The sequence below is a fragment of the Lethenteron reissneri genome, chromosome 21 (assembly GCF_015708825.2).
Source record: "Lethenteron reissneri isolate LAM-NWPU_2019-01 chromosome 21, ASM1570882v1, whole genome shotgun sequence".
NCBI lineage: Eukaryota > Metazoa > Chordata > Hyperoartia > Petromyzontiformes > Petromyzontidae > Lethenteron > Lethenteron reissneri.
This window is the reverse complement of record NC_083799.1, coordinates 18,584,034-18,656,122: the sequence shown is the minus strand read 5'-3', so window position 1 is coordinate 18,656,122 and position 72,089 is coordinate 18,584,034. Positions and strand designations below refer to the sequence as shown.

Here is a 72,089-nt window from a genome sequence, read left to right as displayed (position 1 = left end):
TGATGTTTCGGGCAATGGGCCTTCTTCAGAGCACATAGAGGATCCCCCAGCAAATAAAGAGGCTCGCATCGAGAGCGGTTCTGTCTTGCGCTGAAAGAAGTAGGGCCATTGTCAGAAACGCCCGCCTATTCTATTTCAAACTTCTTAAGGCCGCACTGTTATTGATGAATGTACCGAGTGCTTTGTGTTTTTTTCGTTATGTGTGCTCGTGCACCCCACAGCAAACGTCGCGCGATGGCCAAATAATTAGTTTTTACTCTCAGTCCGCTGAGTTTTGCTGAAGACGTTCTTTTCGAATGTCTTCTCATCCTTCACGGTCAGGTGGGGGTTGTCGTAATACTGCACACGCAGCGCGGTTTTGGGAGGGGCGTGTGGGTGGGGAAAGAGGGACAAACACACACACAGAGCGACGACATCAGGGGATGACGATGAGTCTCACCCAACGGTCCAAGCACACACGCGTCCCCCCCCCCCCACAGCCACACACGAGCATTGTCATCCATGAGCGGGCCGCTCATCTCCCTTGGCCGGTGCAGTCGTGGAAATTCCACACTTCTGTGACGGGAACGACAACGGTTTGTGTTTTTCGACGTAGCGCCCGATGCGTCAATGGGGGGATGGCGGGTGGGGGGGGCAAGTCTCCGAGCGCTGTGCACCACATCTCGTCTTAAACTTTTTTAAGGAGGAGCCCAATTATCTACCCCCCATCCCCCCTTCATATACACACTGCTACCGCGGATTGGCAGCGAACCCAGATGCCCTTGTTCGGTCCCTAATTCCGAGGATGCTTGTTACCTTGGCAAACGTTATCCGTTGTTTTTCCCTCCCTTTTTAAATTCCCACTATATTCTGGGTTCTTTAATGACAATACTTATATATATATAAAGGGGGAGGGGGGACCCCGAGTGGCAGCTGTCCCTATAGGCACAAGGTGACTCAGCGCCTAGCCTGCACACGGGGAATTAATCTGCCAGTAGTGGGGGGAGGTGATGATTGCTCTGTGTATTCCCATCCCAACGGAGTAATTTGCGGGTCATTTTTCTTTTTTCAAAGTTGGCAAATTTGGACACCGACACCTCCGCACAATAGCCGACTCTTGCGAACGACACCAGGGGATATTTATAAAGTCCACTGTGAAGCGGGCGGCGAGCGGTAGTGTCATGGTAATTCAACGCCATAGGACGACTGCTGTTCAATCTCGTCGGTAGAGTGCTCGCTGCGCTGTGCGGGGGATGATCTTCTTGGTTCTTTCGGTAAAGTCACGTAGAAGGGAAGTAATAAAATAATAAAAATAAAACATAATAAAATAAAATAATTCTCACGACGTTTCGGCTACAACGCAAGCAGCCGTCTTCAGGTGAAGAAGACGGCTGCTTGCGTTGTAGCCGAAACGTCGTGAGAATTATTTTATTTTATTATGTTTTATTTGTATTATTTTATTACTTCCCTTCTACGTGACTTTACCGAAAGAACCAATAAGATGAATCCCTGCAGTCACGAAAGCTTTAAATCGAAAAATGTGCAGGGGATGGTTTACGAAATTTAGTTTTACGCGTGTTTTCTGAATAACGCATGCCTTTCGTATTACTGTATCGGGTATCTCTGATGTAAGCCGATGATACAGTAATACCATCGGCTTGCGTCGGGGATGGCTTCCTAAAAGGTGCGATGACGAATAGTGAAACGACAGAAATCAAAGCGATTTACAGGGGCAGGTGGTGGAGGCGAAGGCCGAGAGGCGACGGATAACAAGAAAGGACGGATGATGATGATGATGATGCCGTCACGTGACGTAAGTGCGGGGTCAAGGCGACGCAAATCCTGTCGCGGTGTTGAAAACAAAGTGACGGCTTATTTCCGGAACGACGTAAAAACGGCGAGACGTAAATGTGGGTATGACTCTACAATCAGACGATATTACTGCACTGCCCTCTGCTGCCCATACATAGTGTGTGAATGTACAATGGCTGATCTATTCCAATGTGACATACATACGTAGAAGACCATCATCAATGATAAAGACAGAGCGGGGCAATGGATTTAGCGTTCATTTCGAGCCCCCCATCAGTACCCGGGGGGGCCCCCTCCCCCCAACCCCAGGGAAAGCTAAATATTCAACCGGCAGAGACCAAATTCAGCGAGTTGTATGTACGAATGTATGTTGAAAGTCTGTTCGCACCGTACGTAGCCAACCGTTCTAATCGGAGGTGCGGGAGAAGGACAACAAACTAAACCCCAAAAAAGCAGTCTCACACTCGCACGCGCTAAACAACAAACATTTTCTAAGCACAATTAGTTAAGAGACGCGGTAGCTAACGATTGGGATGGATATGTTTCACGAAGGGTCTCCGAGTTCCAGGAGCAGCTGCCCCACCGCCCCACCTTGGAGAAGATTCGCTCCCCATCGGCATCCAATATGAAGATGGCCTTCACCGACAACAGGGAGGGCTCCTGCAGACCACGAGAGAGACGTAGAAAAAGATAACTCTTGTCAGCGTCTACCACGTGCTACGGACACAAAGGCACAGACACAAAGATCGCCCGTATAGCCTAACAGACAGTTGAGGGCAAGTGCTGTTGGTGAGCGGCACCTACGAAGGTCGGCACGGCACACGAGGCCGTGGATGTGCCAGCACTATGCCCGAACGCCTGTCTCCCCAGTAACGATGTTTGTACACACTGCACCAGGTACTCATATGAGGCCGAGTTGACCTAGGGGAGGCCCAGGACTGGTGCAGATAATCGCGACCGATGGTGTTGATGTCCGTGAGCGGGAATCGAACTCGGGTTGCCGGGTGTCGTAGCGCAGCGCGCGTACGCGACTTTGAGCCGGTGAGCAGACACAACACACCCAAGACGCACGCATATTAACGACGCTGTCTCCCCGACAGAACTGGTCTTCACCTGAGGACGGCTGCTTGCGTTGTGGCCGAAACGTCGTGAGAATTATTTTTTTGTTTTATTTTATTATTTTATTATTTCCCTTCTACGTGACTTTACCGAAAGAACCAAGAAGATGAATCCCTGCAGTCACGAAAGCTTTACATCGAAATATGACACACACGTCAATGCTAAGAGACAAACATACGGGAAGCCAGCATGTTGCCAGACATTGGGGGACGCGTTGCCTGGTCGTGCGAAAGCCGCTTCCACACTCCCAACTCTGGCGTGCGGCATGTGTGTGTGTGGAGGGGGTGCGGGAGGATCGTCATGCATTAACCGAGCGCGGCTCTCCAACCAAAGTTCTGTTTTGCACTGACTTCCTTGACAGCACAGCCCAAGTGTACCACACAACTTCGGTTCGAAAGCCTGGTGGTGTTAGTAGCACTGCAAGGGGCGGACCCGCGCGGATGTCATCTCTGATACAGATCAGCAACCACAAGCCACAAGCGCCGCACGCGTTGCATCGAGGCCGTTGGAAACGCGCCACCCGGCGCACACATTTCGCATGATTCACACACTACACACACTACACACGCACTACACACACCTCACACACACACTACACACACTACACTTCACACACTACACTTCACACACTACACTCACACTACACACACACTTCACACACTACACACGCACTACACACGCACACACCAACACACTACACACGCACACACGCTTCACACACTACACGCACACACTACACACACTACACACGCACTACACACGCACTACACACGCACTACACACACTTCACACGCACTACACACGCACACACCAACACACGCACTACACACGCACACACACACTACACACACTCCACACACACTACACACTACACACACTTCACACACTTCACACACACACTACACACACACTACACACACTACACACACACACACTTCACACACACACTACACACGCACACACTACACACACTACACACTACACTACACACACACTATACACACTACACTTCACACACTACACACACACTACACACACTACACACACACTTCACATACACACTACACTCACTACACACGCACTACACACGCACTTCACGCACCAACACTTCACACGCACACACTTCACACACCAACACTTCACACACCAACACTTCACACGCGTGACATGATTTATGTTTAGCAGGTAAGGCCAACTGAGCCATCTATAGCTCGTTTTCAGAAGCGACCTTGGCCACAAATGGCAGCTCAACGAAGTGGCTTATCATCACGTGGGGACTTTACAGCAGGCAAATCGTCTTAAACCCGCGCTTCTGAATGTGGAGAGAAAACCCCGAGAGAGACAGAGAACACGCAAACCCCCCAAACACACACAGGCGTCGTCAGGGTCGGGATCGAACCCACGACCTCCTGTATACCAGGCGAGGTAGTCAACATCTCATCAGGGTCACGGATCGAACCCACGACCTCCTGTATACCAGGCGAGGTAGTCAACATCTCATCAGGGTCACGGATCGAACCCACGACCTCCTGTAGACCAGGCGAGGTAGTCAACATCTCATCAGGGTCTGGGATCGAACCCACGACCTCCTGTGTACCAGGCGAGGTAGTCAACATCTCATCAGGGTCTGGGATCGAACCCACGACCTCCTGTACACCAGGCGAGGTAGTCAACATCTCATCAGGGTCACAGGATCGAACCCACGACCTCCTGTACACCAGGCGAGGTAGTCAACATCTCATCAGGGTCGGGATCGAACCCACGACCTCCTGTACACCAGGCGAGGTAGTCAACATCTCATCAGGGTCACGGATCGAACCCACGACCTCCTGTACACCAGGCGAGGTAGTCAACATCTCATCAGGGTCGGGATCGAACCCACGACCTCCTGTGTACCAGGCGAGGTAGTCAACATCTCATCAGGGTCACGGATCGAACCCACGACCTCCTGTGTACCAGGCGAGGTAGTCAACATCTCATCAGGGTCACGGATCGAACCCACGACCTCCTGTATACCAGGCGAGGTAGTCAACATCTCGCCAACGTGGCACCACCCTAAGAAATAATTGATTCAGGTCACTCGTGCAAATGACTCATCCTGATATCTCGGCTGGCTAAGTCGACTAAACTTGAGAGGAGAGCCAGGAACCCGAGTTGCTCGGCCACGTATCCACCACTGGGGGGAGTGGTGGCGCAGCGATTAGCGCACTCCATCCACTACGAACGGAGTCCTCCTCTCAGATTTAACATCAGTGGGGGGGGGGGGGGCAAAGTCATTGTGAGATCTTCATCCAGCAGTATAATACAACTTGTTTTTATTATTCCTATGAAAGCCTCTAAAGTCTTTCAAACCTCAAGTTTGTTTTTTTCCTTCCCTGAACAAATGTCGATTGAAAACTAATTCCTTTTAGAACTTCTACTTTGCGTTTAGTGTCGTTGTCCTTCCACCCGCACCTCCCGATGAGCGCGGTTGGCTACGTACGGCGCGAAAGAAGTTCACGCACACGCACACACACGTACACACACACGTACAGACGTACACACACGTACACACACGCACACACACGTACACACATACACACACGTACACACACGCACACACACGTACACACACACACGTACACACACGCACACACACACACACGCGCACACACGCACACACAGCACACGCGCACACACGTACACACACGCACACGCACACACGTACACACACGCACACACGCACCACACACGTACACACACGCACACACCACACACGCGCACACACGTACACACACGTACACACGCACACACACACACCACACACACACACACTCGCACCACGTACACACCCACACACACACACGCACACCACACACGCACCACACGCGCACACACGTACACACACGCACACACGCACACACACGTACACACACGCACAACACGTACACACACGCACACGTAACACACACACACGCACACACACACACGCGCACACACGTACACACACGTACACACACACACACGTACACACGCACACACCGTACACACACACCACACGTACACGTACACACACACGCACACACACGTACACACACACACGTACCACACACGCGTACACACACACACACGTACACACCACACACACATACACACATACACACACACACGTACACACACGCGTACACACACACACGTACACACACTACACACGCACACACACACACACGTACACACCGTACACACGCACACACACACACGTACACACACGTACACACGCACACACACACACGTACACACGTACACACACACACGCACACCGCTGTCAATAGACGTGGCACTTTAAGTGAATGAGTGCGGACGTCCCGCACACCGCCCGCCGCATGTGACGCGACAGAGGCCCCTCGTCAAGAAGCTCTTCGTGCCCTGCAGCTCTGCCGGAGCCCCCACGGGGGGGAGGGAGACGAGGAAGGGAGACGCGAGAGGGAGACGAGGAAGGGAGACGCGAGAGGGAGACGAGGAAGGGAGACGCGAGAGGGAGACGAGGAAGGGAGACGCGAGAGGGAGGGAGGGAAGGAGGAGGATGAAGAGAGGACGATAGGCAGAGAGGGGGGAGGGAGGAAGATGGCTCGAGACGGAACGGCGAGTGGAGGACGGGGCGAGAGAGAGAGAGAAGAAAGATGTAGGAGAGGAGAGGGAGGTCGTTGAGAACAGACGAGGAGAGGGAAGTGGTGGAGAGAGAAAGTGGTGGAGGAGCGAGCAGAAAGAGGTGAGCGAGACGGGACGGGAGGGAGAGGGGTAAACATCAGCTGTGGGAGAGGAGCAGCAGAGAGAGGGGAGGAGGGTGATGAGGAGGAGGAGACGCGGAGACACGAGGGACAGAGAGGGGGAGACGCGACGCGAGACGCGCAGCGCACAGCCGCGCTGGTACCATCGCTGACGACTCCATGCCGCCGTCTCTGCCGACGTGGACCCCACGTGACGTCACGTGCCGCGTGACGTCACGTGCCCAGCTGGACCTGCGTCACGTGACCTGCGAGTTCCCCATCCACCCCCCACCCACCCCCCCCAATCCCCCCCCCCATCCACCCCCCCATCCAACCCCCCCCCCCATCCAACCCCCCCCATCCACCCCCCCCATCCAACCCCCCCCATCCACCCCCCCCATCCACCCCCCCATCCAACCCCCCCATCCAACCCCCCCCATCCACCCCCCCATCCCCCCCCCATCCCCCCCCCATCCACCCCCCCATCCACCCCCCCATCCACCCCCCATCCCCCCCCCCCATCCACCCCCCCATCCACCCCCCCCAATCCACCCCCCCCATCCACCCCCCCATCCACCCCCCATCCACCCCCCCCATCCACCCCCCCATCCACCCCCCCATCCACCCCCCCCATCCACCCCCCCCCATCCACCCCCCATCCAACCCCCCCCATCCACCCCCCCCAATCCCCCCCCCATCCAACCCCCCCCATCCACCCCCCCATCCACCCCCCCCATCCACCCCCCCATCCACCCCCCCCATCCACCCCCCCATCCACCCCCCCCATCCACCCCCCCATCCAACCCCCCCCATCCACCCCCCCATCCACCCCCCATCCACCCCCCATCCACCCCCCCCATCCACCCCCCCCATCCACCCCCCCCATCCAACCCCCCCATCCAACCCCCCATCCACCCCCCATCCACCCCCCCCATCCACCCCCCCATCCACCCCCCCATCCACCCCCCCATCCAACCCCCCCATCCACCCCCCCCATCCACCCCCCCATCCAACCCCCCCCATCCACCCCCCCATCCAACCCCCCCCATCCACCCCCCCCATCCACCCCCCCCTCCACCCCCCCCATCCAACCCCCCCATCCACCCCCCCCATCCACCCCCCCATCCACCCCCCCATCCACCCCCCCATCCACCCCCCCCATCCACCCACCCCATCCACCCCCCCATCCACCCCCCCCATCCACCCCCCCCATCCAACCCCCCCATCCACCCCCCCATCCACCCCCCCCATCCACCCCCCCCATCCACCCCCCCCATCCACCCCCCCATCCACCCCCCCATCCACCCCCCCATCCACCCCCCCCCACCCCCCCCATCCACCCCCCCATCCACCCCCCCATCCACCCCCCCATCCAACCCCCCATCCAACCCCCCCCATCCACCCCCCCATCCAACCCCCCCATCCACCCCCCCCATCCAACCCCCCCCATCCACCCCCCCCATCCAACCCCCCCCATCCACCCCCCCCATCCACCCCCCCCATCCACCCCCCCCATCCAACCCCCCATCCACCCCCCCCATCCACCCCCCCATCCAACCCCCCCCATCCACCCCCCCCATCCACCCCCCCCATCCACCCCCCCCATCCACCCCCCCATCCACCCCCCCATCCACCCCCCCATCCACCCCCCCCATCCAACCCCCCCCATCCACCCCCCCCATCCACCCCCCCCATCCACCCCCCCCATCCAACCCCCCCCATCCACCCCCCCATCCACCCCCCATCCAACCCCCCCCATCCACCCCCCCATGCCACCCCCCCATCCACCCCCATCCACCCCCCATCCACCCCCCCATCCACCCCCCCCATCCACCCCCCCCATCCACCCCCCCCATCCACCCCCCCCATCCACCCCCCCCCATCCACCCCCCCCATCCACCCCCCAATCCACCCCCCCCATCCACCCCCCCATCCACCCCCCCCATCCACCCCCCCATCCAACCCCCCCCATCCACCCCCCCATCCACCCCCCCATCCACCCCCCCATCCACCCCCCCCCCCCCCAATCCACCCCCCCATCCACCCCCCCCATCCCCCCCCCCATCCACCCCCCCATCCACCCCCCCATCCACCCCCCATCCACCCCCCCCCCATCCACCCCCCCCATCCACCCCCCCCATCCAACCCCCCCCATCCCCCCCCCCCCCCCATCCAACCCCCCCCATCCACCCCCCCCCCAATCCCCCCCCCATCCACCCCCCCCATCCAACCCCCCCCCATCCACCCCCCATCCACCCCCCCATCCACCCCCCCATCCACCCCCCCATCCACCCCCCCATCCACCCCCCCCATCCCACCCCCCTCCACACCCCCATCCACCCCCCCCCCCATCCCCCCCCCATCCACCCCCCCCAATCCACCCCCCCCCCCCATCCACCCCCCCATCCCCCCCCCAATCCACCCCCCCATCCCACCCCCCCATCCACCCCCCATCCACCCCCCCATCCACCCCCCCCCATCCACCCTCCCCCAATCCCCCCCCCATCCACCCACCCATCCAACCCCCCCCCATCCACCCCCCCATCCACCCCCCCCAACCCCCCCCATCCACCCCCCCCATCCACCCCCATTCACCACCCCCCACCCTGACAGTCTATGGGGAGGAGGGGTGGTGGTGTGGGAGGTGTCACGTGATCGCTGTGGCCACGTGGCGAGGGAGCGTGACGTCACGCCGGCGTGGCACGTGGAGCGCCATATTACCGAGGGGGGGGGGGGCGGGGGGGGTCCTCTCTGTGCTGCTGGAGGAATTTGACGAGCTCTCAAGTTCATATTCTTAGGTTTTTTCGGTAAAGTCACGTAGGTGAAAATTTTAAATTAATAAAAGTAAAATAAAATAAAAAAAATTCACGACGTTTCGGAGGCAACACTCTCAAGTTCTTACTCTTAGGTTTTTTCGGTAAAGTCACGTAGGTGAAAATTTTAAATTAATAAAAGTAAAATAAAATAAAAAAAATTCACGACGTTTCGGAGGCAACACTCTCAAGTTCTTACTCTTAGGTTTTTTCGGTAAAGTCACGTAGGTGAAAATTTTAAATTAATAAAAGTAAAATAAAATAAAAAAAATTCACGACGTTTCGGAGGCAACACTCTCAAGTTCTTACTCTTAGGTTTTTTCGGTAAAGTCACGTAGGTAAAAAATTAAAATTAATAAAAGTAAAATAAAAAAATCACGACGTTTCGGAGGCAACACTCTCAAGCTCTTGTTCGCAGATGCCCCCTAGTGTGTGCATCGTGTTGGGCCTGACGCATGCTGCTGTAGTAGCCACGTCCGTTCTTCCAGACGCGTGTATTTATAATGCACACGAAACATTTGTTAAAGTATGTTTATCTTTACGTTAAGTTACATATCAGACCCTGCCTTGAATAGCTTTTTTTTCAATATATGTCATAAATTCAATCGGATGAATCACGTGTAATTACCCAGTAAGGCTCATTTATTGGTGTCAATCAGGCTTTTTTGCCACTGTGCAGTTCCCAGACTGTGGAACGCTTTGGTAATAAGACAATTAGAATCGTGAGAGCTCTTTAAGGAGCCGTCCATAAATAACGTCACGCACCTGGGGGGGGCGGTCAGACATTTGTGACGATGTGTGACGAGGGGGGGGGGGGGGGTGAGAGATGTGACGTCACATCAAAATGCGCAACTTTAAATGAATATAGACAACACGTTCTACTTAATTAAATAGACTTTTTAAGAAATGTTTTCTCCTACAACATCAGAGTGCAGCGCCACATTAAATACGCACTACAATGACAATACTTTAAAGCGATTTGAAGCAAGTTTTATTTATTATTTGGGGGGGGGGCAGAGCTTTGTGACGTCATATTTGAGGGGGGTTCTGACTTTTTGTGACGCCGTGTAACGATGGGGGGGGGGGGGGGGTCAAAAATCGTCCAAAATCGCATGACGTCATTTATGGACAGCCCCCTACGTCATGTCTTAAAAACTCACCACCACTCTGACATATACCCTCGTGAACATGTACATATTAGTACAAAAGTCACCCTGCATATGTTTGACTGGTTCTGCAACTAACCTTTGTAAATGCATTATGCCGACAAATAATCTGCCCGAGCCAACTTACATTATTCAAGGGAATGACGAGTTCCCTTGGATGTGGAAGATGCCTGGGTTTGATCTTCCATAAAGCTCGCGGTCCACCATCAATCACATCCACTGCACGAACAATGGCTGCAGATGCGGATACCCGGTGGACAAACAGGATAAGTATAACCCGTAAAAACAAAGTTTTTCACTATAAATCCTTTATATGCGTGGCGGCTAGAGTCATCTCGTGCTCTGGCTTGAGATGGCTGCCACCTATGGGTCAGATGATTGTGTGCCAGCATTAACCAATTGGTAAATAAATATTTTTAAAAATTCCCTAAACAGTGTAAAATTTTGGAAACATTTTTTCACGAAAATGCATTGTCACGCACAACGAGTCTGTGTGCAAAATGTCAGCTCGATTGGATCACGGGAAGTGGGTTAAAAAACGACCGAAAGATTTGCACGGTCCTAAGCAAGCAAGCAAGTGAACTTAATATAAAGGATTTAAAAATGAACAACTCTCCTGTCGTAGTGTGCGACTGTGGTCATCCAGAACAGACAGCACAATGTGGAACGACCACACAATGCCCCGATCCACAAATACGAAGGAGACGTCGCAGGGATGACACTCCACGCTGCTCCTGACGCGGTTAATTGAGCTTGACCACCTGCTTGTGAAATTATAGTCTGCGCCCTTCCATCCACATCAGCAGCCGTACGGAAGAAGGATCAGAAGCTGTGCAATGTGTGGGAGTCCTCGGCAGATGGCGTGAGATTCTCAGTGGGTCGTGGCGCTGTGAGTCAACACGTGCCTCGCGCACGAGACGAACGTCTCTTTTCCCCAGGAGACCTGAGATTCAAATGATCGCCAGTGGGTCCTATTTTAATCTTCGCGTTTTGGCAATGTGGTTCAGGAGTTAAATGCCAATGTCGAGCTCTGCTAGCCACGGCAAGAGGAGCTTCAGGAGAGAGAGACTTTTGACTTTTAAACAACTTTTATTGCCGCCAGCAGCAACAGCACTGGAGGCGATTCCGATACGAAATACACAAAGTCACCAGCAACACAAATAGCAAACGCTGTAAATCCACGCGCTGTGGCGCTAAATGCGCCGCGCACAACACGAAAGGGAGAGACAGATTTCGATTTAAAGCTTTCGTGACTGCAGGGATTCATCTTCTTGGTTCTGAGCGTCAGACGCTGTCGCCTCGACAGACCTGGTTTTCACCTGAGGACGGCTGCTTGCGTTGTGGCCGAAACGTCGTGAGAATAATTTTATTATGTTTTATTTTTATTATTTTATTACTTCCCTTCTACGTGACTTTACCGAAAGAACCAAGAAGTGAGAGACAGAGTGTTGCTATTCTTTCAGTTGAAGTAGCGGACACGACAGCGGTTTACTGGTTAGTGGAATGATCGTGTCTGATGGTGATGATGATGATGCTTATTTAAGTGCAGTCTCTTATTTGAAACCCTACGTGACGACAGCCCATCGAGATGACAAAGTATTTGATAATATGACGGGAGTCTTGAGTCACAGACGCAAACGTAACACGGGGCATGTGCGGGCGCCAAAGACGCGGTTTGAATGAATAAGGGGCCGTCCATAAATGACGTCACGCGATTTTGAACGATTTTTGCCCCCCCCCTCCCCTTCGTCACATGGCGTCACAAAAAGTCAGACCCCCCCTCAAATATGACGTCACAAAGCTCTGCCCCCCCCCCCCAAAATAAAACATGCTTCAAATCGCTTTAAACTATTGTCATTTTAGTGCGTATTTAGTGTGGCGCTGCACTCTGATGTTGTAGGAGAAAACATTTATTAAAAAATGTCTATTTAATTAAGTAGAACGTAGATTTGAAGCTTTCGTGACTGCAATGATTCATATTCTTAGGCTTTTTCGGTAAAGTCACGTAGGTAAAAACATTAAAAAGTAAAATAAAATAAAAATCACGACGTTTCGGAGGCAACACAAGCTTCCGTCTTCAGGTGGTACCGTCACAACCACGACAGCTGCATCAAGTAAATGAGAGATTGCAGGAGTTACCACTGCGTTTATATAATGGTTGGAGAAGGTGTATAAACGGAGTGGTAGCTCTTGCAATCTCTCATTTACTTGATACAGCTGTCGTGGCTGTGACGGTACCACCTGAAGACGGAAGCTTGTGTTGCCTCCGAAACGTCGTGATTTTTATTTTATTTTACTTTTTAATGTTTTTACCTACGTGACTTTACCGAAAAAACCTAAGAATATAAGTAGAACGTGTTGTCTATATTTATTAAAAGTTGCGAACTTTGATGTGACATCAAATTTCTCAACCCCTCCCCCCCCCATCGTCACACATCGTCACAAATGTCTGACCCCCCCCCCTAGGTGCGTGACGTCATTTATGGACGGCCCCTAATGCAAAAAAAATGTGAACGTTAACCAGAAACGAATAAATACGGAGATATCCATCTCACTGCGTCAGCGATGACCAATTGGAATCCGGTGCTTGTCCAGACAACGATTGTTTTATCTTCAACATGTAAATCACAAGTCACTTGGTTTTTTTCCAGACCTGGCAATACGTAACAACAATGGGTACACTGAATGGTTTATTTAATAAATTTCGCCAATTCCTCGCAGTAAGCGTTGCTTTCCACGATTTTAAAGGTTGAGATTGCACAGTTCGCAGTTTTATCATTATAGTTACAGTAAATCGTACTGCCAGACTCGACGTAACCAGCCGAAATAACACACTCGCCATGCTGTGGAATCGCCGTTATCAACACGATTACATATCGGGGTAAAACAAAAAAAGTTGTGTGAGCGGTGGTACAAGTGATTTGCACGGCACTTCGCTATGAACACGTGAGCGAGTCCCGTTCACGGCTCACGTGGATGTCAAAACCGGTCCTGCCCTCCCCCTCGGGCAGAAGATGATGGCCAAGAATCACCCCTTGAACGTTCCTTAATAGGTTCTCACGAACACTACGTTATGGCTTTAGCCCCAGCAGTCGAGACAACCAAATCTTTGTGTGGGTGGCGGTGGCGCAGCGGTGAGCGCGCTGCGCTATGAACCCGGCGACCCGAATTCGATTCCCGCTCACGATCAATAACTGCGGCGGATATTTAAACCGGTCCTGGTGGGCTTGCTCTAAGTCGACTCAGCCTTAAATGAGTGCCTGGTGCGGTTTGTAAACATAAGCAATGGCGAGACAAAGGCAGCCGGGATTGGTGTCGACCACCCACCCCCTCGTGTGCCGTGCCGGCCTTCATAGGTGCTCGCTAACAGCACTTACCCCAACAGTCTGTTCAATTAGTCTTTGGTTCTTTCGGTAAAGTCAAGTATAAAGAAAAAATAATAAATTAATAATAACATACATGTATGTTATTATTTAATTTATTATTTACCGAAAGAACCAAAGAATAATTCCTGCAGTCACGAAAGCTCCAAAGTTAAGTCTGTTCAAGGCTGCACGTTGGATCGTTTTGTCTTTGTCATTCGCGCACTGGTTACAACAAACCTCGACCCATCTGAGTTCAATTCTAGACCACGGCTAACGTCAGCGGCGAATTTCTCTCCTTCTTAACCCATTCCTACTGCCCATTGTGGGGAAGTATGGTAACGACACCAAAACACCTCCATAACTAAACAATTCTTTTTATTTTATCAGGTAAGACCCATGGAGCTTTCAGAAACGACCTGGTTGCACATGATAGCTCAACCAACGAAGTGGCTTATCGTGTTGGAATTTACAGCAGCCAAATATTGCTAAACGCGTGATGCTAATTTTAAATGTGGAGGGAAAACCCGGAGAAAAATCCACGTGATCACAGGGACACACACACACAAACTCCAAATATACAGCAGCAGGCGTCAGGGGTCAGGATCGAACCCACGACCTCCTGTGTACCAGGCGAGGTAGTTAACCCTGCAGGATAGGCCCTCATCCGTTGCTGAATTGACCATGGATGTTGTTGTTTATGGTTCCCCTTAATTCTGCTAATTACGGGGTAACAGGAGCGATTATGAGTCGGCGTGTTTCCACGGCCCTGTGCCCGGCCCTGGGGTCCGATGCCTTTGTTGAACAAGAGCGGGTGGAGCCGAATTTTCGGTAAATGATGCGCGCAGTGACTAACTCGTTCCACTCTATACTGCGGCGGCGGCGGCGCAAACAGCTACTACGCTCGTTAGCTACGTGTGTGTGAATGTAGCTGTGTGTGTGTGTGTGTGTAACTGTGTGTGTGTAGCTGTGTGTGTGTGTGTAGCTGTGTGTGTGGGGGGAGCGGTAGCGTGGCAGTTAGCGCGCTGCGCTTCGAACCCGGTGACCCGAGTTCGATTACCGCTCATGGCAAACACCCAGTGACGATTATCTGAACCGGTCCTGCGCTTCCCCTAGGTCGACTCAGCCTTAAATGAGTACCTGGTGTGGTGCGTGCACATCGCTACTAGGGAGACAAAGGCGGCCGGGCGTGGTGTTGGCCACCCACCCCCTCGTGCGCCGTGCCGGCCTTCATAGGTACACGCTAACAGCACTTGCCCCAACAGTATGTTAAGGCTATAGGGGTTATCTTTTGTTTTATCTTTGTGCGTGTGAGGCGGTCGGGCGTGGTGCTGGCCACATACCCACCACGAGGGCCGTGCCGCCCTTCATCGGTGCTACTCACTAATAGCACTTGCCCCAACGGTGTGTGAAAGGCTATACGGGGGATCTTTGTCTTTGCGATGACTACAACTGCGGGCACACAATTCCAGTAATTCGTTTGTTTTACGCAGCAATTTCAGCAGCCCGATCGGGACTGTTAAACGTGCGGGTTCAGTCTGCACGTTTAAACGTTCATCTCTTTTTAAAAAATCTTTTTTACACAATTAGACTCAAGGCGCTGTTGTAAATATAGTGATGCTCTGCGTGGTCGTCGAGTGCTCTTCCCAATAACGTATGGCTCAACAAAGACGTACCGACACGATATTCGTTTAACGCAGTTAACTACAAACCCGACTCTGCTGACGAGACATAATCAGAATCTTTTGATTGGAGGAATCCGATAACCTATGAAGCTCTGTTTCACACATGTCCAGTATAAATTTTTATTTTTTATATCGACAGCTGATCGGATACCGTGGTATAGCATTGGTATGGAAATCAATTAGGCTCATAGACTGTTGTACTGTTCAGTACAGTACTTCTATGCTACCGCGACTATCCTGTAGGTGTACTCGCTCGCCTTCAGCAATCCGCACAGACCACCATACAGCACACGCTCAAGTCCTGTCTGATAACCCCCCAGTACCCACACAACGTATGGATTATTAGTCCGATACTATCCAGCAGTGGATTGGCAAAGGGCTGTACGAGTACATTGTTGACTGAAGTGCAGACGTTTTATCATTCGACACCATGGAAAAGTGCAGTACTATACAAGATCACACGCACGAGAAGACCAATAACACAGACTGGCACACACCATGAATAATAGACCAACACGAACAGACGAGCTGACCAGAAGCAGACACACACACACGAATATACTGCAAAGACAAACGACAAAGATCCCCCGTGTAGCCTTAACAGACTGTTGGGGACAAGTGCTGTGAGCGAGCACCTATGAAGGCGGGCGCAGCACACTAGGGGATGGGTGGCCAGCACCACGCCCGACCGCCTTTGTCTCCGCATTGGCGATGTCTTTACACACCGCAGCATGTAGTCGTATTGAGGCTGAGTCGACCTAGGGAAGGTCCAAACTCGGGTGGCCAGTCTCGTAGCGCAGCGTGCTAACCACTACACTGCCGCTCCTCCCCTACGAAACTCCACAAACACTCGCACACAAAACAGACACACACACACGAGCCAGACAAAGACACATATGTATGTAGCGCAAACACGCACACGCAACACTCGACAGTGTAGCGTCAGGATTTGCATTCGAACGCACACAAACTGCCCGTGGTTTTGTACAGTCATGCGAGTGAACGTGGACATTTGCTTGCAAAATTAGTGCACACTCGAAACTAAAATCCCCCGCCCCAAAAAATTTCCACCGTTACGTTATTTGAACCTCTTATTCATTTCAGCAATATATATAAATCATTCGACGCGGCCTACGTGCAATATCGCCCCAATGCTTATATACACGAGCTGGTGTGCGTATAGTGTGTGTGTGTTGATTTGTTTTTAACTTACAAATCTGAATTCTCCCCGTCGCTTCGACGAATGAGTGTTCAGCGATTGTTGGTTTTCAATTCTGGGTTTAAGTACTGATATTTTTAACGGCCAACATTTTTTTTCCAGAAAATAACGAGAAAAGAATACTCGCACGAACAATTCCCGTTACTCGCGGATAAGGTGGTTATTTTTTCGAGGACTGTAACTATTGGTTGTGTTTATGAAAGTCTATGAACCCTTTCTCATGTACATATTTTGCACGTGTGCTTTTTGAAAATAAGAAGCAGTGAATGAAGGTACATGCGCACTTATATACTGTAGACGCGTGCCATCCACAGTGAACGCATACAGAAGCGCATTGCATGTGGATGAACCAACTTTCAATGAGTGTATGTATATAGTGCCACAAGGCTCATATCGGCCACACCTTTAAGTCAACACTAGCCTCCTCCATCATTCGCGACTTTAGTTTCATCACATTTACCATTTCAGATGTTTGGAATCACTCCTCGATTTTATAAATACATATTTAAAAAATAACATTCACTTCAGCGTTTTCAATACACCCACGGATCAAGACCTAACCGCGTGGCTGTTATTGGCCATAGACCAACCATGTGGGTTCAGTGGAGTACGTGGGGGACGAGCGGGAGATGACATGACCTGTTCTGTTTAACACGTAGCAGGCTTTCGCGACCAATGTTATTCATAATCAACGTTTTTGGGTCAGATCGCGTTATTTATAAATGTGTCGTAACCCTCCACCACCCGACACGGCCAATCAGTAAAAAAGTGTCACGTTGACAAAAGACAAATAGTTCACTGCTTTAGCCCACCGGTGTGTTGAAGCCACAACATTTACTCAAATTTTACTCAAATTGTAAATGTTGTGGCTTCAACACACCGGTGGGCTAAAGCAGTGAACTATTTGTCTTTTGTCAACGTGACACTTTTTTACTGATTGGCCGTGTCGGGTGGTGGAGGGTTACGACACATTTATAAATAACGCGATCTAAACCCAAAAACGTTGATTATGAATGACCTGTTCTGACATCACTCGCCACTGACGTTGGCCGGGAACCGACTCACGGGGTCTCCGGCTGCATAAAGATATTTCACGCGAACCGCTGCGCCACCGCTTAAATCCAACTAAAAAGGCGCACATTCAACTGAAACGCGATCGTCAATAACACGGTGCGTGTCCTGAAAAGGAAAACACAGAATAGGCGACGTTTCGGTCAACGCCTCTTGTTCATCGCGAATGACCCTTCCTTCATCCGTATCCAAACGATGGCTCCATTTATCTGTGCGCACTTTTATAGCGTCGACATTTAATTTTCATGATCATCATCGTCATCATCAGCTGTGTCCTGTCCACTGCTGGATGTAGGGCCTCCTTTAGCCCTCGCCGCCCCTCAAGGACTCGCGTTGCCACAACCCATGTCGCGTCTGCATGCGAGCCCACGCACATCAACGCTCGCCATTCTGCGCTCTCCATTCTCCGCGACGTCTGTCCCCTCGGGCGTGCTCCCCAGAGGTGGGACAAAGTCATTGTTATGCAAGTCCAAGTCGAGTCTGAAGTCATCAAATGCATGACTCGAGTCTGACTCGAGTCCAAGTCACATGACTCGAGTCCACACCTCAGAGGTGGGACAAAGGCATTGTTATGCAAGTCCAAGTCGAGTCTGAAGTCATCAAATTCATGACTCGAGTCTGACTCGAGTCCAAGTCACATGACTCGAGTCCACACCTCAGAGGTGGGACAAAGTCATTGTTATGCAAGTCCAAGTCGAGTCTGAAGTCATCAAATTCATGACTCGAGTCTGACTCGAGTCCAAGTCACATGACTCGAGTTCACACCTCAGAGGTGGGACAAAGTCATTGTTATGCAAGTCCAAGTCGAGTCTGAAGTCATCAAATTCATGACTCGAGTCTGACTCGAGTCCAAGTCACATGACTCGAGTCCACACCTCTGGTGCTCCCTCCGTCATCACGTCTCCCACGGCTCAGCTCGTCGCCACCCCTCGCAGCAACGCGTCCTGCCCTCGGGACACTGGGCTCAACTGTGACGCCGTCGCCTTATTGGCGCACGCTGCGTGATTGACCCACGTGCGTACGTCTATATTCTTGGACGGTTTTTTTATGCAAGCAGACTTTTGTGTTGTTGTTGTTGTTGTTAAACTTTATAAGTCAATGTCCACGTCTCTGATACGTAGCAGGAGGTGACACGCTCCGCATTCATCAAAGTCGCATACGCACAAACCATGGCTGCAGATGCACAAATGGAAAATGAAAAAATCTCCGGTAGTGTGCGACTGGTGTCACCCAGAACAGACCGTAACAACATATAGCGACGCAATGCACGATCCACAAATACGACGGAGACATCAAGCGAAACACCCCACTGCTCCATGATTTTATCTGACTGTGTAGTTATTGCTCTGCATGTACATCAACCCGTACTGAAAGAAAGAGACAATCATTATTATTATTTTCGTTTCAATACTGCGAAGAGCAGCCGCATTCTGGTAAGGGTTACACATTCCATCCCTATATGCCCTAATAACTTTCCTTCCCACATGTACCGTGACCGTACATCTGAGCGGAGTCAATGTTCTATCCACGTATTTACGCAGGTTCCTCCAACCTATACGAACCCACACTGATTTACACGCTTCCCGCAAGAGTTCCTTATATTGGCGGCGCGATCTCACTTCAAAGCCACCACCGCAGCCAACCTGCATTCCTTGCCCGCCGATTGCCGTTCCCCTGTTTACCAATCAACAGGCGCGTGCGGTGCCATCAGTCACTTTGCTCATCTCGTTGGGTCACGGCACTCCCGAGTGGGTGTTTCCCTCGAACGAGCGGGTGTTCTCCTGACACTCGAGGTTACTTAAACACAGTATACTATTATGCTGGATATGCTTTCAAAACGCTCCTCTATATGGGCTCTTTCTTTTTGTGTTGTGCGTGTGGAGCGGTGGCGCTGTCGTCCGTGCGCTGCACCTTGACACTCGCGCTGACTTAGATTCCCGGACACGGTCACAACCGTGCCTCGGTCGACACAGCATTTTAAATGAGTACTCGTTGCGGCGTATACACATTATAGTGCTGGGGATACAAAGGCGGTCGGGAGTGGTGCATAGCCACACCGCCTCCACGTGCACCGTGGCCGGTGTCAAAAGGTGCTTCACAAAAAAAACAACTAAGATCACTTCGCAAGCAATTGGAGCCGATTTTGCTCATTTTCACCTTTCCGTCCTGCAGACTGTGGTCCAGTCGCGTAACGAACATTTGGTCGCACTGGCCTCTCTCTCTCTCGCAGCCGGCAGTGCAACACCTTGTGGTGCCAGAGAACAGGCCCGGGAAATGACACCAACACTTCCGATGGGGCTTCATTACGCCTCCTTGCCCCCCCCCCCCGCCCGTCGCCGAAGATGACGAGATATTCACGACCTCGCTTGGTATGCAAGGAGGTCGTGGGTTCGGTCCCGACCGTGACGCCTGTATATTTGGAGTTTGCATGTCTCTCTCTCTCTCCCTCCCCCTCTGGTCGCGTGGATTTTTCTCCGGGTCCTCCGGTTTTTCCCTCCATATTTAAAATCAACATCACACGTTTAAAAGAGTATATTTGGCTGCTATGCATTCCCACGTGATAAGCCACTTCGTTGAGCTATCATTTGTGGGCAGGTCGCTTCAGCAATCGAGCCATGCAGCTCAGTGCCGCCTTTTTCTGGTCAATTAAAACAAATCATCGTATACCATTTACGCCAATCAAACTTGACACGCAATTCTCAAATATGCAATGGGAGGTTATAGGGGAGCGGGTTTCGCCTGATTATGTTGCCCGGGCTGAAACCGTGCGCTCCCCGCTCTTGACAACCTCGATGTCATCATCAAGGTTGTGCGGCCGAAACCCGGACACGAGCCCATGGATCTCTGCGGTGCCGACTCAAATGTCGTCTGACACGGCCAAATGCGAACCGGGCCTCCATCTCCCGGGGCCTCTTACCCCTCCCTACAGGGTTATAGGGGTAAGGGGCCACCGCAAAAGACGGACACGGGCGACAGCGGTGCTCTTATCGGGGTCTCTCCGGCTCTTCCTCGCTGTCAATCACTGCCTTACCCCCCCCCCCCCCTGTGCCTGACCACGTCATACGGGTTGGTTGACGCAATGCACCTAGTGTCACGCGCATTGTCGCCGGTTATCTCACCCACAAAGGCCAAGACCCCCTCCCTTCCTCCTATAGCCCGTGTAGCCGTCTCAAGACCGTTGGGGCAAGTGCTGTTTGCGGAACACGATGGGGTGGGTGGCCAACACTACGCCCGACCGCCTTTGTCTTCCTCGCGGCGATGTTTACACACCGCACCAGGTACTCATTTGAGACGGGAGGCACCGAGAACAGGTTCGGATTAATCGTCAGTGGTGTTGGCCGTGAGCGGGGAATTGAACTTGGGTTTCGGCTGGTTCGTAGCGCGGGGCGTTAACCGCTAACGCTACCGCTCCCCACACACGCACACACACACACATTATTGTGCTGTACTCCTCTGGCCCCACATAAACCCCAAGACCCGCACGCCTTCACCCACCCGCACTGACCAACGTGGCGAAGTATGGTCTAATAACCACCATCCGGACCCGAGGCCAGCAACGGCTGGCGTGTGGAGGCGGTCATCGAGTCAGTCATCCAGCAGTGGATTGCACACGTGACACGCGTGACACACGTGACACACGCTCCACACGTTACACACATGACACACGTGACACACGCTACACACGTGGCACGCGCTATACGCACTCACTCGCACGCGCGCGCGCGCGCACCTATCGCACAATGGAAAGTACAAAAAAAATGGAATACGCAGTTTGCTGGGACCGTCACATATTTCCTAGAAGGCTGATCGGCTTCCCCTCGCCTCTCGGGCCTCGGGTTTACCAGAAGTGTCACCACCACCACCACCGGTCGTGCCAAGGGATCGGAGCCCCCACACGCAGCCGAGGGAGGGGGGTAGCCGGGGAAGGAGGTGGTGGTGGTGGGCACGTTGAGGGAGGGAGAGGCGCGCAGAACGTTCCACTCGCGGGTGGTGGAGGGAACCACGAGAATAGCGCCACTCGTCGATCGCTATCTGCCTGCCAAGCGCTGCCGACTAGCCTGGCTCAGAGTTCATTCACACACGTACACACGTCTATGTATATACATACACACGTGTGTATATATACACACACGCGCGTGTGTATATATACACACGCGCGCGCGTGCGCACGCAAGCGAGCAGCCTCCTCTGGAGTTGGGGAGCGACTGTTACGTTCATAGGCGCTCTGCTATACTTGCTGTCGCTGCTGTGCCCGACCAGCAAGACATTGTTGGATGTGCACGCTGGGATCGGGTCTAACTGCGCTGGAACTCAACACTTGCCAGATAACCGCCGCATTGAATTGGATTGACATTGCATGGGTAAAGTGCCCGGTTTAATTAAGTGAAAAGTAGCAATACTTGTTGTTTGATATAACCGCCGCTGAGATTATTCGTCGCTGAGAAGATTCGACGTTTCGGGCGACTGACCTTCTGCGACAATTCCACGCGCCGGACATGATCTGGTGAGGTGAGCGCCATCATTTACTTTCATCACTGTGATTCACACTTCCGTCCTGCGAGATGAAACGTCTAGTTCATCATCGTCATCATCATCAGCAGCAGCCATGTACCCAATAGAGTCAATAACTGTGCTCTGCTCTCCTTCGACGGAGGAGGAATAGCAACACGGCACGAACTCTTTCTCTCTGCTGAAGCCCTCTCGTCGTGGCGAGCTGCAAACCTCGACATTGGGCATTTAGCTCCTGAACCAGCTTACTGTACTGCCATGAGGTGGCGAGATGTTAACCACCTCCCCTGGTGTACAGGAGGCCGCGTGTTCGATCCCGACCCTGACGCCTGCTGCTGTGTATTTGGAGTTTGCGTGTCCCTCCGCATTTAGGATCAACATGCGATACATTTCCACGTGATAAGCCACTTCGTCGGGCTATCATTTGTGATAGCCAGGTCGCTTCTGAAAAACAGCTATACAGCTCGGTGGGCCTTACCTGGTCAGATAAAATAGTTTGTTTTAGTAAAAAAATATAATTGCAGATAAAACCAATTGGGCCATCTCCCACGGTGCCGCCGTCTTCCCGCATGTGTTGTTCGCCCTTCTCTGGCTGCCATTCTGTCTGTAAGTCTCCACCACCATCGATCTCATGGTCCAGCGGCAATGTGTCTTGTCTCAAGCTGAACTGTGCATTTCTCAACAGTAGCGGGTTCGAATGTGAGTCTCTGTGAACCCATGTGCTCCTCTCTCTCTGTCTCTTAGAAAAAAATTTAAGATTATAATACACATACGCTCAGGGTGAGACCACGAACGCCTGCTATAATGATTACATATTTTATATATGTCAAGCAGCTACGTTTTAACAATTGTAAATGAGTACAGTGCATGTGAAGAGGATCCCCTATATCAATCCATTGCTGGACGGGGGCCCTTCCCGTGGGGTGCATGTCTCGAGGTCATTTGACCGCGTGAGGTCATCATCATTATCATCACCATCATGTACGTGCATTGTGGAAGGTAAGATGTTTGGAAACATAGAAAGCAGCACAGTACTGTAATTACATTGTTCACACGTCGCCTCTCCTCCTTCCAATGGCGTCCCGTTCACTACACCGCTGTCTTTTCAAATACCTCAAAACTTCACTACCCATATACTCAAAACTACCCAGCCTCAAAACTGCCCATAGACTCAAAACTGCCCATAAACACAAAACTGCCTGTAGACTCAACACTACCCATAGATTAAAAACTGCCCATAGACTCAACACTACCCATAGACTCAAGACTGCCCATAGACTTAAAACTTCACTCCCCTTGACTCAAAACTGCCCATAGACTCAACACTACCCATATACTCAAAACTACCCAGCCTCAAAACTGCCCAAAGACTCAAAACTGCCCATAAACTCAAAACTGGCCATAGACTCAACACTACCCATAGACTCACACTAACCGTAGACTCAAAACTGCCCATAGACTCAACACTATCCAGAGTCTCAAAACTGCCCATAGACTCACACTAACCATAGTTTCAACATTGCCAATAGACTCATACTATCCATACACTCAACACTGTCTGTCCATAGGCTCAACACTGCCCATAGGCTCAACACTGCCCATAGACTCAACACTGCCCATAGACTCAACACTGCCCATAGACTCAACACTGCCCATAGACTCAGCACTGCCCATAGACTCAACACTACCCACAGACTCAACACTGCCCATAGACTCAGCACTGCCCATAGACTCAACACTGCCCATAGACTCAACACTACCCACAGACTCAACACTGCCCATAGACTCAGCACTGCCCACAGACTCAGCACTGCCCATAGACTCAGCACTGCCCATAGACTCAGCACTGCCCATAGACTCAACACTGCCCATAGACTCAGCACTGCCCATAGACTCAACACTGCCCATAGACTCAACACTGCCCATAGACTCAACACTGCCCATAGACTCAGCACTGCCCATAGACTCAACACTACCCACAGACTCAACACTGCCCATAGGCTCAACACTGCCCACAGACTCAACACTGCCCATAGACTCAACACTGCCCATAGACTCAGCACTGCCCATAGACTCAACACTGCCCATAGGCTCAACACTGCCCACAGACTCAACACTGCACATAGGCTCAACACTGCCCATAGACTCAACACTGCCCATAGACTCAACACTACCCACAGACTCAACACTGCCCATAGACTCAACACTACCCACAGACTCAACACTGCCCATAGACTCAACACTGCCCATAGACTCAGCACTACCCACAGACTCAACACTTCCCTTGCACATTAAGCAATGCCTCCTCCTTAACTTCTTTCCGTTCCTCTCCTAAAGCCTCACCTCTTCATTACCCATTCTCTTCCTTTTCACTCCCCTCCACTCCCCTCCACTCCTTCCCGTGCCTCCCCTATAGCCCTTTTGTGATCCCTAAGTAATAATTTACGCTCTATGGCTGTCACTCTTTCTTCAATACCTTGTCGCACGCCCCGACCGACTACCTAATCCCATTCTATCATCGGTTTGTAAGCCATGTCAAGCGCCTTGAGTGAAGACGCTCTTTTTAGAAATATAAAGTAGATAATAATATTGCACGCAAAAAACATATATCGGTATTTTAATGCCACGGTCAGATCAAAATCTCAGATGTATAATTGTATAGGATTAGTATCAGTACACGGATTGTGCACAGATGAAATTTTAATTCAACTAAAAGTCTATCGTTATATTCCCCATTGCAAAGTGCTGGGCACCATCTCCCTCCCGTGCAGAGAGAATGGAGAGTGCCGTGAACCCGTGGCTCTGGGCAGGGCGGGTACAGTAGTTGTGGTTGCTCTGGGGAGCACTGCCTGATGTTTCCGTGGTCGGCACGAAAACTCGACTTTTATCACGACTCTCCGACCACGCGGTTAATGCAGTGGCTGTTGCTGCTGCTGTTGTTGCTGCTGCTGCTGTTGTTGCTGCTATTGCTGCTGTTACTGCTGCTGCTGTTGTTGTAGTACCGCCGTGACTGTTGTGCTGCAGTAACTGCTGTGCTGCGAAAGCTGTTCAATCAATCACTCAATCGATTTATCCCCGCACCTCCTATTAGCACGGTTGGCTGCGTACGGTGCGAAAGAAGTTCAACGTGCAGACATACAAGCATGAATCTTTGCGTGTCAGGATCGCCCTCAATGAAGTAGGCGCTCGTGCACATGACAGCCGATTCATGTTGTGCTGCACTGACTGTTGTACTGTGAAACTTGTTGTACTGCAGTGACTAATTATGTAATGCCTGTTGTACTGTGGTCATGTAGCCCACATGCCCAACCACCGTATGCCCAAATTAGCTTTTGTTTGGCCACATAGAGGGGGCTAAACGGGCACGACACGGGCTGGAGAAGAAATGGAGCTGATGTGATAGGGGAGGACGTGGAGCTGAGTGGACTTGCCGATGACTGATACCAACGGTGTCAAGATCGGCCTCTGTGGAGGAGGTTCGTGAAAGACGCTACTGGGCAGTGAGAGGCAGTCGCCCACCAACAATAACGGAGGGCAGAGGAGCGAGGCTCACAACAACGAGCGGAGCGCCGGGTGGCTAAAATACAGAAAGTTGGCACGGAAGGGGGTACAGCTGGTGCATCTACCGGTCGTCTCAGTCAGCCAACCCATGGCACCTGGGTCTGTCCCGTGACCTTCTGCACCTAGCCTGGCACAGTAGGGGGTTACAGCTGGGTGCATTTATCGGTCATCTCAGTCAGCCAACCCATGGCGCCTGGGTCGTCTCGTGACCTCCTGTCAGTGAGCTTTCGACACTTCGCGTTGCCTCAAAGTGCACCTAGCCTGGCACAGGCGCCGTGGTGACGTCACCGTCACTTCGTGGCGAATGGCCGTTGTATTGGGTGTGCAGTACTGCGGTGACGAATGCACTGTGGTAGCAGTTGCACCGCAGTGACCACCGGCTCATCTGCATGCCCCTACATAATATGTAGACAGTGCCTCTATCCCCATACCCCGTCTCAATCGAATCACCTTAAAGGCTCGTCAACATTGGCTCGGATGGCTACTGCCTCCCCTTCACTTCACACTTACAAATGAATCACCCACACGAGCGTGATTTAAATACAGTACAATATATATATAAACCATGGAACAAGAGCCGGCCGCGGTGGCGAGATGTTAACTACCTCGCCTGGTATGCAGGAGGTCGTGGGTTCGATCTCGACCCACATTTACAATCAACGTGTGCTTAAGAGCATTTGGTTGCCATAAATGTCCACGTGATGGGCCACTTTGTTGAGCTATTATTTGTGGCCAGGTCGCTTCTGAAAATGAACTATATAGCTCAGTGGGCCATACCTGGTGAAACATAAAATTTAGTTTAATAAACCGGGGGCTTGGGGAGGCTTTCGTGCAGTGATGGATAGAGCATGTCTGCTACTAATATATTATTATTATTAAGCAAGTGCAGCTGTGTAAACTACGTGGACATCGTGAGTGTGCGATTGGTGACCTTTGTGAGCCCGTTGCGGGTTGAGCGGTGGCGCAAAGGTTAGCACACTGCATTCCGAACCCGGCGACCCGGGTTCCATTCCCGGCCAGGGCGCAGCGACTACGTCTGAAACAGCCGTGGCTGAGCCTCTCTGGCCCTGCACCAACCCGCGCTGACCGACGTGGTGAAGTATGGCGATCCGCACCCACAACCGATGACAGCGTGGGGAGCCCTTCATCCAGCAGTGGATTGATTAAGGGCTGAATCAAGAGCGCACTGAGGCGGGAATTCTCGTTTTCAAGTTCATTTGTTGTTATTCTATTCCGAGAGTCGCAATTTGTCAAAGTCATGCCAACGCCGAGTACACGTGGTGCATGAAATAAACATTGGCCAGCCACGCCGACACGTGTGCCACTTGCGGACACATTCATAAGGGGAGCGGTGGTGTCGTTGTTCGCGCACTACGCTGCGAAAATTCTCTGAAACGGTCCTGGGTCTTCCCGAGGTCGACTCAGCCGTAGTTGCGTATTCAGTGTGGCGTGTACACGCCAGCAGTGGGGGAGACAAAGGCGGTCGGGCGTGTTACCGGCCACCCACCCCGTCGTGTGACGCGTGATCGTTCGTAGGTGCTCGATTACAGCACTTGCTGTGGTTGGAGGAGGGTGGATTATTTGTGTTTTTATTTTTTAATTCGATGAGCTATTAAGATATTTTTCACAGATATTCCAGTTGGGGCGGGTCATTCCAGCAGTTCAGTTGCTCAGTTCAGAGTTGGATTTGTTTTGGAGAAACCCCGATGAGCTATGAAGCTAATTTTCACAGTGGACGCGTGTTTAAATGCTGGTGGTGGCTTCAGCTCGCTCGCCTCCATGGCACATTGGCAGCGCTATGAACCGGGGCTTCATTTCGTCCTCGTTATTTTTGGGGAACGCTGCTGAGGCCGGCATAGAATCTGTATGACTGTCGCTACCACGAAAGCACAAGGCACCCCAATCCAGTCGTTCATAATAACCCTCCTCGGCTATCATCCAACACTGGGGATGGCTCACGCATAATGTGGATCATACACACAGTGGAGCCGCGCTACAAAGGGAATGGAATTCGGAGTGAGGCCCCCCACCCTAAATGCACATTTGATTAGGTCTTCCGGACGAGTCACCCTTGAGCAAAGAAACCCCCAAATATCTCCTTAGCTCAATTGGCTATACTCGGGGAAAGACACTTCTGAACTGCTGAACATCTTCGCTATGAAATACGGGTTGGCTTACGTACGGTGCGAAAGAAGTTCAGCATACATACTGTATAACATATCATTTCGACACGAAGCCTCGGCCCTCCTCCCACGATGGTTCCGGCAAGGTCCCATGATCTGCCACATTTTTTAATGTTGCCAGCCGAGCGCTTGCGAGCGCGCGCTAAGCGAACGCCGCATTCGGCGTGCCAACGTCCGAGCCGCATTTCACGTCCGCGTGCCATCGCAGATCGCGTCCACCTCAAGGATCGCCGCGGAGGTATGCAGACCCCGATTCTCCTCCCGAGCGAGCGACAAGAACGCACCTGGGCACCTCACCCGCCGGCCGGAGCTGCCCGTCACGCGCACACAACATGGCTTCGGGTCTGCCGACCCATCACTCGGCGTCATCGGAGCCCGCGGGCTATCAACACCGAGAGGACGACGACGGCGGCGGTGGCGGACCCCTGCCCTACCACACTGCGCCGGGAGCTCAGTCGTGCGTCGTCGCGTCGGAGGACCAGGGCCACTGCTACTGGCAGGACCTGCTGTGTCTCGCCGAGGGTCAGGTGAAAAAGGGTTTACGCGAGCGCTGCGCGCACCACGCCAGCACGAGACACCCGCTGGCCTCAACACGAGCCGAATGGCTCACAGGCTCACAGGGCTATACCGAATAAATGAAACTGGGAAAAACTGAAACTCACTCGCACGGCAGGGAGGGGTATTTCCTCTCTGGATTAGATACACGTGTACCGTCTGTTCTCCTCTCACGCGGCGGTGATTGCGTTCGAGAAGAACGCCGCGTTATGGAAAAATCGCGTTATACTAAAACACATTCCTGCGGAGGGAGCTGGTAGGAACGTTGGGTTGCTCGGTCAATGGCCAGGGTCAACGGCGGCGTGGTGTATTCCGCTAAAATGCCCGACTGTGAGGGCGGGCACAAGCCGGCGTGAGTAGGTTTAACGTTGAGTTTTATAAGGGCACCACGGGGTGACCAGAACCTCCCCACCCAGCCCCTCCCCAACCCACCCTCCCCACCCAGCCCCTCCCCACCCAGCCCCTCCCCACCCAGCCCCTCCCCACCCAGCCCCTCCCCACCCAGCCCCTCCCCACCCAGCCCCACCCTCTCCTCTCCACCCAGCCCCACCCATTTTTTGGATGCACGACGGACGGACGGACACAATAATCCCTTGTGGGCTGGTGTAACCAGGAGGTTCCTACCAATATAATGTATTGCATAAGGTAAAGCACAGCCAGAGATGCCACGTGAGATGCGTACGTAGACTGGGCGAAGACTGCGGCACTTGAGTAGCATCTAGGAGTATCCAGCAGCCTCCCCGCCTTGCGTGGTGCTACGCAGAGGCAACCGTACGACCGCTTATTCCTGTTCGCTCAATCGCGTTATATCCAACAAATTCTAACTGCATTTTCAGAGAAATTTAGTGAAATTTGATGCTAAACTTCGTTCGCATCGTACGTAGCCAACCGTGCGAATCGGAGGTGCGGAGAAGAAGCGTCGATCCGAAGCTTCGCAGAGCGGTTTTCCACTCCACGTTTGGGAATTGCCTCTGGAAGTTAACTTCACAGAACTAGATTCCGAGGTCCCTTTAATTGCTTCGTACCCACACGAGGTGGCAACCACCGTCTCTTCTGCCCTGCCGTGGAGGTGTTTGTGACATAGCAGTCAAATAATTGATTCAGGCCTCAAGAGATATCACCAAATTACGTAAAATATAAAATTACAAAAGGCTGCTACGCAATGTGTCTTTTTTGGGTTGCAGTTATTGGTGACAAGGCTGAGACCTACAACCCACAATACTTGGGATTATTAGTTTAGTTGTTTGTACTTTCTTGTTTTGGTGCCATTTCTTAATTTGTTTAATCATTTTTTGTTATTTAGCTTGGCAGTGGGGTTTTCACTTGCTTGGTGTATGTATGCGTGTGTTTGTTGGACTTTTTTCGCTCCGTGCGAAGCCAACCGCTTATATTTAATATTGGTTCTTTTATACATATATATAATTAATGTACAACTTTGTGGGATGCTGTTACTATGAACGCTGCTATATTATTATCCAAGAGAGCGTTGCAAGGAGAAGCAAGCCATGAACCCCTCAAACGCGTTGTCTCCGACAGGCAGCGATGGGAGGCGCCTCCTTTGACGAGAGCCATTATCTGAAGAGCTCCTACACGGTGGCCGAAGAAGACTGCTTCCACGTGTCCCCCCTGTGCCTGCCCCACGACTTCCCCAACCACGCGCACTCCGGCAACAATCCCAACCCGGCCTTCGGGAACGCCGAACACACCAGCCGCGTCAGCGCGGCACTGCCCGGCACGTTTTGCCCGGAGCCTCAGGCGTACGGCCACAGGACAGTCCATCACGCCCCACCTCCCAGCTGCTATGCGTCGAGCCAGATGTTCGCTTTGAGCTCACACCAGCCCGAAAGCTCCCCGGAGGTCGACGGCCACTATGTCGCGCCAGCCTCGGGGGGACACTGGGAGTTCGGCGTGACGACGGACGGCCTGGACCGCTCGCACGGGACCCTCGAGCCCGATCAAGGAGCCGCCTTTCCCACGGCCCAGCGACACGAGGTCGCCGCTTCGACGAGCGGCGACTCGAGGTTCTCATCCGCGTGCCTCCCAGGTGCCTCCCACTCGGTGGGGCCGTGGGGCGACTGCGCCGCCGCGTTGCGCAGAAGCGACGATGATGGCATCGCCGCCGGCACCACCACGACAGCCACCACCTCCTCGTCCTCCTCATCGCCGAGGCTCAGCAAAGACGAGCGCAAGGCGAGGTCCATGAAGATCCCGATGTCCGTGTCGGACATCGTGGCGCTGCCGGCCACCGAACTGGCCGAGCGGCGTTCGCGGCTGGCGCTGAGCGAGGCGCAGATGAGCCTCGTGCGCGACATCAGGCGGCGCGGCAAGAACAAGGCGGCGGCGCACAACTGCCGGCAGCGCAAACTCCAGGGCCTCGCGGGCCTCGAGGGCGAGCTGGGGCGGTTGGGGGCCCAGCGAGAGCAGCTGCTGCGCGAGCGCTGGGAGCTGGAGGGGGCCCTGAGGGCCACGCGCGTGCAGCTCCACGACCTGCTGCACGGCGGACACGTGGCGCCTGGCGGGCGCGGGGTAGGTGGACATTTGGCGGGTGGCGTGTTCGCCCCGAACGCGAGCGGTGGTCTCCCCCTCGAGCTGCCCCATTTTTCGCACGCGACTTGAGAGGGGTGCGCGCGTGTCAGAATACATTTGGGTTTTTTTTTTGCTTTACGGCCACGATTGTTTCAGCCAAAATTGTTTACTAGATCCTACACGCACTCACCCACCCTTTTACTCACCTGTGCCCCCCTCTGATGTGGCAGCAACCGCCACCTAAATATTACCTTGATGTTCAGCCAAACAGGAGAGCACGTCTTCACGACGGGCTCCGTACATCTTGATTTCCTATTTTCTACATTTGCACTCTTTAACGCAACCGCTGTCGTTACAAGCCCGGGAAACCCAAAAAAGTCCTTCGGATCGGGCCAACCGCATTTTCTTCCCCATTTCATCCACATCAGTATTGTAATTTCCACCACCCACCAAAAATGTTTCTCAGTTAATATATATATTTTAAAAAATCCCTTATATTTTCTCCAACCCCACTTCCCAAAAAAAACCCTTTCCAAAAATGCCCACCTCCAAATCCAGTGCATTCCATTTGACGCGTTGCAAATCCTACTTGTATTACACACGTTCGGAGTAAAGCAGGAAAATGGGAAGACATTGCTTCCCTGTCGTGAATGTGTGCAAGTTGTTGTCAAGCCATTACATGTTTAACCTATGGATGTTTACAATGTCACAGTCCCAATATTTCAACCGGTGTTCAATAAGTGGAATAAATTGTTACTTCCTTTCATTTCGGTTTAAAGGGCACAGACAAGCAATGAGCGTCACTCATCTTCCATGCGTGGAGTCGAACCAGTAGTTGGAACTCCACTTGCCTTTGGAATTGAGTAGTCTCGTCATCGTACCGTAAGTGCCGATTTTCCATAAAAAAATATGTAAATTGTATCGAACGCCAAAATAGACCCCATGCAGGGATTCCGATTGTAAAGTCCACGCGGCTGGTTCGGAATCTCACAATGTGTCTCCCGAATGAAACCAAACGTCGGTTGTATAACCAGCCTTCGTGACAACCGAGCTCAATAATAAATCTGTGCATCAAAATCTGATGCCCCGCTCACCCCACCAACAGAAAACGATTGCATAGTTAAAGTCAAAGATAATCGTCGAGAATTCAATGATCAAATACATTAATCTACTTCTAGTTGTTTGATCTCACCAACCAAAATGTAATTTCATTGTATTGATGGAATAAAATGCTACTTTATCAAGTTCGTAAACGACGTTCAGCAAAAGTGAAAACGCGACGAGTGTTAAAACGATCTTTATTGCAGTAAAATGTACACTGCATACACGTGAAAATCGTAAGCCACAGTAAAACACACTTCCGTCGCATTCAAAACCCAACGCATTGAATTTCTACGACCGACACCGTTTGCTTGTGCAAAGCTGTTGCGCAACGTCTGAGAAATTGGTGACTCACGAACGCGTATTTCTGCTTTCTGAATTAAAGCATGACAAAGTGTTTCCACGCACTTTTGGCAAGCCGAACCGATCCCACGAGGACTTCAAAAGACTACATCTAAATGTTAATGGAAAGTGCAGTCGAATAACATCCACTAGGCAAACGCGTACCTTTATTGAATACAAACTTCAGACGCATTATCTGACATACACTGCAGCACACTAATGGATATGTTAACATCAAATACCGCTTGAACAGCATGCACACGATCGTTGAACTTTTCAAACATGCGGTGGCTTCTCTTGTATTTTATTTTTCGTTTACCGTGAAGATTGTGGTCACAGGACGTTGCAGAACTTGCGTAGAAATCATGATTTTTTTCCACCTACCAGCCGACCCACCACCTAATTAAAGTGCAAGTTTACGCTGATGATTCCAGATCCATTTTCCCGAAAAAGCGAGACATGTGGGAGCACTTCTTCCGTGCCATACGTAGCCAACCGTGCTAATCGGAGGTTTAAGAAAACGAGCTGGTTTAAAAAAAAAAAACCCGGATAATTTAAACCGAATATGTAAGTGTCAACACCAAATGGAACCCTTGGCTTTTGTAGAATGAAATAGCATTCCATTCAGTGGACACCGATGCAGTCATCCACACCATCACAAAGCAATTGCTAAATAAAACTAAATATATAGATGACAATTTATGAATGTGAAACACCTCCAGGGAGATATCCATGCAGAAGCATACTACAAATTAAAAGTCAGGCAAGGGAACATGCTCTCAACAAGGATAGTAACAGCAACAATAAAAAGGAAATTGTTCTAAAAATGTTAAAGAATAAACATGGACACATTATTTGTATCTACATAAAAAATCAAGCCAAACTAAAATCAAAACAAAGATGGAGTTTCAGTAAAATTGAATGACAGTGAAAAACGTACCAAAGCGACCAAGTTATTTTCAACCAGTCCATATTACCTTTCCATGACTTGGATCGGAGACATGGACTAGCAAACAAGAGATTACTTAAAAAGTACACGAATTAAGAGATGCATGTTTATAAACACACCGTGAGAGAACATCGTATGGATGAGAGAACACATGCAACTTACACGAGATCTCGTTGTGTAAACTATTTTATTTCAGCAGCTAAGGCCCACTGAGGTGCATAGTTCTTTTTCGGAAGTGACCTGGCCACAAATGATAGTTCAACCAAGTGACTTCCCATGCAGAAATGAAGAGCAGCCAACTACTCTAAATGAATGTTTCCAAAAACCGGAGGATCCGGCGAAAAATCCAAAATACAGGCCTGTCAGGGTTGAGATCAAACTCATGCCCTCCTGCATACCAGGTGAGGTAGTTTACATATCGCCACCGCGGCACCCCAAAAGTCTTGGGTACACAAAAGTGGCCTTGCGTAGAGCACGTTGCGAGAAGGGATGATAGAGACTGGTAGTAACGGATCCTCAGCCACAAAGAGGAAACGCACCCAAAGCGAGGACCGTGGAGATGGGAGCGAAGAGATTAGCTCATGTGCAGCAAAGAGATTGTGGCATCACAGGACGAAGCAGTGCAGAGCTGAAGGGAATACAATCTTACTGCACATTCATATTTTTCTGAGCAAATACGTAATTTCAAACGGTTGCACCGAATTTGGATTCAGTACAGCAGTTATGTATATATGGAAAAAAATCAGACATCAAGGCCATTGGCATACCTTTAATACACGCGATGATTGTGAGTCACGATGAATTGTGCTTAAAGACTTCCAAATGTTTCTTCACAATGGCAAAAAAAGTTTTCACCTTCGAAATCCCATTTAAATGCTGCATGATGTAAATGCCTATTTACCATTATACATGTGTAGGAACCCATTACACATGCAAAGAAAATTACCAGTTGCATTCTAGCAATGTCAGCGGCAGCTAATACCAGGTACGTTACAAAATCAAGAGATTAAAATATATTAAAAGTTCGTTTGTAAGCATCGAATTATGTAAATGCGCATTTCAACTTTACATTCACTGCACAGGAAAAAAGTCTGTTCTCCTGCTCTGGAGTGACATTCATCACATGTCCCTGGGGGAGAATTGTTTTACATTCCTCAATATTGCTGTATCTTACATTTTCAACGTCTCCCTTTAATACTTAAGCAGGCCCAATGGACATGTCAGATTCTTTGTCATTAAAGTAATTTCCATCCATAACTCTAAATAGTATTGCCCAATCCCGGTTGATACTTCCAAGTTATATTCAATTGCCTCCTATCCATCCATCCTGTGCTGTATCGTTCCACCTGCTCTGTGCAGATGTTAATTTAATAACAGGTGGAAATGTTCCCTAATACTGTATTCCAGACATGGGACAATACCAAAAGTCCAATTTAATCAGAGGTGGCTATGTCAAAGCTCAAACTCAGGATTTAACCAAAGCCAGCTTTAGCTGACGAGATGGCACAGGTATTTCTCAGCCAGTGTCGTGCCGAATAGCTGCGAAATCTGGTCTGGATGGGTGAGAAAAGCTGTCAAAACGAAGTTCTAGTTATCTCACAGAATGTCGGGGGTTATTGCTTTGCAGAACAGGCCCCAATATGCCAAGCAGGTAGCAACAAACAGCACTAAGTTGTGGGCTTACCATCACAACACACTAGTGCTGTTGACGACAAATTTACATGATCTAACCGAATTTTTATCGAGCACAAGTGAAGTTGATAAGAACACAATCCACATGTGCACACACCACCTCGTGTACACCCCATTCATGAACGTTATCAACCAGAAACCTACAATTATTCGGATTGCAAAAAAATTTGCAGCAAAAAGTAACCCCCCAAAAATTAAATTGAACCCAAACTATTGTAGGGTGCAATCCACCCATTCCATGTAAAAATGGCAATTTTTTTTCTGATTTAGCACCTCTGCATCACAATTCTCAGAAGCATTTTAAAATTGTGGTTAGGAGGGCTGGAAATGGACAAATCAAACATGTAAACTTAACACACATCACGAGTCATCCCCATTCACCAGCATTTCACTTTGTCCAGAACTTTTTGGTCCAGAGGTTTTTGAGTTAGATCGCGTAAATGTCGTTAAAACCCACCACCACCCGACACAGCCAACTAGTAAGGGGGTTGTCACGTAAACAGAACGTGCCAATTCGTCACTAGTACAGCACACCGGTGGTGATGAAGCCAATTGTAATTACTGGCAAACCATTGTGCTCGCTTTGTAAATGTTGTGGCTTGGCTCTCCAACACACCGGCGTGCTGTACTAGTGACGAATTGGCACGTTGTTTACGTGACAACCCTGACTAGTTGTGTAGGGTGGTAGCGGGTTTTAACGACACATTTATACATGAGATCAAACCCAAAAACCTCTATTATGGATATTGGTCACAAAAGCCTACATGTTAGTCCATTACCTGATGCATTGTAGACACTTACCTTTTCGGTCAGAATAATATTTCTTTCTTTACACCTGCAGCAGCAATTGATAAAAAAAGTTATTAAAAACAATTCGGTCAACAAGCACAGCATAAAAACACTCGCTATTTAGAAATCAATCTTTCAACCAATTCAATAAAAAAACAATGAAATTGCATATTTGATTTGTAAACATCTAAACATGTTTGTATAAAGGTGCTCTGCAAATCTTACCTATTACCACACTGGTTGATATCTGTCCTAAACGGAGCTTCAAGCTGCTACATCAGGACACAAGCTCGGCTTGACGATCAGTCCACACGGCCTATCCCTGCGCTGGGCTGAAGGGACTGCCGCTACAAGCACACCAACTTGCTTGCTACGGTCGCAGCTGTCGTAGGGGGCCTCTGCAGCTAGTCTCCTGCGGCCTCCTCGCGCGTCCAGCTCGCTACTCTGCGTCCACAGAGCTCACTGGGTGGGGGGGGGGAGGCTGGAACGTCTAGCGAACCTGTAAGGGGGAGGAATCCCGGTAGAGTGGGGTGCTAGAAACAACATGCAGTGACATCCTTCAGGGGGGGCAGCTGCGTCGCGTTCCGTTCTCTAGGAGCAGGTGGCGGCGGCAACTACGATTCTTCTGGACGCCGATTTAACTCCAGTGGCTGCGCTGTCGAGGCGTGCGCTGTTAAGCTGTCGTCTGTGATAAAACGTGGCGTCGATGGCTCCCGCGGTCACCTAGTTGAGAAACGCTGGAGCTGGCTGTCGTAGCTACACGTTCAGTCTCGACGGGGACTCTTGGCTCTCCGCAGTGCAGAAGACATCTCCCTCTTCTAAGATCGCTTGGGCGCAACGATAAGTTGTTGAGCAAATAGCCGAGCGGTAGGTCGGTCTTGTGAAATGTAAAAACACCCAACGGACTGCGTGACTACGTTCAAGAAACCATGACGATACGAACTAAGAGCGCGCGGTTCACGGCGAATTACGCACGATTCTAGGAAATGAAAACAATCTAATCTTTAAAAGGTTTTTTGAAAAATTTATATTTCGCTGTAGTAGGTTGACAACACATTTTCCAAACAGGTCAGAGATGTGACTTATTAGTAAGGTCTTGAAGTCAATTAAAACATCATTAAAACATAATATTAAAATTCATTCATATGAAAAAAGCATTTGAGCTGACAGGTCTGTGGGTAACATCAATGATGGAAGCCATATGTTCAAAGCATTTCTTAGTGTGTTGCTAGTACTTTTATTGTTGTATGGAGGCCGACACGAAACATGATTTTTATTGGCTCGTAGAAACCAACCTGTTAAGCATACATCATCCCGTTTACGTGCACTATATCTGTAAATTACGCAGTGTTAAAGCAATCTAGACAATGGACATGTCAGTCTGTACTCAAAACTGATTCAAAAATCAAAACATGAAACTACAATGGAAAATATGAAAAAACTCGACTAGGATTTACCACTATTTTGAATACGTGGAATGCTGTGTAAATTTTCACACAAAGCGGTTTTATAGCATACACTGCAGACAAATGTTTTATAATCACCACCACCACAAAGGCACAATATTGAACTCACACATGCCACGGGCTATGGAAAGGGAGGTAAAAAGTTCTATGGAGTTGTCTGCCTGAAGGGGGACTGTCACTTTGGAGCCCACAAATCTGAGGCTGTCCTGTCACTCTTGGCTGGTCTTGGCTAATTACACTCTGGCCTGTTGAAACGTAAAAAATAGAAGACGAAACAACAGTTGTAAATCTGTTAATTGACTTCCAAAATTACTACACAAAAACATTGAAATATTGAGGGTGCTCTACACAAGTCATAAAGGCAACTGATGGTACGGACTTGTGTACTTTATAAAATAGTCCAACGCCTTTGTTAAGTTTAACGCGAAGGCTTTTTGTTCTTTGAAATGCTTTGTGCAAAAACATTATCTTGCGATGAAATGGTTAACCAACATCTTGAAAATGTCATGGTAGGAACATGAAAATACTAAAATGTAAGTTTATGTGATATGCATTACAGTAATGCATAAATAATAGCGATACATACCTTGGGATACTGAGAGCCACCATATCCACTCTTAATATCTTCCACGTCCTCCGTAGCCACCGCCACCACTGCCGCCGCCGCCACCACCACCACCGTCAGAGCCGTAGCCACCTGAATAGAGAGATCTACGTAAATATCTATGCCATATCCATTTACAAGACGATCATTTATTTTGTGCAATACACGTCAAGACCCTTGCCATTTTTGCGCACCGATCGAGTAATTTTTCTAAATAATGCACGTGGATTTTTACGCAACTTTGCCCTTAACCTTCTTTAAAACTATCTTTCCTTAGACGTAACATCCGCTGTTTAATGCAGGAATCCCGCATTTTAGTTTTTTCATCCCACTGGGATCCTCCTTCCAAAAGTAGAAAGGGGATTTAATCACAATAACAGTCAATCGACATGTAAGGCAAGTTGAATAATATTATCAGATCGTACTAATTATTAAAAAGAAACTAGTAACAAGTATTTAGCTTCATCATACCTCCATATGGACCTCCAGAGTTTCTTCCTCCATAGCTTCCACCTTTCATGGGTCCATAATTGGACTGTTGGTGGTTGTAGTTACCAAAATCATTCCCACCATAGCCCCCACCACCACCACCTCCACCACCATAGTTACCTGTTGTGCACAGTTACATTTTAGGACAAATTCTCCACATCACAAACATTTTAAGTAAAAACTAAAAATCTAAAAAATGTACAAGTGACTTGATTGAATGTTTGGCAAATTGATAATGTAAGTGTTGAAAAACTTACCACCACCATACCCTCCACCACCCCCATAGCCATCATAACCACCTCCGCCATATCCACCTCCGTGGTTGCCATAACCTCCGCCATAACTGCCGCCACGATCTCCATACCCACCGCCTGCACCACCTCCATACCCGCCACCTAGGGCGGGGGGAATAAACAGGCACCACAATTTAATACTACTCGTAAGTATTCATCCAAAATTTTCTCGCATGTCAATGATTCACCACAAGAACTCATGTCTTTTTAACACATAATCCTTTCGTGACCAATATCATCCATAATAGGTTTTTTTGGGTTAGATCGCGTAAATGTGTCGTTAAACCCGCCACCACCCAACACAATTTTGCTCCAACTCACCGCTGTGCTAGTAACGAATTGGCATGTTCCGTTTACGTGACAAATCTTACCGATTGGCTGTGTCCGGTGGTGGCGGATTTAACGACACATTTATATTTACGAGATCGAACCCAAAAAAACATATTATGAACCCATGCCTTTATCTGTATGAACCATTTCTGTCTGTAGTCCATCTCGTTTGTAAAGCCGAGTTTGTTTTGACCATTCTTTAGAGGAATTACTTTTAATTATGCAAAAACTTAATACAAAACACATTTGAAGCATTGTGGGAGTAATGACATTTAATTTGCGAATCTTAACATGAATATTTCATACCCCACATAGCATGCTTGAAGTATAAAATGTATAAGCATAAAATGTGTAACATTAATCTGGCAACTGTATTCGTAAGTGTTCCTTTTACTAAAGCAAAATGACCAAGTTAACACAAGGTTACTTAAAGATGGGTTTTGTAAATAGAAAATTGTGGAAAAACTCAACACGAACCAGCATTTATTCACCAAATTCTTAGGTTGTTAAAAAAAGCCAGTACTTACCACCATAGCTGTCGTAACCATCTGAACCCCCATATCCACCACCACCGTAGCCACCACCTTCAAGAAAAAACATAATAATTGATGTTATATTCATCAACAATCAGCGAATCATGTAAACACACAACCGTCAAAGAACTTGATAACATATTTACCTCCACGACTGCCTCCGTATCCTCCTCCCCCACCTCCATTTCTTCCGCCATAGCCACCGGAGCGGTCTCCTCTCCCTTTTGAAAACACAGGAAAGGACAAAAAGATATTTCAACCGCAGACTCAACCCTAGCCCATTCACTCTTTCCACATTTCACTTACTCCCTAAAAATACATTAAATAAATGGGTATAGAAATATCAGGATTCTTACATATGATGAATACACTTTTTTTAAAACCTTACTGTGATGCTGCAATTTCGATTTAAAGCTTTCGTGACTGCAGGGATTCATCTTGGTTCTTTCGGTAAAGTCACGTAGAAGGGAAGTAATAAAATAATAAAAATTAAACATAATAAAATAATTCTCACGACGTTACGGCTGCTTGCGTTGTGGCCGAAACGTCGTGAGAATTATTTTATTATGTTTTATTTTTATTATTTTATTACTTCCCTTCTACGTGACTCTACCGAAAGAACCAAGAAGGTGATGGGTGCAGTGAACAGGAGACCGAAAAGTCCTCACCACCTTTGTCATGAATATTGACTTAAAACCAGGGAAGAATATGGTAGGCTACTGTAAACATTCATTAAATATAACCAAAAGTGAACGCGTTGCAGAAGAAGCATGCGTCTGAAAAGTATTTATTTGAAATTAAATATCAGCGCCATCGGGGGTTGTAAACATAAAATTAATAATCTGTATCTAAATGTAATTTTAAGAACAGTATTTGAGGTAGGGGACTTCCTGCATTGTGCTGATATGACAGCTCAAGTGTTACTTACCACCTTGTCTTGGGTCTCCTCCCAAAGAGTTCATCTCTTGCTTGGAGAGAGCCTTCCGCACTTCAGCCTTGTGCCCATTGATGGTATGGTACTTCTGAACTAAAATAGAACGAGGATACAGAAAATACAACTTATAAATCCACCCCCATGAATAAAAAAAAAACACACAAGCAATGCGAGTTTGTTGGAAAGTGTCAAGAGTGCAAAACACTTAGAAAGCAAGTTTTGTCATAATACTCAAAATATAGCTCGCAAAGCCAAGTTTGCTTACAGCTTTAAACTACTGCAGAGCATTGCCGGTGTACCAAGCTCGACTTACCAACCACTTTGTCAACGGCGTCGTGGTCAGAGAACGTGACAAAGCCAAAACCTCTCTTCTTGCCAGACTGGCGGTCCTCCATGACATCCACAGACTCCACCATGCCATATTCTGAAAAGTAATCTCGCAAATGGTCTTCATCCGTGTTGTCCTTGATGCCACCCACAAAGATCTTCTTCACCTTCAGATGGGCACCAGGCTTGAGAGAGTCCTGTGAAAGGCATACGAAACAGGTTACACCAGCTACCAATGATGCACAACATTTACAGAGATTAAAATAGAACATACAATTCAAATCCCCATTTTACAAAGCACTTTAAAAACACGTTCAGCATGCACAAATATAAAATGGAACTGGCAAAAACACAACTTAATATTGCTTTGCATTATGGAAAATAAATGGCACCACAAAACTGCCATCAACACTCAGGTTGTTCTTGAATGTGCTCGCACAACATACATTTATTTTAACAATGGTGTAATGCAAATGCTCTCAAAAGGTGGTTCATGGACAATAGGGGGTTTAAAGGCATTATGAGAACGCGTAGAAATGTCATCCCCTATTAAACTACTGCAAACTATGTCAGTGACACGTAGCACTTTCGCAATATCCTTGTACTCTAAGGTTGAGGCGAAAAATAAATGTCCTCGTAAATTGATTTGATTAAAAAGCCTGCAGAAGGATAAAGGGTTTAACAGGATTAAGGGTTTAGAGGAGGCCACAATAACTGTTGAAGCTGACAATCCCCAGCGCGATTTCAAAGACGGCGAGAGGGGGTACCCACCTCGCGCGAGATGGCACGCTTCGCTTCCACCACGCGGCCGTCCAGATGGTGAGGGCGAACCTCCATTGCAGCGTCCACCTCCTCGGCCGACATGTACGTCACAAAGCCAAAGCCTCGCGAGCGCTTTGTGTGGGGGTCTCTCATCACCTGTCAAGCAGAGAACAAGAATCAAGTCAAGAATACTTAAAAAGAGGCAATGTGTAGCAGTACCACGATCCACCCACAATCTGTGACCAACAATTACCCGGATTTAACCCTGTAATATACGAGACAGAGTACTACCGCCATCTATTGGCAGAAGTCATATATGTGTGTATGAAGCCTAAGGGATTTTTTATTTGCAATCAGCCATAACGAAAACTGTTGTATACTTATGTTAGCGTTTGTTTCGGACTTGTCCCAAGATCCACAATAATTTGCGATCCCCATATTGGCAACCGATAGCAAGCCACCAAGCGAGACCCCATCCTTTCCCCAAGTCACAAAAGGATCGGTTGATAAGATGCAGCCAAAAGGGCTTCGACAAACCCATAGTCCTGCTTTAGCACACAGAAGCCAGTGGGACAGGGTCAACAAAATAGGAAAACGACTGTACAAACTATGAACGGCAACAGAGAATCCCGACTCGTGGTTTTCCGGCGAAACAATTAACTTACCACACAGTCGGTCAGCGTGCCCCATTGTTCAAAATGCTTCTGCATGCTTTCCTCGGTGGTCTCGAAACTGAGGCCACCGATGAACAGCTTGCGCTGCTGCTCATCTGGAGAGTAGTGCTGTAAAGTAAACAAAAATCAAAACGTTATAAAGTAATCAATGACACATTTTTAATGTACTGCATAACGTAACGTATTTCCAGTAAAAGAGTACCTTCAAACCATCGTTTGCACATTTCCCCCAATGGATTCAGGATATCACCAAGTGCTCCTGATGGGAAACTGGGGTGATTGTACATTTTCCATCCTGTGTGCGTGGGCGGTGGTGACGTCACCGCGTACATCTGCGTGATGACGTCGACCGCATAACCCACCCCCCCACGGCGTTTTGCCAGGTTCGTGCATGCCGACGTCACGCCTTCGCCGTGTATCCCACGCACATGCGCGATCAGCAGTGCTATTACCGTACTAATGGCCGGCTAACCCGTCGCGCCTTTTGACTCGATGGCATTCGTCGGGGGTTGGAGGGTCAAGAGTACGGGTGGCCGACACGCGGATGGTGGCGCGCGGTCGGGGGGGGCAGTAAGGTAGGGGGTCCGAGGGGAAGCGTGGGTTGGGAGTTAGTCGGGCGGGGGGGTTCAGTAAGTTTGGGGGGTACCAGGGGAAGCGTGGGGGGGGGGGCGAGGAGGGTGGCAAGTCTTTCAAGGACGGGACCCATTCACACCATACTTCTGTATGTGATATAAGTTTTGCTGGCTGGCTGGCCTGAGGGACGGTCACGTCCAAAGGACGTGCAGGTTTGCTCGTGGATATATAAAAAGGGCACTGTTACGCAACAGGCCGTGATTTTCCAGCAGGTGGCAACTGTAGAGTCCTGTATTGCGTGAACACGTGGCACTTTGTAAGCTTACTTCTCAAATTCTGTGACAAAACATAGTAAATGTATTGGCATGTAATTACCATACTTTAACATCATAACGTGCATTCGCAATTCACCCTATTTAATCAAACCATAAGAAACCTAAAAAGGGGTGAAGCCGCTAATATTATGAAGGTTAAAAATCAACAGTAGCAGCAACTTACCCAATCATTAAATGTCAAGTATATTAAACAATTATATTGCACGGTGTGATAAAAGGGGGTTTACTGGGTTTCCAGTTCAGTTTAAACTTTAAAAAATATAACCATCACACGGAATGTAACACATCTACTGCCATGATACTAAAGCTCTAATCAAACGTTGACCAGCATGGCACGATAAGTGTCTAGGTAATTAGTTTGAAAAAGCAATTGCGAGCAAAATAAGTAAAATTCGTTGCACGTGGCTCATGCAACATATCGAGAGTAAGACTAGATCGCAGTACGCACTGTTGTGGATACACAATGGCCATGTAATAATTCGATTACAAGTAAGTGTCCTTTGACAATATTGGTTCTATAAACACACCTCAGGTTTGACATTAAAACTTGCACACGCTGGGTCATTTGAGCGCTACAGATCGGCTCGTATATCCACTGCTGCTGGGCACAACAGCATACAAAGAGCAATCAGACCTGTCTGTCCACGTGCTTAACGATACAAAGCTAACCGCCTAGTTATGATTATGAACGGCACAAGACGTAATGTGACAATGTCTCACCACCAGCATCTGAAGATGTGCAGAGAACGCGTTCGAGAGGAGCAATGTACAGCCCTTCATAAATCTACTTCTCAACTATGTAAGGGCGTTAAGACTTCACCACGCTGCTCAGTGAGGGTTTCTAAAGGCGCAGCGGAGTATTTACGTAGAGGGCAATGGATCTACAAAATGTTTACCAGATAATTACCACTGATATTTATAGCTCTTTTTTAAGAGCGACCTCGCCACAAACGATAGCTCAACGAAGTGCCTTATTATTAAGACACGTATATAGCAAGCAAATACTCTAAAACGCATGTCTCTAAAAGTGGAGGTCCCGGGGAAAAATCCACGCGATCACGGGGAGCCCACGAAGGATCGGGATCGAACCCACGACCTCCTGTATACCGGGCGAGTTAACATCTCGCCACAATGGGCCCCATTGATGCACGGTCCTCTATTTGAACAAAGGTTTCAGGCGTATAAAGAGTGAAGCAGTCACACACCAATAAAGCCACACGTGTACTGGACGGTGCACAACACTTAAAAATGCACACATCCCCGACTGCATGCACCGTATCGCATATAGCAGTGCACCGATAACCACAGCCATAGTGAACATTACACATTCGGACAATAAGCCGCACCCGCCATCAGCCATGCGGCCACCACCATGGCAATAATCGCCAATGCCCCATCACTCTTTCTCTCTTGTGCCCTCACCCACCGTATACTTCCTCACACAATTCCGATACCATCACCGTACTCATCGACGCTCTCTCAGCATTGTTACTCTCGACGGTGTGCGACCGAGGTCCATCCAGGACAGACCGTGCCACGTGTAACAACGCAATGTCCGACCCACACACACAACGAAGGGGACGTCCATAGCGACACTACCACCCCCACCACCCGCTTGCTCCGAACGCGGTCGTCTGGCCGTTGCTCCGCATCCACAACAGCCGTACGAAAGAAAGAAGAGAGTTTATTCCCCCCTATTCACGGTCACAATCCAACCCTCACCCACTCCCCTCACCACCCCCAATGCCCTTGCCTTGACGATGCACGCAACGCCGGCCGCCATTTTACAATTCGCGGTCAGGGTTAACTTTGTAAAAAGATAACAAAAAACACACAAACGCCACAAACACAACCAGACAGCGAGGAGGATTTAAAAACACATCTCCGCTGAATAAAACAACTAATATTAAGCGAGTGAGTGAGGGTGGTGGTGGTAGAAGCGATCTTACGTCTCCGGGCATGTTTCCCGCCGGGGCGATGTCTTCCAAACAGCAACGACGAAATGGGCGACGAGGAGAAGCGCGCGCGCGTTTTTATGAATTCCGGAAGACGACTTCCTCTTCCGGAAGATTTTGTCTTCGTCTTCCGGAAGACGGCGTTCGTTTTTGGCAAAACACGTGCGCCAAAGTCACGTAGATGAAAAAACGAAATAAAATAAATTAAAATGAAAACTACATTAAAACAAATCACGACGTTTCGAAGGCAACACAAACCTCCGTCATTTAATTTAGTTGTTTTAATTTTAATTTATTTAGTTTTTTTTTTACCTAAGTAACTTTACCGTGGGATGCGTTCTACCAGCCTTCTTGTATGATTAGTGCTGTACTTGATACAGTAATTTAGCTGTGACGGTTCCACCTGAAGACGGAAGCTTGTGTTGCCTCCGCAACGTCGTGATTATATTTATTTATTTTTACCTACGTGACTTTACCGAAAAAAACACAGAGTATGAATGAATCCTTGCAGTCACGAAAACTTAAAATCTACAATGATTGGTGCTGGTTCTACAGTGTTGACGGTTTCGAAACTTGACCATGTAAAGTAGACAATCGCTTACGGATTGTTTTGTTGTCTTGCCGTAACCAGGTTTCAATTGTGTAACCAGGTTGCCGATCGAAAAACGATAATTTATTGCCCAATGTGGTTTTATTTCTGTTCCAAAATAAACCAAACCAAAATGAAGATAGTCTTCCTCTTCCAGAAGATGCCACGCCAATAACAAACAAAATCGGATTTAATCTTCTAGAAGAGGTAGATATCTTCCGGAAGATCAGCCGTTAACGTCTTCCAGAAGGAGCGTGAACTCGCAAATACGCGCGCGCGCGTCTTCCGGAAGATGACCCGGCCACGCGGGGTCACGCGTGCTTACCGTATTTACTTGGGATGGTCAGAATCAGAATTTAGATTTAAAGCTTTCGTGACTGCAGGGATTCATCTTCTTGGTTCTTTCGGTAAAGTCACGTAGAAGGGAAATAATAAAGTAATATAAAATAAAACATAATAAAATTATATAATAATATAATAAATAAGCTAATATGATATAATAAAATAATAAAATAAAATTACATAATATATACTAAAATAGTATAATAATATTATATTATTATATTTCGATTTAAAGCTTTCGTAACTGCAGGGATTCACCTTCTTGGTTCTTTCGGTAAAGTCACGTAGAAGGGAAATAATAAAATAAAAATAAAACATAATACATTTAATTATGTTTTATAATACATTTAATTTTATTATGTATTTCTTTTTTATTTTATTATTTCCCTTCTACGTGACTTTACCGAAAAACAGAATCAGAAAGTTGTATTCTCTTTGGTTCTTTCGGTAAAGTCACGTAGATTAAAAATAAAATAAATACTACAGTAATTTTGCTGTGGCTGTTCCACCTGATGACGGAAGCTTGTGTTGCCTCCGAAACGTCGTGATTTAATTTAGTTATTTTCATTTTTTTCATCTACGTGACTTACCGAAAGAACCAAAGAGTATATGGATACTTGCAGTCACGAAAACTTCAAATCCAGAATGTTGTAATTATTTATTCTGGAGGAATCTGGTGCCCCTTCCTATACAGCAAGTTGTTTTTAAGTTTTCACAGATTTCCATTAGGGCCGGTTGAGAACATTACAACAACAAACGATACGAAAGGCTTGCAAAGTACTGTATAGGGAAGCAAAACTAAAATCACTTTATGTTCTTGATTCTTTCGGTAAAGTCATGTAGAAGGGAAAAAAATGTATTGTTATAGTTTTTTCCCTTCTACGTGACTTTACCGAAAGAATCAAGAAGATGAATCCCTGCAGTCACGAAAGCTTTAAATCGAAATTTAAAATCACTTTCAAAATATACAAAACGAAACAATTTTTCAAAACATTGCACACCTTATCGGTTCATAATAACTTACTTATTTGCCCAGGAGAGCCATTATGCTGAGTTGTATGACTTTTTTATGAGGGTGATGTATTGGGTTTTTTTTAAAAGACGTTTTCAGCCAATTAATGATTGTTGTTTCATGAAACTGAAACAAGTGGGAGGAAACCAGATAAAACCCACGCGTGCGATGGGGCAACACTCGATCCCCGTACAGATGGACACAGATGGGAGTCCACGGGATTGGAATTTCACGACAATTTGTGTGGTGGATTGCAGGCGACGTGAATAGCCACCACCGATCGCCTTGTTATTTCAAACCAAAGTTGGGATCTCATGAGAGGTCTGACCTAATAACTTCATAATGTAATCTACAGCGAAACGTCCTCTATACAAAAAAAATGCAATATTTTGCTTGCATATCAACGTTCCGGTTTGGCCAAAAAAACAAATACATTTTCATAGTTTGCCGACGTGACATCTTGATTTGATCGCCTTTGTCGGGTGGTGGAGGGTAATAGTTAAATATTGACATACGTATCTACAAGACGGTCTTACTCAAATGTTATAACATTATGAGTTCAATTATGAATAATACTGCAATTTATTCCGGTAGGTGTTACTATATATACGTGTATGGGGGTGGGGATCAGTACTAGCAATGTCAAAATCGACCTCTGTGGAGGAAGTTCATGAAGGACGCTGTTGGTGAGTTGGAGGCAGTCACCCTCTAACGCTCACAACAACGAGCGGAGCGCCGGGCGGCTAAAACGCAGAGTTGGAACAGTAGGGAGCACAACTGGTGGCATCTGCCAGTCATTCCAGTCAATGAATCCATGTTTTTTGTAACGTTTTTACCCGCTCCTGGTGAAAAAGTAAAGCTTCATAGCTCATCGGATTCATCCAGTATGAATTAATATTCTGATCTCGCACCTGGGTCTGTCCCGTACCAGCAACGGGGCTTTCGACACTCCACGTGTCCTCAAAGCAAGGCCGTAGCCATGTATTTCATACGCTCTGGATTTTTCAGTCAAGTATGAATCTTTGCAGTCACGAAAACTTCTAATCTAGAATCCGTAGCCATGGAGTCAACATTGGGGGGGGGGGGACCAAATCTTCCAGAAAAAAAAGATCTAAATTTGAAAACGAATTTCCTGCCTAAAATATGAAAAAATTCACGAACACATTGGGTGGACTTTTTATTGTATTATTTACAATAATGTCTACCAGTGTATTGTATTACATTGCTCTGTTTCATTGAATGTAAAGGCAGAGATTATGGATTAATAAAGTACAACCATAACCACAATCATATAAACAGAAATCTATTGTATAGCAATATATTTGGGGGGATATTTTGAGCATATTTGAATATTGGGGGGGAATGTGTCCCCCAATATTTATTATAATTACGTGACAAGCACCTAGTCGGGCACACGGATCAACGCCACTTTTTTAAATCCTTTATATTAAGTTCACTTTCTTGCTTGCTTACGACCGTGCAAATCTTTCGGTCGTTTTTTAACCCACTTCCCGTGATCCAATCGAGCTGACATTTTGCACACAGACTCGTTGTGCGAGACAATTAATGTTCGTGAAAAAAATTTCCATAACTTAAACACTTTTTAGGAATTTTTTTTATATTTAATCACCAATTGCTTAATGGTGGCAGGCAATCATCTGACCCATAGGTGGCAGCCATCTCAAGCCAGAGGACGAGAGGACTCTAGCCGCCACGCATATAAAGGATTTATAGTGAAAAACTTTGTTTTTACGGGTTAATTTTTTCGGGGCTAGTGTCGAGTTTTGGTGGTGGAGGGGGGGGGGCATCGATGGGTGCGAAATCGTCCTTTCTAATCGAGACAATACGGTAAAGACGGAGGAGGAGTGTTGAACAGAACGCGGTATTGTCCACGCCGCCCATCCCCCGCCGCCTCTTCTTCTTCCGTCTTCCGAAATAATCTTGGAAGCGTCGGTGCCCCACGGACGAGGCTCTCTCTCTATATCTACGTGTGAAGTGAGTGCAGCTTGGTTTATTTAACACGTAGGCTTTCGCGGCTAATTCTAGGTAGTTTTTTGGGGGGTTAGATTTGCGCATTTACGCGAAATACGCGATCAAAATCGACCTCTGTATATTATGGGTGAGTGAAGCTTATAACAAGAACCTCTCTCCATTACTATTTTTTCTTCTTCTACATCTCAGCCGCATATTTTTTTCACAATACCTCATATTTGTGTTTTGTTCCCCCCCCTCCCCGATGTGTTAAGTATATATTTTTAAGGGAAAGTAGACGTTCATTATCCCTTTAGAGAGGTTTGGAGGTTTTTATTTTTTAGATTACGAACGACGCCACACGCACCACGACACGACCGGCCGCTCGGTATTTAGTGTTCGCGTTGCTAACAAACGAGGCACATCTAATTCACACTGTTGTCGCAATTATACTAAACGTCGTGGAAAATACTACTTGTGATTATAATAATAGCGGCACGGCCCTCTGATGTGTTGTTTTTAAACTAAAGAAGAACCCCCAGACTCTAGGCGCAGGCCTTGCTAGGCCTCGTGGGTTATTATTTTGCCAAATGTCACGAAACGCGTCCAAAGTGAACGGTGTTTAAAGTCTCTCACACCGACCGCTGCTTTACCATTTAATCGTTTGCGATTAAGGTGAAGGGGGGACACAAATGCTTTTGTTATCGTACCATTACGTCAAAAGGCTTTAACATAACTGTTGTTAACTTTGAAGCGAATGTTTGTGATGGTTAGCACGCTTTGTTCGATTGTGCCCCCCCTAGGCCATCTTCAATGGGCCCTAAAATAAAGTTTCATTTTAACAGTGGCACCCCTATGAATAATCAACAAGACCTTGACCTTTTAAGAAATTAGACCGACATACATATGTTGTACAGTATGCTGAACTTCTTTCACACCATATCCGAAGTGCGAACACCAAGTGATTGTAAAATGTGCACATTGTATTGTATTGTACCCATCCCCCCATTTTAATCTTATGTTCTTTGGCATCCCGTAATAGAATATTGGCTTTTCCTACCACGCCTCGACTGACTTCCTTCCTCATGGACTGAGTCCACAGTATTCGGTCACTCAGCATCAGGAAGTTGCTACCGCAGCCAGTTACATTATTCGTGATATCTGCTAAGTTAGTAGTCGCCTTGATCGCTTCCATGAACAAGAGACAGGCCACAATGACCGGTTCAGTGATGTAACACACCATGCCATGTATTTATAGTTGTGCTGTAACGATTGCCAGTGTTGGCATCGCAGTACCGTGAGAAATGCCCCATGGTTTCGGGAGGCTTTATTGATCCATTCTAGATTTGAAGCTTTCGTGACTGCAAAGATTCATATTCTTAGGTTTTTTTCGGTTAAGTCACGTAAGTAAAACATCATAATAAAAAAAAATCACGACGTTTCGGAGGCAACACAAGTCTCCGTCATCAGGTGGGACCGTCACAGCCGAATTAGCTGCATCAAGTGAAGCAATGATTCAAGATGTAATGATTCAAGATTTATTGATCCAGCCGTGCATCATGGCTGATGATGGCTGATTTGCTGATTTACCATGTGCATTCGCTGGCAGATCAATAACAATGGGCAAGAGCAAAGGTGGAAGGAAGAAGGCCGTCGCAGCGGCGCCTGTGGACTCTCCTAAGAGTGACTTCATCGTGGAGAAGGTGCTGGACCGGCGGGTGGTCAAAGGTCGCGTGGAATATCTGCTCAAGTGGAAGGGCTTCAACGAGTAAGTAGCCAGAGGATGGGGGCATCACCAGCCAGCCCCAGTTGCTGCCTTGCCTGGCTGAGGCTTTCCATTGTCATAATCACTGCTTGCCTCCACATTTTTGTTGTGACGTTTATAATCACACAGCTGAGCGCAGGTCCACAAAATCTTAGAGCGTCAATTGGCCAGCACCAAACCCACGACGTCGCAGTTGTAATAGATCTGAGTTAACACGTTTTGTTGAATTGAACACGATTATTATAGGAGCTTTGGAAAAGAGACGATGGAAACGAATTCTAAAGTGGAGCAGTGCGAGAGACCTGCAGTGTGGTGAGTGCGAGTGTTGTTGTGACCTGCAAGTGTGGTGGTTGAACATGGTACAGATGAGACGAAACCGTCAGGCTGGTAGACAGACTACTCAACATGGGTGGAGGATTCATAATAGATTTTTAGGTCAAGATTGCACAAGTAAAATGTGTGTCATGAACCCTGCTTCACCCGACATGGCCAATGAATAAAGTTGTCACGTGAACAAACGTGCCAGATTATTACCTCTTCAGAAACACTGGCGTTTTGGTGAGAATCTCACAACATAAAAAATTTGATTTGACATTTTACCGAGTTATAACCAGCATCATCAGGCTATTGCTAGAAATGTGAAAATGTGTGATGCCATCAATGTGCACCCACAAGAGAGTAGGGAGTGGTAAGAAGTGATAATTAAGAGGTTCGTGTATTTGTGTAAATTATTTTACTTTAGCTTCCAGTAAATTACGTTGATGTTCTTCTGGTGTTAATTTCTGCTAATTTTTGGACTGATCTAGCCAGTATTGAATTTATCTTGTGCAACTAATCCGGTAAATTCCTATTGTTAGTTTTGGTAGTTCATTCTTGGTACTGGCTAATATTGTGTGTACTGTGCCAGAATAAAATACCACCAGGGGAACATCAAACACAATTAGTTGGCAGTTGCGGAACATGCTTGGCAACAAAGGACATTCAGTTGATTTAAATAAGGTTGATGTTCTATACCGTTATTATTGGCCAAGACTAATTAGACACCGTTAAAATTTAGAGACATCAAATTAACTTCAACGAGTGCAGCTTGGAAGCACACAACATTAAGTAAACACATTGCAACCTTGATAAAAATGTATTTACATTAATACAACCACATTATTATTTTAAGATTACTACCCATTTAGTATTACCTTTTTGTGTATGTTGAGCTTGCACCATACGTAGCCAACTATGCTAATTGGAGGTGTGGGGGAAGGACGACAAACTAAACACATCTGCATATCAAATCTGGGAGTGAAGGTAAAAAGTGATTAAAAGTAATGTATAAGCATATAAATGTGTATATTATGTTAACATATCTCACTTGATTTATTTATTCTAATGTAACCATTGAGTACGATTAATTAGCTATTACCTATTTCATCACGTAAGTATATATACCTTATTACCATATCTAGCATTTGTTGCAAGCTAAAATAAATGTTTATGCGGCTGCATTCAACTCTATCACTTGCCCCGCTGCTCTATGCCCCCTTGTGCATTAATTGATGACATCCCACCCCCTGGTTAAGGCCAAAGACTAGAGGACATTTGAATCATTCTCGCAAATGGCTGATGATGCCGGTTGCAACTCAGCTAAACGTCTTTCGTGTTCATTAAATGTTGTGAGATTTCTCACCAACACACCGTTATGCTGAAGCAGTAATACATTCCTACGTTCGTTCACATGCCAATTTCATGAATTTGCTGTTTCGGGTGGAGGAGTGTTTACGACACACATTTTGCTGGCACAATCTGATCCACAAATCTGTTGTAAATCGTAATATTGGTCGCGATAGTCTACACGTGTTAAATGGATGGAGGAAATGATTAGTGAAGTTCTCAGGAATAGTAACCTTAATATTTAGCGATAGAAGAGTGATCAGGACGCGACTGACTGCTGGTGTGAGCGGGTGATTGACATGAATCAGTAAGTGCTGGATTATCAATCAACACGACAGCTTTCAAATGAACTCTGTGAATAACAGAGACCTTCATATGCAATATTGTATAAACATTGCGCATGGCTAATTTTTGTTATGTTTTAACTTACGGAATATTTGATTGAAATCACAATGCAAATGTTAACAAAATAGTAAATTGGTTCTGTTTTACTCTTTTTATTCCCTACAACAGCAGCAATGACAACACCTGGGAGCCTGAGGACAACCTGGAATGCCCGGAGCTGATCAATGTCTTTCTGGAAAAGCAGCGGCAAGCCAAAGAGCTGCTAATCCAAGCAGACCGAAACAAGGGAAAGAGAAAATCTGAAGATAAAGACAGTGATGACACAAAGAAGATAAAAACAGAAGTGAGTGGATGTAAATGTCATGCTATATTTTTTTAAAGCATTGTGAGTGATGAATACTTACCCCTCAAATGTTTATCCAGTCATATAACAAATTGTGTAGAGTCTTTATTTAAACTGGAAGGAATCCGATGATCTATACAGCAATTTTTCACAGATGTCCAGTAATGTTCATCCATTCGCAGAACTTCCTTGGGATGCACTTGCCTATATATTCCAATTGCAGACTATAGTGGTATCTTCAATTGCCGCTGTTTTCGCTTTCCGTTGATGAAGGATGTCACAACAGTTTTTTTTGTAGTGTTAGTGGTCCGAGGTTATGTTTTGGGACAGTTGAATCTAAGACCACGTTCCTTGCCCCGCATCTGCACGGACAATAGTCTTGGCCATGAATATAATACTTTTAGGGTTTTGTATTTAAGTTGCATTAATATATAACGAATAGGTATTTAATGGGTATATGTATGTAGATATACAAGGGAAATTAATTTGTAGTACTGGAAATGTTAATATAAATTCACACAATTTTAAGTATAAAAAGGGGCATCAGAAAACATGTCAATGACATGTAAAAACAGTGCTGTAATTGTGTTATTAATGTTATGTGTGTATGTATGCTGCTGTACGTCTCAGCATTGTGCTTAGCCTGCTGTGGGTGGTTGTGTCTTTTCATTGCAACAAGCCGAAGGGCTTCGATCGTGGTCTGGAGCCAGAAAAGATTATTGGGGCCACAGACTCCTCAGGAGAGCTGAGATTCATGATTAAATGGTGAGTTACTTTCCTACATCTTTAAATATGTATAGATGCAGATCCGTTCTCAGGGTTACGGCGAATCGGGGCAACTACCCTGGGCCCCGGGCTTCGATGTCACGGTGTCAAATGTAATACATCCGGTTTTATTTGAAGGCATCGGGGGGGGGGGTGGGGGGGGGGGTGGGGGGGGGCCCACACAGTGTAATTTGTCCCAGGCCCTGCACCCCCCCATGGCTGGCCCTGTTTTTTCATGTTTGTACATTTAAGTGCATGGAACAAATGTGTTACGTAAAAAAATTTTCTTCAATCTTATTTGTATCTTAAGCAACCCCCACCAGAAGATCAAACTATACGTTTATTAATCGTAATGCCGAACAAAAGTTAGACGATTGCATTGAAAGCTGTTTTAAGTTTTGAATCGTGTTGTCGCATTATCGCCGTTATTGATCTTGCACGTTATTTTGTTTTTTTTTTGTTTGTTTGTCCACGACAGGAAGGGTTGTAACGATGCCGACTTGGTCCCAGCCCGGGAGGCCAATTTGAAGTGTCCCCAGGCAGTGATCGCTTTCTACGAGAAGCGGCTCACCTGGAGCGCGGCCGACAATGATAAAGCCTAGGGGGGGGGGCGATGTGCCCGACCTGGTGCGAGAAAGCCACCCTCTGTGTTGGCATCAAATTCCACCTGTCTTGTTTGATACGCTTTTCATTATTCGTTCTGTTATGAGCATTGCACTAAACTCCACCAACAAACGTGTAGTTTAGTCCTCAGGTGCTGTATGCAGAATTATTTAATGTGTTGCTTATGGTATCTTACTAGGTCATTCAATAAATCATACATTATACACTGGGAGAGATAGAGCAAGTTGTTAGTGCACAAGCACGCACGACGAAATTTCATGGCAGATTTTAATTAGACTGGGTCATTTCACTGGCCAGTGTTTACTATTTTGTGCACTCAGGAACGTTATTAAATACCTGACCACAATTAGTCTTGTTTGCTGTCATCCATTTTATATTACATTCCAAAAAAATAAATGCACTTTTATTGCAAAGAGTGTTTTTTTGGAAGTTTAATATTTAATTCATTTCTTTGTTGTAAATGCAATTGTCTGCAGTGTTTGGGCAACTTCACAAAACTTTGGGAACTCAGGAACTGCATAAAAAATATAGAATTCATATTTTATTTAGTTTGTCAGCTTCACATAATCAAACGTATAATTGTTCATTTTATTCCTGAATCTTTTGAGCTGAAAAATATAAATGTTACTGTTTTTATTGTAGAGCAATGGACAAAAGGGCATTGCTGGAAGTAAAACATTGTCGATTCATTCATAACAAATACAAGTTACGCAAGCGTAGAAAATCTTTTAACATTTAAAATAGGAAACGTGCAAACTGTTGCAAATAGTTTCAAAAGGAATACAGATTTACAAGCAGGTAGAGTAAACTAATTTAAAATGTGTGTAAAATATTTTTGGCAATGTGACAAAACATTTAATGATAATATGACTTGGGGAAGGTTTGTACAGTAATAACCCGGTTTACGTCTGGGATGCATTCCTGAAAGGTGCGAAGACGAATATCGAAACAGCTATCGCAATCGATTTTCAGTGCAGGAGGTGGAGGAAAAGGCTGAAGAGATCGATCAAGATTAGAGACATGATGATGCTGCCACGTCATGTAAATGCGGGTCGAGGCGATGCAAATCATGTAGCTGTGTTAACAAAGTAACGACGTATTGATCGTTCTTTCGGTAAAGTCATGTAGATAGAAAATACAAATAAAGTGAATACAATTAAATACAAAACTAATGTAGACTGTGGCTTTGTTCTAATCGGAGTGCGTGTACTGGCAGTCTATTATGTAGACTAGCAATGGTTATTAAGCTGGGTGAGTACTAGTAGCCTATAATGTAGACTGTAGCCTGGTTCTTAACCTCGGTGAGTGTACTGGCAGTCTATAATGTAGACTTATTCTGGTACTTTCGGTAATTAAAAAAAATTAATGAAAATATTTTTATTACCGAAAACCAGAATAAGTCTAGCGCTCGGTTTAATAACCATTGCTGCAGTCTACATTATAGACTGCCAGTACACTCCGATTAAAACCAAGCTCCACTCTACATTAGTGTTTTCTTAAATTTGATTATATTTATTCACTTAATTTTTTCTATCTACTTGACTTTACCAAAAGAACCAAGAATATGAATTCCTGCAGTCGCACAAGTTTTACGTCAAAAGTAACGACAGAAAAAAGGGGGCGACGTAAATCAAGGTATTGCTGTATGTACGATACAAAAACATGAGCCATATCCTGTTGAGAGCGTACAATGAAGGTCCGGTGTTGAAAAGTTCTGGGATCTGTGGAAGAGGTGAGGCGCCTTTCTCGCTGTGCGTTACCGTATAATGTAATGTACTTGACCAAGTGGAAAATACTACGTTTTGATGTATTCTATTCAAATTATCAATTTTATTGCATATTATGTTTTGATTTTTTAAACTTTTTTTGTGTTTTGAAAATAAAAATTTCGATGCTAAATAAAAGCATCTTTTCACATTTGTGCCTGGTCCAAATATATATATTGATGCATGCAACTGAACATATGGGAACAGCTTTACCTTGCTTCTTTGTGGGATCGGTTTGTGCAATTTCTCGCTGTATAATGCTGCTCCTTTCCACCCAAAATGCGCTATTGCATGTGATGTGAATTTTCTCTAGATCCGGCTATGCGGTCGGACGTGGTACAACATTGTGTGTACTTTTAGCGCGACTTTGTGCAGCCTTTTTTTTTTGGAACGCACCTCCAGTCAGCACGGTTGGCTGTGTATGGTGCGAAAGAAGCTATACACATACAACTGCATGAAGCCGGGGAAACCTGTATATAACAATGGCGTACTTTGAACCATTTTCAAAGAACCAGCTCTGCATTCCAGATATAACCCACCTCTGAGAGTATTTGACTGCGAGTGTTTCTGACTGCATTTTTGCTGCTCTTGATGGTCGATATTTTCGGTCCCCCCGCTTATTCATGCTCTGGGCCATCTCCACGTCGAACGTTGCATCCCGGTTTTCTCACTTTAAACCACCTCAAGGGCTTTCCTCTCAAGTCTCCACTCTTGTCTTGCCGCAATCGTCTACCCTTTTGCCAGTTTTCTCTCTCACGCGGTGTGGCTTGGCCGTTTTGGGTTGGTACCATTCTTGCATTCATCCACCATCTCGGGTCTTGTGATCCTTGAGGTCCATCTCGCCATCCTTATAGAGTCCTACATTTGCACCCGTACTGTCGCAATAATTGAATCGCTGAATGGGGAGGGTAACAATCTGCATGCCCAGAAGCAGTGGCGTTGCGTGTTTTGCATGGGCCTCTTGAGAGGAATGAAGTGGTGGCCTGATAATTGTTTTTTTACCCTTCTATCTGGCAACAAAACGGACACCTTTTTACAAGGAGTCATGTTTGCATAGACCGCAATACCTGCAGTCATAATACAAACAATAGAACGTAACTCTGATAATGTGCACTGTCCTTGAAGTTGATTGGTCCACACCCGAGACAGCTTCCCTTAGAGCCTAGTCTCACATGGGTTGGACCATCTGGTCCAACCCATTATCAGGTGTCAGTTTTGTTGCCAGATAGAAGGGTAAAAAAACAATTATATTTTTACTGGCAAATGCGGTTCCCAAAGTGGTGGCCTGTCCAAAAGTCCTCCCTCTTGGTGGCCCCAAGCGCTTTGGGCTCCCACCAACCCATGGCTCGGCTCCCGCACTGGACAGCCACATCACTGCCTGGAGATGTTGGCCTTGACAAGAGCGGCAATTGTTTTAACAACTCTATTAAACCGTCAGACATTTGTACGTACAATTTCCTGTTCAAGCCTACTATGTAGCCAATATGCTTTTAGCCTTTCATGTGTTGTCCTTCCCTCACCGCACCTCCGATTAGCACGGTTGGCTTTGTTAGAAAGTGATATGGTGACGGCTTGGGGAATCCTTAATTCAACAGTGAAGAAATCATGGTTGATGATAATGTACAATTGTGTACAAATATAATACGCAGAATACACCTGCCATCTTTGTGTGTAGACACGTGTTTTTCACTAAGTATAGCTGTATATTGTGTTGAAAAGTACATCGATGAATGCATACTTTAGATGGCGGTCTAGGTGATTTCTTCCCCATAAACTGAGTGTATATGAAACGTGTTTAAGATAAATTCACACGTTGATTTAAAACATATTTTGGCAAGGTAAGATACAAGGTGGAGAACAGGGGTTTTTTTCCTATGTGGAATTTTAGGTAAAACAGGTTTTCGTTTGTATCCCGAAGTGTAAAGGTAAAACAAATATTTGTAATTAACTGCACACCAATTTCTTTCTATTCAGAGTTGTGGGGAAAAGGCAGAGGCGAGTGGGAAGGCAGCCAATCAGAATGTGCACGACCAACATTGGCCCTAAATTGCCATGATTGTCCAACTTCCATGTGGCCATGGAGAAAACCCACGTGCACGAACGAAGAGTGGGGGCAGTGCCAGATTATCATTGTAGTAAAAGTAGCAAATGCTACGGGACCCGCACTTTCAAGGGCCCCGCACTAAATGCTTTCAAGCTATCAATTCGGGTTCAGCGATTCTGCACTTGCTCTATTACTATAGTACTATACCACCTTCAACTTTTATGAACGACTGGGTGTGTAAGGTTCGCATTTTGTAGTATTATCTGGCTGTATAGCAAATGAAAAAATACAATTACTTTACGATGCAAGTTAAAAAAGGTGTTTTAATATTTATTTTTGATTTAGGGCCTCTTTATAACGTATGCTACCGGCCCCGCGCGAGCTTAATCCGGCACTTGGGAGGGTTGGGTCAACACTTGATTCCACGCACAAGGAGCAGATGATGATGGGAGTCCACATTTGTTGCTGGCAAGCCAGGGCAAGGCACCTTGACACCCACCGTGGGTTTGACAACATCTGCGTGCGGTGATCCACTAACCCCTCCGCAGTCACGGTGGAGCCGCAGTCACCGCCGCCCCCGGAGGGAGAGGCGATTGGCAACAACCCGATTTCGATTTAAAGCTTTCGTGACTGCAGGGATTCATATTCTTGCGTCTTTCGGTAAAGTCACGTAGAAAAATTATAAAAATAGTATTTAATAATAAACTACTATTATTTTATTATATAACAAAATATTATTTTCACCATTGGAACCTCATTTGCCAGTAAAAAATATGATAATTGGTTTTTTACCCTTTTATCTGGCAACAAAACTGACACCTGTCAGAGTTATGTTTTTTGTTTGCATTATGACTGCAGGTATTGTGGTCTATGCAAACATGACTCCTTGTAAAAAAGGTGTCAGTTTTGTTGCCAGAAAAATAGGTAAAAAAAACTATTATATTTTTTACTGGCAAATGAGGATCCAATGGTGTAAATGCTTACCCCGAGCTCTCATACTCTGATGGTGCATTGTCTTTGAGTTGTGCGCCTTTTGGCGTCATCTGGTCCAACACCATGTGAGACTAGGCTCTAAGGGAAGCTGTCTCGGGTGTGGACCAATCAACTGCAAGGACAGTGCACACATTATCAGAGTTATGTTTTTTGTTTGCATTATGACTGCAGGTATTATGGTCTATGCAAACATGACTCCTTGTAAAAAAGGTGTCAGTTTTGTTGCAAGATAAAAGGGTAAAAAAAAAACAATTATCAAAATATATTATTTTATAATAAAATAATATTATTTAATAATAAAATAACATTATTTCCCTTCTACTTGACTTTACCGAAAGAACCAAGAATATGAACCAGATGTCATGTTTACGTTGATCCGCAATGCGCTGCTGCGCTCAATCGCGTCGTTTCCTTCGCAAACGAGGAAGTGAAAGTTGCTGTCGCCCTGATGCTAAACGTGACGTGCACACACCTACACCCAATGGTTCTTTCGGTAAAGTCACGAATGTAGAACTAAAATTAAAATTAAAATAAATCACAAATAAAATTAAAATAAATCACGACGTTTCGAACGCAACACAAGCGCTCATCATCAGGCGGATATAGGGCAAAGCACACAGCGAGGGGACACACAGAGGGGGGACATCAAACACAGAGCACACAGAGGGGGGACATCACACACAGAGCACACAGAGGGGGGACATCAAACACAGAGCACACAGAGGGGGGACATCACACACACAGCACACAGAGAACGGAAAACTGCACGGAGGCAAATACAACAGGAAGATGGGAGACGCGAACTCAACAAACATTAGAAACTTAATGCGATGCAAACCAGTCGGCCAACAACACAGTTAGACACTAACCTGGCTGACCACGTATTTCAAAAGACTGCTAAATTGTGTGTTCATCTTATTTTAATTGTATTTGTGATTTACTTAAATTTGATGTTATTTCTACATACGTGCACACGGCTGTTCGTCACGCAGCTGACCACTGCTGGCCCCATTACTGTGGTCCGATCAGGTCAGCACACACACACACACAATGTACATAACCCATCCACAGGAGGTACGGAACGATGTGCATCGAGCAACTCCTCTGACGCCACCGAATGGGTTTCCAAAATCGACACGGTTACATTTTGCCGGTTGCTTCTCTCCAACACGACGCAAAAGCATTGGCTTAATTCTAGATTTGAAGTTTTCGTGACTGCAAGGATTCATTAAATTAAATCTTCATGAAGACGGGAGCTTGTGTTGCCTCCGAAACGTCGTGATTTAATTTAAAATTTTACCAAGTGACTTTACCGAAAAAAACAAAGAGTAAGCATTGGCTTGACTACCAACATGCGTCTCATGCTGCTAGTGAGACACGGACAGCCCTGCTCCCCCCACCAGCAGTGCCGGATTAAGCTCGTGCTGGCCCTGTAGCATATGTTATAAGGGGCCATAAATAAGTAAAAAACACTTAAATATTAAAACACATTTTTTTTACTTGCATAGTAAAGTAATTGCATTTTTTCATTTGCTATACAGCCAGATAATACGACAAATAGCTAACCTTACACACCCAGTCGTTCGTAAAGTTGAAGGTGGTCTAGTACTATAGTAATAGAGCAAGTGCAGAATTGATAGCTTGAAAGCATTTTGCGCGGGGCCCTTAAAAGTGCGGGGCCAGTAGCTACTACATATGTAGCTACTTTTGCTACTTGGATAATCCGGCACTGCCCACCAGTCAAAGTTTTATTTTAAGTGACATTGAGACTGTACCCACTTTGACGGTCTGTTTGGGGAACAATATCTGTTTGTAAAAAAATTATTGAAAGGGAAATTCCAGATATTCATCAAGAGTTTTAAAGGCACTGCGTTGTATAGGTACAATATACAACATATATAACATGTAACGTGTCGGGTAAGCAAGACGCAGCCTCTCGTTTTAGGCATTGATCCTTATAATTATATTCATAACGTTATTAATAATTTAGTACATTTAATATTAGGGCGATTCTTATGGACTATTGTGCCTTCTCTCACAGGTGCCGTTTCATAAGTCTGCAGTACGCTCGCAGTCGGGGCAGTGTTGTTACGTTTGATAACAAATTGAGTAATTTGCAGATAATTTTCAAATGTTTCAAAAGTATTCTAGATTTGAAGCTTTCGTGACTGCAAGGATTCATATTCTTAGGTTTTTTCGGTAAAGTCACGTAGGTAAAAATTTTAAATTAATAAAAGTCAAATAAAACAAATTAGACGGAGGCTTGTGTTGCTTCCGAAACGTGAATTTTTTTATTTATTTTATTTTACTTTTATTAATTTAAATGTTTTACCTACGTGACTTTACCGAAAAAAACCTAATTTCAAAAGTATATTGAACTTCTGTCGCACCGTACGTGGACAGCCGTTCTAGTCCGAGGTGTGGGGGAAGGACAACAAACTAAACACAAAAAGCAGTTCTAAAGAAATGGCCTACTTTTGTGAATGACGTTACATGATCTTAAACGTCCGCAGTAAAGTGGACGGTGTGTATTTCTACAGTTGATATTGGAGGACCATTTCCCAAGACGTCACATTACGTATTTTTTCCTTTGAGTAATGTTGACGTAAAGCTTTCGTGACTGCAGGAATTCATATTTTTTGGGTCTTTCGGTAAAGTCACGTAAATAGGTTAAAATTCATATTATTGGGTCTTTTGGTAAAGTCACGTAAATAGGTTCAAAGAAAATAACAAAAAACTACGACATTTCGATTGCAACACAAGCGGTCATCTTCAGGAAAAGTGGGGGTGAGCTTCCAAGTCAAACTGTTTATAAAGGTTTGAAATGGGCTTTGCCCAAATGTCAGCAGCCAATGACAATGTAAGTGGTGGGTAGCCAACCCGGCGGTGGTTAGCTTTCCACCAATCAAAGGGCTGCCAGGTGAAAATTAGCATGTTAATGTGAGAGATTAGCATGTCAATGAGAGATTAGCATGTTAATGTGAGAGATTAGCATGTTAATGGCAGATCGCAGAGCCGCAACGCACGGGTCGGCACGCAAAGTGACTATGAAAGCGCAATTTTGAAATGGGCGTAAAACACAACTAACATCGGAAGGTGGTAGGATGGGAACATCACAGCCAATTATGACTTAAACTGGTTGATAACGTCCTTCCAATTCACACGAGCACAGCCACTTCGCGCACCGACCCGTGCTTTGCGGCTCTGTGATCTACCATTAGCATGCTAATCTCTCATTAACATGCAAATTTTCACCTGGCAGCCCCTTGATTGGTGGAAAACCAACCACCTTCATGTTGGCTGCCCACCACTTACATTATCATTGGCTGCTGACATTTGGGCTACGCCCATTTCAAACCCTTATCAACAGTTTGCCTTGGAACCTAACCTCCCTTTTCCTGAACACGGCCGCTTATGTTGCGATCGAAACGTCGTAGTTTTTTGTTGTAATTTTCTTTGAACTTATCTACGCGAATTTACCAAAAACCCCAATAATATGAATTCCTACAGTCTCAAAAGCTTCAAGTCAAGATCTAGGTTCACATTAATAAAGATAAAACGAAAAACTACGTTTTTATTATTTGAACCTATCTACGTGACTTTACCGAAAGACCCAAAGATTGAGTAGTGTTATTAACAGATGTGTTGAGTTTGTGTTGTTTGTGCTTGTGCACCACTTCCAATGCAGTATCACAATGTTTTCTTATCCAAGTAGTACAAGTATGTTAGTCCCTGTTCTCTGCTCTGAAGATTGAATCGCCCAAAACCCTAGCATATTGTTATTTTCTGCTGTAAAAGGTGGTGTTCATGATTAACATTGTGCATTTTTTTCAATTTAGGGTTGCTCATCACTGGCCCATGCAGTCATTAAATGATTTATACAAAAATATATGCAGGATATAAAACGTCAGTATATATAAACAGATGTAATATGTACACATGGACATATAATTGTCCAGAATGAAAACACTCAGTGGGTCGTGTACAACTTTTTAAAACATGTATTCAAAACAAATGTACAAAAAGTGACAATGATTGTAGTACACATCCTTTCGGCTTGTTCTAAAATCCAATAAATAATACAGAACATGTTCAAAAATTCACGCATCTTATTTTGCACAAATCACAACAAACCAACGTTCACGAAAGCCCTTCCATTGACGCACTTACTATCGTTGTGCCAACCATTACATTTAGCGGTTTCTCTATTTTTTTTACAAATTTTGTTTTTAAATACGAATACCTCGTAAATATACATCACAATATCAATGAAATGGGATCCTATCTGACAAACCAAGTCAATGAAATTGAACAGCAAATATGCACATCACTAAACCGCAAATATAATGTGGTACACAGTATTTAGCAACTATTTACGAAATGGTTAATAGCTGCTTGGATTGAACGGAATTCGACTGGGGAGGAATGAAAAATTAATGATTACATCTCTGATAACTCAAGGAAGCACACTTGCTTGGTTAGCCTTCATAATAGGATTCGTGAGAACAAAAAAATTGAAGGTCTTGAAGATCGTTAATTAAATAGCGACAAATCAGTGTGAGACGTTGACATTTAGACGATGCTGCTTCTGTCTCTGCGGTATTTTAATCTACAATGCTCTGTCTCGGAGTGCGGTCAAATTGACAAAAGGTAATTCCGACTTGTAAGACTATTTTGTAAAAAATGTTGATATGCACAGTATGTACTTCCAGTATTTACCAGCGTTTGCTTACAGTTGTGGTTCTGTTCCAACCCCGGTCATAGTTTCGTTCAAACTTCAGACGAGTAACTTTGCGACGTGCGGAAGAATACAGTGTAACGATCGAGTGTGTAGCACTATGTGCCTGTGTGTGCGCGCATTTTAAATATTCATGCAATTGCCGAAAACAGTTTCCCAAACCTTTTGTCTAAAGTTGTAGAAGACCATTCGAATTACAGATTTAGATACACTTTAGTGTTATAGCTCTGATTACTACAAGTGTAACAGCTCCGGGTCAACAGGGGGCAGAAGGGAGGCTGATGGAGATAGTCGGCCCGTTGGGCCAAGGTAACCCCCAGAGTAGCTCGTGACCAGAAGTGCAGACCCCAGGGATAACGTCACACTCCAAGCCCCTCTAGACGGTTCCAGAATGGAGTGGCGGCTAGGGGCGGAGCGAGCCAGGAACTGGGTATAAAAGCCGGACCCCTGAACGGAACCGGCAGTTGTCGTCCACTCGAAGATCAAGAAGCTGCCCTGACGACCTAGGAGCCGGAGCAGAGGACCCCGATAGCGGAGGGCTCTATAGAGATTGGTCCCGAGTGTGTGTGTGTGTGTAGGGCACGCCAGTGAGGACGTACCTCCCTAGTGTAGCGGGTGGAAGGGGCCGTACCCCTTCGTGTTCTGTATTGTTACTTGTAAAATAAACGTGTTGCCTCTAAAGAGAAGTCTCCCTTCTAGTTTGTACCCACGACACATGTACATTTCAACCGACTACAGTCTCCTTACGACTGAAGAAACTTCTCGCGCGTTTTTTAGAGAGCTTATAACAACGGACCGATTCAGATGATTCCATATCGCAATGTACGGAATCGAAAGCCGATGCATTAGCATTCAAAAATTTCCGATTCGAGCATTGTTGTTGTCTGTGCAGACGATATTGATCACAATGATTAGAAAAAAATGAAAATATTTCTTAATGAGTGAATTGTGACCCCGAGTTGGGACAAAACCCATCGCGAGGGGTTAAAATCGTTACACTGACACTATTCGTGTCAAGCAGATACCGGGGTAAGGAGAGCCACATGCATTTTGACAGAACACCTGCGATGGGTTTATGTCAAGTTGTTTTGAATCAATGTACTCGTTCATTGGATGTAAAAATAAAAAAATGCAGAAAAGTGTATCAGCAACCCAATTGGTGCAATTACTAAATTTACTAAATGTTTTATTCATCTAAGTGTTAGCCTCTTTTCATAGAACGCAATCACCACTTGAGGACATTTCAAGTTAGCTTCTCTTGCCAGGACCAAGTCTGCTTCAGCACAGCCCTTCCTGAAATGAGACGCAAAAGCAAAAAATCATGTTTACTGTCATGTTGACACGGTAGATATTAACCAGTACGGTTAATGGCTAGCCCAGTGTACGCCCAGGATGCATTGCTCAGAATCTTCATGTAAATTCTCAAGTACTTAAATCGAAGCAAAGAGATGGGATGTTGGATCTTAACGTGGTACAGTACCTAAACTAAACTTTTTATCTCAACAGGTAAGGCCCACTGAGCTGTATAGTTCTTTTTCAGGAGCGATCCTGGCCACAAATGATAGCTTAGTCAAGTGACTTGCGTGGAAATTTATAGCAGCTAAATAACTCTAAGCAGATGTTGATTCTAAATGTGGTAGGACAAACCGGAGGACCCGGAAAAAAAAATGTACATGACAACAGGGAGAACATGCAAACTCCAAATAGACAAGCGCCAGGGTCGGGATTGAACCCAAGACCACCCTAAACAGAGGATGCTCAGTAACCCGATTGCGATCTCAACTGTAAAACCTTGTGTGTGAAAAGTGTATATTATTGATATATTCAGATATATTAAATTGTATATTATACTGTATGTATTATTAGTCTACCGTATACAAATTGTTTACACTTGTATAAAAACAGTCGCCATTAAAATGGGGGAAAATATTAATAGAATACAGTTGAAAGAGAATATAGCCAGTCTGGGAAGCGAACACTTGGATACCATCTGGGGCATGGATGTCTCTGTGAAACGTACAAAATGTGCGTCTTAGTGATAGTTCGTAAATCTCGAGTACGTCACAGCGAGGCACCGCGGGACGTAAAACGCGATTGGGTATCAATAAGTTGAGTACGTTACAGTGAAAGTACGTAAAACGGGAGGGCAGAAATTGGGGTATTACTGTATAATACTCTTGCAAAATGAACTCACCACTTCATCAGAAACATCAACTCGCCCGTCCTCTTGGTGATGCCACAGATTTTTTCTGCCTCCAATCCACGATTAAATCCATGCACCATCTTTCCCTGAAAAACAAAAAAAACACACTCGTGTCATCACATCCTCTAAACGTTGCAAAAATTACCCATGTAGTTTCAACGATGAAAATAACATCATACGATTGTTAAGAATAAATCCTTTATAACTACGTGGACGTCCACTGAGCTTGAAAGTAAATCAGAGCAACTGAAAACAAATCAAAGGAAAATAAACAGGTAAAATAACTCAATACAAAACATAGCACAGCGAAACAATATCACAATACATCAGAAATGCAGAAACTCGACTCAAACGAAACGCAAATTAAGCCGAATATTTTCGACGGCTAGGTTTTAAAAGCTAACGGAAAAAAAATACACACGTATATATAATTCATGTACACACACATACCTCCACAGCCTCCTGTACATCTGCCACTCCGTCCTCGTGGTCAGAGCTTTCGGAGGACGTCCTCTTTTCCTTTTTGGCATTTTAAGGGGCATCCCTACGGAGCGTGCCAAGGCCTCCGTGCTGGGCCGAACTCCACACTGCGCGTCCTCCCTGGGCTTGAAATCGCACGCTTCACGCTTCACCTCCACGTCAAGCGCCTTCGAGTCCACGCGCGCGCTCGCGAACGAATCCCCTTGATCGCCCGACGCCACGGCACTGTTCTCCTGCTGGCTGGCGGACGGTGGGCAGTCCCCCGCGTCTTTGTCAGGAGGTGAGGATTCGAACGTCTCCTCGCTTTTTTGTGAAGACCAACTGTTGGTGAGATTGTCTCCCGCCGGCAGTTTCTCCTCCTTCTGAATGTCTTCCTCGCTGGGCCTAAGATCTTCCAAATCCTGCTCTAAATCCCAACATGATGAATCCTCCTCTTGCTTGAATTGTTCATCCAGAAGTGAGTGACACCCATAATCTTCTGAATCTTCTGTGATGGGCAAGTTATCGTCATCGTCGTCATCGTCATCATCATCCTCTCTCTCTGCCAAGCCAAATATTTGAACGGGAGTGCCCTCATCTGCAGGCTGATCGTTGACCTGTTCCATCATTCCATCGCCCTCGTACATCTCATCTGAACTGCCATCGCTCCAGTCGATCTCTGACAAGGAATACTAGAACAAAAAGAGGCATGCGCATGCAGACATTACCATCAGTGGTCACATAGCAGCCAAATTAAGCAATACTGTGCATGCTTGTTAAAATGTCCATAACGCATCATAATACAAAATTGTAACACATGCTACCTCAGTTGATCGACTCAGCGGTGGACAGGGAGAAGTGGCAAGGCCGCCGCAGGGAGATATGGGTGAAGGAAACGGTCATGCTCGAAAAACGAACGAGAAGAACAATAATAATATGATGATTTTGAATGGCCAATGAAAGGCAAACATCAGATATTCAGTTCTGCCATTCAACTGCTTTGTACGAGAGTTGGTGAATTGCAGATACACCAGCTTCAAGTTTATATTCAGGGAAATACGAAGTTCTCACAATCGCAATCTCTTAGGTTTGTACGTATGTTATGTATGTTGAACTTGTTTCACACCGTATGTAGCCAACTGTGCAATTCGGAGGTGTGGGAGAAGGACGAGAAACTATTCTCCATTTGTGCGTAGGTATCTGCATCTTCTGCGGCTTGTGCGGATCCGGTTAAGTGCAAGCCATTGTTTCCGTGGAAAATGGAAGCCAGGCAATGTGGTGGCGATGATAGAGTGGATGATGAGCTGTGCATAGCGGAAGCAAGGCACACAGTGTGGTGGTGCGTGGGCTTGCTGCTGAGCTGTGTGTGGCGGAAGGCGTAGTGGAAGCCAGGCAGTGTGGCGGCAGTGGTGGTGGTGACGGTGAGGTTGCTGACGAGCTGTATGTGTGGTGGAAGCCGAGCAGCGTGGTGGTGATTGCCGGGCCCATTGCTTGAATCCCAGAAGGCTATATAGGTGAGTGCAGTGATACAAAAAAATATGAAACAAACATTTCTTACATTTTTTGTCAGTTCTCCAATTCTATTCCAACTGGGCTATCGGCGTCATGTCACGAGACGAAGAAATATCGATTCTAAACACCCGCACATGTTGGGTTACATACATGTACACCATTAGTGTCAATACAATTCTGAATGAGAGCCTCCCCTACGCCGCGCAATTCGCGGAGGTAATTTCTAGCCATACTTCACCACGCTGGTCAACGCTAGTTGGTCAAAGCGGGGCACATAAACGTCGGCGCACACAGAACCAGCCACACGGTACTTACTATAGTTCAGCAGCCTACTTGCTGTAACGACGTCCCCCTTGAAACCCATATCTTACCTCTGCAGTATGCCACGAAATGCACGCACACACACACAGGGGATGTGTGTGTGTGTGCACAGGTGGAGCAGCTATCACCTTGGGCAGTCAACCCATAACACCTGGGGGGGGAGGGGGGGGGTCTGTGCCGTGACCTCGCTAGCTCCTGCCCAGCACCAACGAGCCTTCCAAACGTCACGTAATGGCCTCGAGGTGCGGCACCTAGCCTGGCACGAGCGCCGTGGTGATGTCCCCGCACACTTCCTGGCGTATTGCTGTTGTTGTTGTTGAGTGAGCGGTGGTGTCAGCTACAATGTCACAGAGCAAACACAAAAGATCGCCTGTATAGCCTTACACAGAAAGGCCGGCACGGCACACGAGGGGGCAGGTGGCCAGCACCACGCCCGGCCGCCTTTGTCTCCCCCAGTAGCGATGTTTACACACCGCGCATGGTACTCATTTGAGGCTGAGTCGACCTTAGAGGAGAGACCCAGGGCCGATTCAAATAATCGTCACCGGTGTTGGCCGTGAGCGGGAATCGAACTCGAGTGGCCAGGTTCGTAGCGCAGCCGCGCTAACCACTACACCACCACTCCCCACCGGTCCCCACCGGTACGCGCACCGGTAACACACACAGGTACGCACCTGGTAACACACACAGGTACACACAGGTACGCACCGGTAACACAAAGATAAAAGACAAAGATCCCCCGTATAGCCTTAACAGACTGTAGGGGCAAGTGCTGGAAGCGAGAACCTATGAAGGCCGGCACGGCACACGAGGGGGTGGGTGGCCAACACCACGCCCGACCGCCTTTGTCTCTCTAGTAGCGATGTTTTTACACACCGCACCAGGTACTCATTTGAGGCCGAGTCGACCTAGGGGAGGCCCAGGACCGGTTCAGATAATCGTCACTGGTGTTGGCCGTGAGCGGGAATCGAACCCGGGTCGCCGGGATCGTAGCGCAGCGCACGCACCGCTCCCCACACACAGACACACACCACAGGTACGCACCGGTAACACACACAGACACACACAAACAAACACACACACAGACACACACACACAGGTATGCACCGTAACACACACAAGACACACACACACACAAACCACACACCACAACACACACACCAGACACACACAGGTACGCACCGGTAACACACACAGACACACACAAACAACACACACACAGACACACACACTCAGGTACGCACCGGTAACACACACAGACACACACACAAACACACACACAGACACACACACAGGTACGCACCGGTAACACACACAGACACACAAACAAACAACAACCGCCATTCGCCACTAAGTGGCGGTGACGTCACCACGACGCTTGTGCCAGGCCAAGTGCACCTTGAGGCCACGTGAAGTGTAAACCTGTAACAAACAAACACACAGACAGACACACACACAGGTACGCACCGGTAACACACACACACACACAAACACACACACAGACACACACGCAGACACACACACAGGTACTCACCGGTAACACACACAGACACACACAAACAAACACACACACAGACACACACACACACAGACACACACTCAGGTACGCACCGGTAACACACAGACACACACACACACAGACACACACACACACACAGGTACGCACCGGTAACACACACAGACACACACAAACACACAGACACACACACACAGGTACGCACCGGTAACACACACACACGCAAACACACACACGCAGACACACACACAGGTACGCACCGGTAACACACACACAAGGTAAACACGTGTACGTGCCGCATAGCAACTGGGCGAGTGTGTGTGTGTCTGTGTGTGTCCGTCTGCTACAGCAGAGGTGTAGGGAATTCCAACAAGACCTACATCTCTGCTTTATTGACCTGGTCAAGGCCTATGATACCATCAGTAGGCCTGGGCTCTGGGTTGTTCTTCGTGCTTTCGGAGTCCCTGACCCTCTGCTCATGATCATTAAGGACCTTCATGATGGTCAGCGGGCCCGGGTAAAACTACGTGGCCGGGAGTCTGAGCCTTTCCCTGTACACCTTGGGGTGCGACAGGGATGTCCTCTGGCTCCCACATTATTTAACATCTATTTTGACCACGTAGTTCGTGAAGCCTTCAATAGCTGTACCGGGGAAATTTCCATTTGGTACAGATATAATGGGAGGCTGATCGATGCCCGGGTGCGTTCAAGGGATGGCTCCCTATTGGTCAACCACGTTATGTATGCCGATGATTTGGTAATGGCTGCTCATTCAGAGGAGGAGTTGGAGACGCTGCTGCTGAGACTGGAGCATGCTACTAAGAAGTGGGGCCTTACCATCAGCCCCACCAAAACTAAGCACCTGCCTGGGTATTTTGTACCATCGGACACTCCACCCCCACAACTCCCAATCGGTGATGGGGCAGTAGTGGAGAGAGTGGAGAGTTTCCCATACCTGGGCAGTGTGCTTATGACCGGCTCCAGTTTAACAGCAGAGGTCTCACTCCGAATCAGTCGAGCGGCAATATCTTTTCATCGGTTGCGTAACGCTGTGTGGAAGCTACCTGGTCTGTCGCTCCGCACGAAGCTTCAGGTCTTCTCGGCCACAGTCATTCCCTCCCTTTTCTACGCTTGCGAAATGTGGACCCCCCTAATGGAGCATCTTCGCCGGTTGGAAACATTTAGGCTGGCCTGCCTACGATCCATCCTGGGTTTAACCAGGCTGGATTGTGTGAGGAGCTCACAAATCCTTGAAAGATCTGGACAAAGTCCCATCGGTGAGCTCCTCCGGCAGGCAAGGCTGCGTTGGCTGGGTCATGTAGCCCGCATGCCCAGCCACCGCATGCCTAAACAGCTTTTGTTCGGCCGGATCGAGGGGGCTAAATGGGCGCGGCACGGGCTAGAGAAGAGATGGAGTGATGTGGTACAGGAGGACGTGGAGCTGAGTGGACTTGCCGATGACTGGTACCAGCGGTGTCAAGATCGGCCTCTGTGGAGGAGGCTCGTGAAGGACGCTACTGGGCAGTTGGAGGCAGTCGCCCTCCAACAACAACGGAGGGCGGAGGAGCGACGCTCACAACAACGAGCGGAGCGCCGGGTGGCTAAAGCACAGCAAGTTGGTACAGTAGGGGGCACAGGTGGTGCATCAGCCAGTCATCTCGG

At 47.1% G+C, this 72,089-nt stretch overlaps 5 protein-coding genes across 12 annotated transcripts in view; 2 read left to right on the top strand and 3 right to left on the bottom strand.

Annotated features, from left to right (window-relative positions):
- LOC133345358 (coatomer subunit zeta-1-like) overlaps window positions 1-6,913 on the bottom strand; it is a 19,060-nt gene extending 12,147 nt beyond the window's left edge. Inside the window, exons 1-3 of one of the 2 annotated variants that reach the window (XM_061556042.1) lie at window positions 6,821-6,913; window positions 2,383-2,451; window positions 258-339 (exon numbers count right to left, since the gene is read on the bottom strand). In XM_061556042.1, the coding sequence (XP_061412026.1) occupies window positions 258-339; window positions 2,383-2,451; window positions 6,821-6,838 (169 nt within the window). In that variant the 5' untranslated portion in view covers window positions 6,839-6,913. The remainder of the gene's footprint in view (window positions 1-257; window positions 340-2,382; window positions 2,452-6,820) is intronic. The other variant, XM_061556043.1, reaches the window with a different exon arrangement.
- Window positions 6,914-21,161: 14,248 nt separating this feature from the next.
- LOC133345355 (segmentation protein cap'n'collar-like) lies at window positions 21,162-32,602 on the top strand. Its single transcript, XM_061556039.1, has 3 exons — window positions 21,162-21,250; window positions 28,434-28,752; window positions 30,317-32,602. The coding sequence occupies exons 1-3, from the start codon at window positions 21,231-21,233 to the stop codon at window positions 31,394-31,396; spliced, it is 1,419 nt and encodes a 472-aa protein (XP_061412023.1). The 5' UTR covers window positions 21,162-21,230; the 3' UTR covers window positions 31,397-32,602.
- On the bottom strand, window positions 32,588-45,581 carry LOC133345357 (heterogeneous nuclear ribonucleoprotein A3-like). 2 transcript variants are annotated; one of them, XM_061556041.1, is made up of 11 exons: window positions 45,449-45,581; window positions 42,583-42,699; window positions 41,927-42,073; window positions 41,142-41,352; window positions 40,823-40,921; window positions 40,041-40,115; window positions 39,889-39,945; window positions 38,996-39,133; window positions 38,721-38,858; window positions 38,232-38,342; window positions 32,588-36,225 (listed from the first exon to the last, which is right to left on the bottom strand). In XM_061556041.1, exons 1-10 carry the CDS (start codon window positions 45,458-45,460, stop codon window positions 38,263-38,265), a joined length of 1,074 nt encoding a protein of 357 aa, XP_061412025.1. In that variant the 5' UTR covers window positions 45,461-45,581; the 3' UTR covers window positions 32,588-36,225; window positions 38,232-38,262. The 2 variants fall into 2 exon arrangements, with proteins under 2 accessions (XP_061412025.1, XP_061412024.1); XM_061556040.1 differs by lacking the exon at window positions 32,588-36,225 and adding an exon at window positions 37,189-37,890.
- Window positions 45,582-49,259: 3,678 nt separating this feature from the next.
- Window positions 49,260-56,795, top strand: LOC133345354 (chromobox protein homolog 3-like). 6 transcript variants are annotated; one of them, XM_061556033.1, is made up of 6 exons: window positions 49,260-49,392; window positions 50,978-51,136; window positions 51,380-51,445; window positions 53,312-53,486; window positions 54,166-54,251; window positions 54,730-56,795. In XM_061556033.1, the coding sequence occupies exons 2-6, from the start codon at window positions 50,988-50,990 to the stop codon at window positions 54,851-54,853; spliced, it is 600 nt and encodes a 199-aa protein (XP_061412017.1). In that variant the 5' UTR covers window positions 49,260-49,392; window positions 50,978-50,987; the 3' UTR covers window positions 54,854-56,795. The 6 variants fall into 6 exon arrangements, with proteins under 6 accessions (XP_061412017.1, XP_061412022.1, XP_061412020.1 ...); XM_061556034.1 differs by having other exon boundaries at window positions 49,382-49,516; XM_061556038.1 differs by lacking the exon at window positions 51,380-51,445 and having other exon boundaries at window positions 53,315-53,486.
- A 6,868-nt stretch (window positions 56,796-63,663) lies between these two features.
- The window catches only part of LOC133345353 (protein IWS1 homolog A-like), an 11,590-nt gene continuing 3,164 nt past the window's right edge, over window positions 63,664-72,089 (bottom strand). Inside the window, exons 2-3 of the mRNA XM_061556032.1 lie at window positions 66,611-67,770; window positions 63,664-65,709 (exon numbers count right to left, since the gene is read on the bottom strand). Coding sequence (XP_061412016.1) covers window positions 67,012-67,770 — 759 coding nt within the window. The 3' untranslated portion in view covers window positions 63,664-65,709; window positions 66,611-67,011. The remainder of the gene's footprint in view (window positions 65,710-66,610; window positions 67,771-72,089) is intronic.

What these genes read in the sequence shown, in the direction of transcription:
- LOC133345355 (XM_061556039.1), top strand. Translation starts at nt 21,231, where the DNA reads ATGTTTACACACCGCACCAG. An exon ending in ATGTTTACACACCGCACCAG is followed by an intron (nt 21,251 to 28,433) that starts GTACTCATTTGA and finishes GTGCCATCGCAG; the next exon opens with ATCGCGTCCACCTCAAGGAT. An exon ending in TGTGTCTCGCCGAGGGTCAG is followed by an intron (nt 28,753 to 30,316) that starts GTGAAAAAGGGT and finishes TGTCTCCGACAG; the next exon opens with GCAGCGATGGGAGGCGCCTC.
- LOC133345357 (XM_061556041.1), bottom strand. An exon ending in AGCGTGCCATCTCGCGCGAG is followed by an intron (nt 41,353 to 41,926) that starts GTGGGTACCCCC and finishes TGCCTTTCACAG; the next exon opens with GACTCTCTCAAGCCTGGTGC. An exon ending in ATACGGAGGCAGTCGTGGAG is followed by an intron (nt 39,946 to 40,040) that starts GTAAATATGTTA and finishes TTTTTCTTGAAG; the next exon opens with GTGGTGGCTACGGTGGTGGT.
- LOC133345354 (XM_061556033.1), top strand. Translation starts at nt 50,988, where the DNA reads ATGGGCAAGAGCAAAGGTGGAAGGAAGAAGGCCGTCGCAGCGGCGCCT. An exon ending in AAGTGGAAGGGCTTCAACGA is followed by an intron (nt 51,137 to 51,379) that starts GTAAGTAGCCAG and finishes CGATTATTATAG; the next exon opens with GAGCTTTGGAAAAGAGACGA. An exon ending in TGCGAGAGACCTGCAGTGTG is followed by an intron (nt 51,446 to 53,311) that starts GTGAGTGCGAGT and finishes TCCCTACAACAG; the next exon opens with CAGCAATGACAACACCTGGG.